This window comes from Amblyraja radiata, chromosome 8 (assembly GCF_010909765.2).
Source record: "Amblyraja radiata isolate CabotCenter1 chromosome 8, sAmbRad1.1.pri, whole genome shotgun sequence".
Taxonomy (NCBI): Eukaryota; Metazoa; Chordata; class Chondrichthyes; order Rajiformes; family Rajidae; genus Amblyraja; species Amblyraja radiata.
This window is the reverse complement of record NC_045963.1, coordinates 11926398-11998486: the sequence shown is the minus strand read 5'-3', so window position 1 is coordinate 11998486 and position 72089 is coordinate 11926398. Positions and strand designations below refer to the sequence as shown.

At 42.0% G+C, this 72089-nt stretch overlaps 1 long non-coding RNA gene across 1 annotated transcript; it reads right to left on the bottom strand.

Annotated features, from left to right (window-relative positions):
• Positions 1-44148: 44148 nt before the first annotated feature.
• On the bottom strand, positions 44149-69385 carry LOC116975738. The gene is made up of 4 exons (XR_004412735.1): positions 69228-69385; positions 55847-55851; positions 44604-44610; positions 44149-44160 (listed from the first exon to the last, which is right to left on the bottom strand). It is a non-coding gene; the product is annotated as an uncharacterized LOC116975738 (long non-coding RNA).
• Between the last annotated feature and the right edge of the window lie 2704 nt (positions 69386-72089).

Below are 72089 nucleotides of genomic sequence, written 5' to 3'. Positions count from 1 at the left end.
TCCCTCGATCCTGACTAGTCTCCCAGTACCTGCCGCTGAAAAACATCCCCACAGCATGATGCTGCCACCACCATGCTTCACTGTAAGTATGGTATTGGCCAGGTGATGAGCGGTGCCTGGTTTCCTCCAGACGTGACGCTTGGCATTCAGGCCAGAGTTCAATCTAGGTTTCATCAGACCAGAGAATCTTGTTTCTCATGTTCTGAGAGTCCTTTAGGTTCCTTTTGGCAAACTCCAAGCGGGCTGTCATGTGCCTTTTACTGAGGAGTGGCTTCCGTCTGGCCACTCTACCATAAAGGCTCGATTGGTGGAGTGCTGCAGTTATAGTTGTCCTTCTGGAAGGTTGTCCCACGACTACAGGGGAACTCTTGAGCTCTGCCAGAGTGACCATCGGGTTCTTGGTCACCTCCCTGACCAAGGCCTTTCTCCCCCGATTGCTCAGTTTGGCTGGGCGGCCAGCCCTATGAAGAGTCCTGGTGGTTCCAAAGTTCTTCCATTTAAGAATGACGGAAGCCATTGTGCTCTTCGGGATCTGCAATGCTGCAGAAAATGTTTTATACCTTCCACAGATGTGTGTCTCGACACAATCCTGTCTCGGTGGTCTACGGACAATTCCTTCGTCTTCATGGCTTGGTTTTTGCTCTGACATGCACTGTCACCTGTGGGACCTTATATAGACAGGTGTGTGCCTTTCCAAATCATGTCCAATCAATTTAATTTACCAGTGGTGTACTCTAATCAAGTTGTAGAAACATCTCAAGGATAATCAATGGAAACGGGGTGCACCAAAGCTCAATTTTGAGTGTCATAGCAAACGGTCTGAATACTTATGTAAATGTGATATTTCAGTTATTTCTTTTTAATTAGTTTGCAAAAAAAACTTAACACCTGTTTTCGCTTCTTCATTCCGGGATATTGTGTGTAGATTGATGATAACAAAAAATAATTTAATCCATTTTTAAATAAGTCTGTAACGTAACAAAATGTGGAAAAAGTGAAGGGGTCTGAATATTTTCTGAATGCACTGTATGTTTAAGGCAAAGATAGATACACTCTTGATTAGTACGGGTGTCCGGGGTTATGGGGAGAAGGCAGTAGAATGGGGTTAGGAGGGAGAGATAGAGCAGCATGATTGAATGGTGGAGTAGTCTTGATGGGCCAACTGGCCTAATTCTATTACTATCACATGAACATGAACAAGGATTCAGCCTTTTGAATTTTCGGAAAACAATTTAGTTAATCAGAAAACAATTAGTGGAGAATGTGATCTTGTTGGCTCGACATTCCACACTGGACCACTTGGATAATGAACAAGTATGTCAGGCTTTTGTTCATCAACTACAGCTTTTTTTTTTGTTGCTTTTTTTTAAAAACAAAAATATTTATTCAAATATTAAAATAGTATTTTCAATACAATAAAACAAAACACCACCATAATACAAGACAAAACAAATATGCTAAGCAACTGCTAAACAACTATATTGCAATCCTTGTCCAGGATACATTCAACCCCCCTCGGTGCCCAGCGGTCGAGGAACTCCCTCAGGGTGCCCGTAAACAGGGCGTATTCCCTTTCCATCCGCACCCGGGCACGGACGTATCCCCGGAAAAGGGGCAGCCAGCCGGCTCGGGTAGAGCCCTCCACCGTCTGGCGCCTTGACGCACGGATGGCTAGCTTGGCCAGGCCCATGAGCGACCCAACCAGGACATCTTCAGCCCTACCCTCTCCCCTATGCACAGGGTGTCCAAAGATGAGGATGGTGGGTGAAAAATGCAGCCAGAAGGCAAGGAGCAGCCCCTTTAGGTATTGAAACAGTGGCTGCAGCCTCACACACTCCATGTACACGTGGTACACAGACTCTTCCAGCCCGCAAAAGTGGCAGGCGGCTGGCGAGTCTGTGAACCGCGAGAGAAACAGGTTGCAGGGAACACCTCGGTGCAATACCCTCCACCCCAGGTTCCCAATGTAGAGGGGGAGAATCCCTGCGTAGAGGGACCCCCTCAACTACAGCTTGGCATTCTATACCTTCATTCTCCTCCAAATTTACTATCAAACTCAGGGAACTGGATCTCTGCTCATCCCTGTGCAACTGGATCACCGGCTTCCTCATCGGCAGACCACAATCAACATGAATCAGCAACAGCATTTCCCCCTCAATAACCATCTGTACAGGAGCAACCCAGGACTGTGTGCTTAATCCCCTGCTCGACTCACTCTATATTCATGTACAGTTCCAATGCCGTCTTCAACTTCACTGATGATGCCACTTTTGTTGGACGAATAATGGGTAATAATGAGTCAGAGCACAGGAGGGAAATTGAAAATTTGACTGAACGGCGCTGGAACAACAATCTTGTTCTCATCGTCAGCAAGACCAAGGAGCTGATTGTTGACTATAGAGAGGGAAAGCCGAGGGTCCACGAACCTGTCTTCATTGATGAGCGGTTAGTACAGAGAGTCAATTACTTCAAGTTCCTGATTGTGTATATCTCTGAAGACCTGTCCTGGGCGCAGCGCATTGATGCAATCATAAAGAAAGCCCATCTACGCCTCAACTTCCTTAGATCAATGAATACTCTCTTGATCTTCTGCAGGTGAATGGTATCAGTATATTGACTATTTGCATCACAGCCTGGTTCAGTAACTGTTTAAAGCCAATTGTTGCTTTCATCATTTTTGTTAATGGTTCATTATTTTTAAGGTATATATTTTATTCTGGAACTTGATTGAAACTTTACAGGAACTTTTCAGAGAACCTAGGATTGGATATTTTTCTGCTGCTTTGGGTTGGCATCCCTCTATTTATTGGTTTTGAAGAGAGCCACAGGTGTATGTTTTCATTTCAAGAGATCAATTGATGGCTGGGGCGGATACCGACTCAAATGTTCATAAATGGACATGAGATAAAACCTGTGTGCAGAGACACAGTCTCCCTGGAGATTATGAATGAACTTCTCACAGACCTATATACCATGATATGACGATCATCTGCTTTGAACTGTCATTTCACACCTTACCCGTCTAGACTCCCTCACCCCGACTATCAGTCTGAAGAAGAGTCTCGACCCGAAACGTCACCCATAGCTGCTCTCCAGAGATGCTGCCTGTCCCGCCGAGTTACTCCATCATTTTGTGTCTATCTAAGCTATGCATGTTATTTTCACAACACAAATGGTTCTGTTTTTCAAAGGTCAAGTAACAGTAGCTTTATGTTTCGGGGTCCTTAATTAGAACCCCTTTCTACAACCGAAAATGTTACTACGCAGGGCTCATGTTGTCGACCTCCCCGTGGTGAACCCTGTCAACGGACTTCAGTAAGGCAAACGACAACAAACGGAGATAGCAGCAGAAAAACAACGAACAAACAACAACAGCTTGCAGCCCTAATGCAACCTCAGTTTTTAGGGCGGGCACCAACGGATGTCAGACCGGATGGCATCACCCTGCTGCAGCTGAATGCGGAAGGCCTCACCAAGACTAAGCCACCATCATTGAACATCTGCTACAGACCCACAAAGTCATTGCAATCCTGCTCCAAGAGACTCACAAAAGTGATAGCACCCATCTGAAGATCCCTGGTTATACCCTGGTTGCTTACACCGAGAGCGTCACCCACGGATTGCCACTTTTATAAGGAACACAGCAAAATGGAAAGCGATTGCAACGTCCCCTCCTGACTCTGACGTGGAATGGGTGGCAACGCAAGTCGAAGGTGACACGGTCATCAATGTCTACAAGCCACCTTCTACCAGGCTCCGCAAAAGACTCCATCCCCACCTTTGGTTCGCCCTGCATCTACGCCGGAGACCTTAACTGCCACAGCACCACCTGGGGCTACCTTTCCAGTAACTCAGATGGCGTTGCACTAGAAGACTGGGCCTCAGCTACTGCCGTTCAACTCCTGTACGACCCAAAACAACCGGACAGCTTCCACTCAGGCAGGTGGAACACCACTACTAACCCTGATTTGGCTTTTGCAAACCTGAAATGGACCATCCTCACACCGTATTATCCTGGATCACTTCCCGAAATCACAACATCGCCCATCTCTGATTATCCCGGACAACCTCATCGAGCCAATCCCAACCAAACCTGCGAAGAGGTGGAATTTCCGCAAGGCCAGTTGGGACTAGTTCACAAGTCTGGTGGACTTCTGGATCGACAGCCTTCCCACTCCCACCTCCACCAATCTAGACAAAGCCTACTCAGCCTTCTGCAAACTCCTCATCAAGGCAGCGAAGAGTTCCATTCCTCGCGGCTATCATCACCGGTACATCCCCACATGGGACGAAGAGTGTGACGCATGCTACGATGCATTCCTGGACGCTGAACCTGGCGAAGAGGCTGCCTCCAAGGCTACGGAACTGGCAACCTGCCTCGACAAGAAGCACAGAGAGCGGTGGGAAGAGACAGTCCAAGGAATCGACTTCACACACTCCAGTAGGGTGGCTTGGAAGACCTTCAATCGCCTCACCGGTCAAAGTACCACCCAAAGCATTGCCCTGTCATGGCCAACACCATCAACCACCAGCTTCTGGCCAACGGCCACTTCAAAGACGCGGACAAGAATCATACTCATTCTGTAAAACAGGAAAGCACTAATCTTTGGAAAGCTCCAGGCGCTGGTGGGCTCCTGTCAGCACCCTATTCCTCTGTCATCTCTCAATTGAAATGCAGAAAAGCCCAGGGTACTGATAACATCCCCCCAGAATTCCTGAAACACTGTGGTCCTAAATGCCAGGTCTGGCTCCGTGAGATCTACTCCTCTTGCCTTGTTGGTCAGTCCATTCCGAACATCTGGCGGAAAGCCACCGTCATTACGCTACCAAAACCAAACAAGCCTGCGGACGACCCAAGGAACTATTGGCCCATCTCACTCCTCTGTGTCCCGTACAGGCTCCTCGAACGGCTTCTCCTGGCCCGGCTCGATCCAATCGTCGACCCCCAACTACCCGCTGAACAGGCTGGATTTTGTCGTGGACGCTGCACTACCCACCAAATAGTCAAGCTGACCAATGACAACGAAGACAGTTTCGAAAATGGTCACAAGGCGGGCGTCACACTGGTGGACCTCACCGCTGCCTATGATATAGTGTGGCACCAGGGCCTGATCTTGAAGCTCCTCCACACCATTCCTGACCGCCATTTAGTGCGGTTCCTTGCCAACATCCTTGCCAACCACAGTTTTGTACTCAAGACCAGTGACGGACAATCTAGCCGACTGCGACGCCTAAGAAACGGAGTCCCCCAAGGCTCGGTACTGGCCCCCATGCTCTTCAATCTGTATAATCAGTGATCTGCCACGCACGACCCCGCGCCAGTATGGATACGCAGATGACCTGGCCCTACTGGGTTCGGACAGGAGTGGTCAAACGTGTAGGATGTACTCTCGGCGGATATGGAACTTGTCGCGGGCTACCTTAAGACCTGGAGACTAAAACTGAGTGTGGTAAAAAAACACCACAATTACCTCTCACCTGAACAACAAGGAAGCTCAACACCAGCTAACTGTCACCCTCAGTGGGTCACCCCCTACCCTATAACCCATTTCCTACATACCTCAGGGTGATAGTAGATCGGCAGCTGACCTACAGGCAACACCTTGAAGCTCTCCGTGCTAAAGTCTCGGTGCAGATCAACCTCCTGCATTGTTTGGCTGGATCGTCATGGGGCGCCAGGACATCTACTCTCCGAACCAGTGCTCTTGCACTCGTGTGCTGCGCCGCTGAGTACGCCGCCCCAGCATGGTGCCGCAGCGCTCATGCTAGCAAGTTAGACGCCATCCTCAACAACACCACGCAGATCATCACCGGCTGCCTATGCCATACTCCGACGGATCTCCTGCCAGTGCTCGCAGGTATCGCACCCGCCAAGCTTCGCAGAGAGTACTTCACTCACAAGCTGGTGTGCAAGGCCCCATCAGACGCCAAACATCCTTTGCACCACCTTGCCCAGGACTCACAGCAACTGGGACCTCAACGACTTTCATCTCGTCGCCCCTTCTCCCGTCACACAGCGACCCTCTGTGGCTCCAGTTTCAACACACTAGGACAGAGCTATTGTTTTGTCAGAGCATTTCAGTATTCTAGTACCTGAAAATCAGTATTTTACTGAGGAAATCAGTATTTTTTCACTGTACCATTTTGCTGAAAAAAATGTTTTTTTTATGTGCGGTACAAGAATGCATAACTTTGCTACCAATTGACATGTCTTCTACGCACCTTACTTGACAGTGCATTCATTTCCCTCTTTGTATACTTCTGTTTGAACAGCTGCTTCCTGCTTTTAGCACCAGATGATGATGTTGAGGCCATTTTGGAAGCCTCCCTCTCCCTCTCTCCCTCCCTCTCTCCTTCTCTCCCTCCCTCCCTCTCTCCTTCCCTCTCTCTCCCCCTTTCCCTCCCTCTCTTCATCCCATTCTCCTTCCTTTTTTTCTCCCTCCCTCTCTTATTCCCTCCCTCCCACTCCCTCTCTCCTTCTCCCTCTCTCCTTCCTTTTTTCTCCCTCCCTCTCTTATTCCCTCCCTCCCTCTCACTCACCCCTTTTCCCTCCCCGAACAGTCTGTGATCCATAGCGCTGTGTCCATAGCGCTATGTGTAAAGCCCATAGCGCTATGTGTAAAGGCAATAGCGCTCCAGCTGGTAGCGCTATAATTAGAACCCAAAGCATTGTTCCCACGCGTTAAACTGACAGTGCTGTTTAAACCTGGAGCGGGACAAGCAGGTCAAAGCTTACAAAAATAATCATCCAGATCTTGAAATTTAAAATACTAATAGGTTTAATCTGCTATAATTTTTAGAGTTACAGTATAACTTTTTATATCTTTGCATTTTTTAAGCAGCAAGATGAAACAGGGTTGGGCCGATTTAAAAAAAAATCCGTATTTTACAAAGCAAATCCGTACATCCGTATTCTTATCGCATTTCCGTACAAAATACGGAAAATCCGTACAACTTGGCAGCTCTGCTAGGAGCATGGAGTACCAGCTGGGAACAGACTTTGCGACCTCTGCAATTCACCACAGCCCCACCCAGCCCCACTCGGCTCAGACCTGCCCCGAGTGGGTCGCCCTGAACCGGCTCCGTACAGGGATCGGCCGGTTCAACGCCAACATGCATCGCTGGGGGCTGCGTTCATCAGCAGCCTGAGTGTGTGGAGCAGACCAGCAAACAGCGCAGCACGCCATTTTCGATTGCGCTGCCCTCCGCCCTCCTGGTGGAGGGGTAGACCTCAACAACAGCCCATTGAACTGGCTACAGGGCCTGGAGGGCGTTACATAACCTCTGCTGCCTTAAACGCAAGAAGAAGAAGAAGATGACAGGGTGCTTAAGGTTTCAAGCTGCCTTGCAGCGTAACAACGTGTAGTATAAATGTGTAGTGCCTTTAAAATGGCAATCCTCATCACTGCAATTTTTTAAATAGCAGCGACTTTTTCGTAATTGTTAATCTGAAAACTTTCCATCTGGCTTGTGGCAATTCTGCACTATAGTCATTGAATGCTTGTGAATAGAGAGAAGAACATTCAATGATGTTTAATTGCAGTGCAGGGTCAGTTATGTTCACTGCTAGCACAAGCAGTCTTCAGGGAGCAGTTCCCTTTGCAGAAGTACTTTATAATGGGCTCTGCTTTGTTTTACTCCCATATCTCTATTTACTGTGAATACTGACATTAGGGGTATTCCATTTATTTATTTTCTTGAATCTACTTTGGTTTTCCCTCCAAAGTCATCTAAAAGTGACACACTACTTTGGGTAATTCTCAATCAAAATAAATACTTTGTCCATGCCATGTTCTCAATTTAATCGGAATTTTATGGGACCCTGTACACAATATGACTGATAAGGTGATGTACCAATGGAATTATTTAAATCATTAATATTAAATTTTAAATATTAAATGTCTGAATATGGTAACACCCTCTACGATCTACACCTCAACTATAATTTTAATAGATCATGAAGAGACAAATGTTCGATTTATTTTGGGTATTAACGGAATCAATACACAATGGTCTGCTTAGCCATATCTTTCTCATATTATCTGCTGTTACCATTCAGATAGAAAACAATGTTTTTTATCAATCAGTTTCCTCACATCCTATAAGTCGTGGTGGTGGCATAACTGGAACTCAATATAGAAGACGTAACCAAGTTCTTTCATAATGAAGAATGATTGTTGGACATAGGTTGCTACAGCGAGTCAGAAATTAATTGTAATTTATTCTTTGTGAAGTTCACTGAATGGTTCATAATCAAAAACAGAAATGCTGGAAGAGCTCAGTAGGTCAAGCAGCATATGAATGGTTAATAATGGTCCGTTTCAAAAGGCACTGAAAAAGCCTCATGTTAATTCATTTAAAAGGTCATAATAAAATTATTAATATTTAAATCTGTTGTCATTACATGGCACTATGATGATTTATAATTGCATAACATAAGCATAGCTGTGTTCAAAGTCCAGAGTCAGGACCAAAAAATTCTCCTGTCTTCTCCCCATAGCCCCTGACACCCATTCTAATCAAGAATCTCTGCCTTAAAAATATTCATTGACTTGGTCTGCACAGCCTTTTGTGGCAAAGAATTCCACAGGTTCATGGGGAATAAAGTAGTGAGGGATGGGAAATGAGCAGAAGGAGGAGGGGAAAGGAGTTAGGCGACTAGGCAGTGGAGAAATATAGTTGCTTGGGGAGGAGGTGGAGAAAGAAAAAAGAGGGTGGATGAGAATGGGGTGGTTTACTTGAAAATAAAGAGGAATTCAATGTTCATCTTGGTGGATTGTAGGCTACACAAGGGAAATATGAGGGTCTGCTCTTCATAAACTTTGCATGTGGCCTCCCTCTGGCAGTGGAGGAGGTTGAGGACAGAAAGGCTGTTATGGGAATGAGAATTAGAATGGTCTGCAAATGGGAGATCCAGCAGGCCTCAATGGACAGAGTGCAAGTGTTCAGCGAAAAGGTCACTTAATCTACATTTGGTTTCACCAACGTAGAGGAGGCCACATCAAAAGTGCCGAATGCAGTAAATGAGTTTGGAAGAGGTAGAAGTAAACCTCTATCTCACCTGGAAGGGCTGTTTGGGTCTCTGAATGGACATGAAAGAGGAGGTCTTGAACCTCCTATGGTTGTAGGAGGAAGTGCCTGTAGAGTGGGAGGGTTTGGTGGGAGCGATGAGCAAACCAAGGAGTCATAGAGAGAGAGCTCTCTGTAGAAAGCAGAATGGGGTGGAGACAGGAAGATGTGACTGATGGTGGGCACATTGAAGGTGGCGGAAATGTTGGAGAATTATATGTTGGATGCAGAGTCTCGTGGGGACAAAGGTGAGGACCAGGAATACTCTTATTCTTATTCTGTCTGAGGGAGAGGGGTGAGAGCAGGACTGCGGGACAGAGGAGAGGCGAGAGAGGTTCCCATCCATGACTGATGGGGGGGGGGAAACCACATTTCATGAAGAAAGTGGAGATTTCAAATGACCTAGAGTGGAAAGCCTCATCCCGAGAGCAGATGTGGCAGGGACGGAGAAGATGTGAGTAAAGGGTGGTGTTTCTGCAAGTGGGTGAGAGAAGGTATATCTAGGTAGCTTTGGATGTCAGTGGGATTGTAGTAGATGCCAATGGAAAGTCTGCGCTCTCGAAATGGAGACAGATAAATCAAGAAGGGGGTGGAGCACAGTGACGCAGCTCATAGAGATGCTGCTCCTTGCGTCAGAGAGCTGGGTCTGATCCTGACCTTGGGTGCTGTCTTTGTACAGTTTGCATATATTCTCTGTGACTACATAGATTTCCTCCAGGCCCGCCAGTTTCCTTCCGCATCCCAAAGGTGTGTGGATTTGTAGGCTTATAGGCCTCTTTAAATATATAGGGAGTGGATGCAAAAGTGGGATAACAGAGAATTAGTGTGAACGTGTGATCAATGGTCAATGTGGACTCAGTTGACCAAAGGGCCTGTTTCCAGGCTGTATCTTTTAATTAGTCAAACTCCTGAGAGAGAGGTGTAAGAGATAGACACAAAATGCTGGAGTAACTCAGCGGGACAGGCTGCGTCTCTGGAGAGAAGGAATGGATGATATTTCGTGCCGAGACTCTTCTTCAGACTGATGTCAGGGAGTGGGCGGTACAGAGATAAAATGTAGTCGGAGACAGTAAGAGTGGTGGGAGAACTGGGGAGGGCGAGGGGAGGGGATGGAGCGAGAGGGAAAGCAAGGGCTACTTGAAGTTAACAAAGTCAATGTTCATACTGCTGGGGTGTAAGCTACCCAATCGAAATATGAGGTGGTGTTCCTCCAATTTGCGATGGGCCTCACTCTGACAATGGAGGAGGCCCAGGACAGAAAGGTTAGTGTGGGATAGGAGGGGAAGTTAATGTGTTAGTTGATGGGAACTGGTTGGGTTTTTATTCGAGGAAGAAAGGGAATGCCCTGTGGCTTTCCTGATGGGGAATGGGACCTTCCATGGTAAAGATGAGGTGGTGGGAGCCAAGGGATTGGAAGCTATTGAAATGGCGGAGAGCACGTGAGATAGCTCAGATGTATGTAGGAAGGGACCAGACAGGGGGACAGGAGTGTTGAGGTATTTAGAGATCTTCAGTGGGGCAAGTCCAGGCAGAAACAGTGGGCCTGCCAGGGCAGCCCTATTCGCCGATAACAAGAGCAGAAGTACAAGTATCACACAGCAATTCATAAACAGATAATGTTCAAAATAACAAATAATTCTTTCTTTGTGATGTTGGCTGAAGGACATATGTTGGCAGAACTGTCTTTATTTCAATCATGTGTAGGAAAGAACTGCACATGCTGGTTTAAATCGAAGGTAGACACAAAATGCTGGAGTAACTCAGCAGGACAAGCAGCATCTCTGGAGAGAAGGAATGGTGATGTTACGGGTTGAGACCCTTCTTCAGACTGACATTCAATCATGTTCATCTAAGCCAAACCAATTTCTAATCTTGAAGAGTGTATTTCAATATTACAGTACTCATCCTATGATCCACAGTTCTGTTAACCTAGATTTAGTCTTAGGCTGTATTGAAGATGAAAAGTCAAAAGATTGTTCATCATTTATGAAACAGATTGAAATGTACTTTGCAAAGAATAATGCTTCTGTCACTTGGCTCTATCACTGAATAACATGGAATCCAAAGCACCTCTTGATTTAATTCCCCAGCATTAGACAGGAGAATCCATCTCCATGATCTTGCACCAGTCAGACCTGCAATTGGACTAGAGACCACATTCATTTCAATGGGAATTTTTAACCCAGGAAGGGAGAAGACAAGATTTTTTTCTTAAGTTATTATGATTTCGTTTTAATTAATTTGTATTTTTTTTTATATGTATGTGACTTAAAAAAAAATCTTCGTGTTTAAAATGAACTATTTGCACCAATATTATTAATTTTTACATATCCATTCCATAGTTCACCACCTGAGGCTGAAAAACCGCTAAGAGTTGTTCTGTACAGGTCCCGCCAGATGCCTTCCAGATGTACAGACTCAGCTAGGCCAGTCCTTAGGCGAGTGAGAGCTGGAATGGGTAAGTCTGGGCTCGGGATCTGGGAGGCAAATTCCTGGCATAAAACACAGTGGAATCTCGGAAATCTGGAGCTCATCTCCAGCCGTGGAGTGATCCAACAGATCAAATATTCCAAACCAATCCTCACGTCCAGGACCTCTGTGTTTAATAATGAATGCAGGGAAGATCTGCACCTTCTTCCTTTTACAAGCAAAATCCAGACCATTTACTATATATATGAGATATTGCACGATAGCTAGTCATATGTTGTGATTTCATTCTGGATACAGGTCCTCCCCAGGTAAAAAGCGTCTGGAATTCTGGACACCCTCACCTACGAACAGCTTTCTTGGTTTCTTGGTTTCCTGGTCCTCGTAAAATATTCTAAATGGAATTTAAACTGGAGGTGGTGGAGGGTCCATCACCAAACTCCAAACTCTGAACAATAACAGCCTATTGCATTTTATCTGTTTATTTATTGTGTATATATATGGTCTATGGTATATAAACATACTGAACTTTTATCTCCTGTTCTGTACTATGTTTATATATTCTGTTGTGCTGCAGCAAGCAAGAATTTCATTGTCCTATCTGGGACACATGACAATAAAACTCTCTTGACTCTTGTGTTGAATTTGCACATTCTCCCTGCAAGCGTGTGGGTTTCCTCCCACATCCCAAAGACGCATTGGCTTTGTAGGTTAACTTGTCTCTGTAAAATTACCCCTAATGTGTAGGGAGTGGGTGAGGAAAGTGGGATAACAGAACTTGGGTGAATGGGTAGACAAAAAGGCTGGAGAAACTTAACGGGTGAGGCAGCATCTATGGAGCGAAGGAAATGGGCGACGTTTCGGGTCGAGACCCTTCTTCAGACTGACGTGAGGGTGGGGGGGCGGGAAGAAGAAAGGAAGAGGTGGGAACAGTGGGCTGAGGGAGAGCTGGGAAGGGGAGGAGAAAGCAGGGATTACCTGAAATTATAGAAGTCAAATATGAGGTGCTGCTCCTCCAATTTACGGTGGGCCTCACTCTGGCCATGGAAGAGGCCCAGGCCAGAAAGGTCAGATTCGGAATGGGAGGGGGAGTTGAAGTGCTGAGCCACCGGGAGATCAGGTTGGTTATTGCGAACCGAGCGGAGGTGTTGGGCGAAGCGATCACCAAGCCTGCGCTTGGTCTCACCGAGGTTGACCATACGCTGAATAATCCAACCACATTTTTGTTTGGAAGTGGAAAGAAATAATAGAAATTGCATTCATTGCAACGTGCAAAAAAGAGTTGAGATACTGTATTATAATTTTACTGCATGTCATTGTGGTATATATCATGTCCTGATTGGTGAATATGTTTAGTTGGTGACTTTATTTGAAGCAGAAATAATATGTGAATGCTTCATTGAGCATAATTCTGACTGGTAACTACGCACTTCGTCCGAGCACATTATCGCACGCGTCATGCAAGCCGTCTTAAATGACACCTAAACTGTTGTTTGGCAACTTAAAAAGCTGCCGAGGTTGCCCAGCTGACAACAGAGAAAAAAAGTTATGAGAGCCCTGCAAGGTGCTATGACACTGTCATAGGCCTTTCTTACATATGCTGTCACAACGCACTGTAGTCTCTAAACAACCCTTCAGTAATTTTCCTTGCCCTCCATTTCAGAATAATAGTGTTTTAGGCCGATAACTCGACATTAGCACTGGCAATAAATAAATAAATAAAAAGCGCAGCTTTCCAGCCCCTTATCTCATTGGTCATGCTCGGCTGCAAATCGGTATCAATCTGGTGGACTCTTCCATCTTCCTCTAGTCGTTGGGGTGGGGATTGGGAGGGGCCTCACAAGTGGAACAGCCTAGGGCCTGTCCTCATCTAAATCTGGCCCTGTCAGCCATGCATTCTGTTCCTGCCCTCACTAGCATGTGGCACTGGGAGTAATCCAGAGAGTATTACTTCCCAAGCCCTGCTTATTAACCTTTTGCCTAACTTCCAATATTCACTCCACAGAACCTCCTCCTTTTTTCGACCTCCATCATTTGCATCAATTGGCACAACGACTTCAGGCTCCTCCCCCGCCCCCGAGAATATTTTGCAGCTGCTCAGAAATGTCCTCAATCCTGGCACCCTCTTAGAGTTATTTTTGTGGCCACAATATTTCCCGTCTGCTGGCCTAGCTGTCGATACTTCCATACTGTACCCCTGTCACTGTATCCATTTCCGACCATACTTCCCAGCTGTGCCTGGACATATGTCCCTCAGGAGTAGTCACCAGGATCACTGGAAAATACTCTAATCCTCCACATCCTGCAGGAGCAGTGCACCCCCGCCCTAACTGCTGTTCCAACGACACTATGACCAACGAGGAAAGTTACAAGGACCTTACTTTATCTGACCCTCACCCTCTGCTCAGTCTTCTCACTGAAGCCTCTTGAGCTCAAGCTTCAGCACTTACCCTCAATCACAGCATCTCACCTCAGGTGCAGCTAACGGTCGTTCCACGAGAGCCTGCCTTTTTTTAAACAAATCACTGTGGGGGCTTTCACTCCTAAAAATCAATCGTCTGTTTTGAAAATCTCCCATGCCACTCCTCCTTTCAACTCTGCATTCTCTTTGAAACTAATCTGGGTTTATTCTAACGCCTGTCATTCAAAACTCCTATGCTCCTCCTCCTTTGAGTTCATCCAAGTTGTACTGTGTACTGAATTTGGCATTCACTATTTGATATTCTTTACAATGGAGTAATCATATGTAGATCAGGAGTAGACAAAAATGCTGGAGAAACTCGGCGGGTGAGGCAGCATCTATGGAGTGAAGGAATAGGCGACGTTTCGGGTCGAGACCCTTCTTCAGACCTTCGATTTTTCCAGCATCTGCAGTTCTTTCTTAAACATATGTAGATCGGGAGATCACTTTGTGAAGCCTCTTGCTTCTGTCCATAGGAGCAACCTTCAGCTCCCAGTTGCTTGCCACTTAGGCTCTCCATCCCACTCTAACCTATCTGTGTGCTGCTTCATTTTACAGTGAGGCCCAACGCCAATTTGTCTTGACATCTTATCATTTATCTGGGTCCATTGCAACCTTCCATGGTCAATAATGAATTCTCAGAATTTAGGTAACTAATTTTCCCGTCTGTTTCAGAACTGGCCATTTCTGCTGAATTGTCATCGACCTGTGCCATTCACTCAATATTTTCTCTTGAGCACAGCCTGAATGCTTGATATGCCCCACAACTGTGCTATTAAAGGCACATAACATAGGCAGAGAGATCATGAGATCATAAGATCATGTGATAGGAGCAGAATTAGGTCATTCAGCCCATCATCTATCCATTCAATCATGGATGATCTATCGCTCCTAACCCCGTTTTCCTGCCTTCTCCCCCTAACCTCTGATACCCATATTTCTTCTTCTTGCGTATGGCATGCACAGCTTAAAGTTGTAGGACAACTTGTTCTATTTGATTGTGCACACCAGGTTGATTGCATTCGTCGAAACAGGGCGGACCACGTGAAGGTTATACCCATACTAATCAAGAGATGGAGTAACTCAATGAGGCAGGCAGCATCCAGGATGCTGAGTTAGTCCAGCATTTTATGTCTATCTTCGGTGTAAACCAGCATCTGCAATTCCTTCCTACACATAATGTCCTGTGCTGTGTCCACTGAGCCATCTGGATCTTCTGTTTGTTAACCATTTTTAATTCCCCTTCTCATTTCCACACTAACATGTTTGTCATTGGCTTCATTCATTGCCAGGGTGAGGCCAATGCAAACATGAGAGAATTTTATATTCTACCTGGACAGTCTGCATCCCTACACCATGAACATTGAATTGTCCCATTTCAGGTAACGCACACACAATGTTGTTTTCTCTCTAGCTCCTATCTACCCTGGTCCTCCCTCAACCCCCTCCTCTGTTTCCACCTGGCTTCCCAGTCGCTTATCACTGTTTCTTTTCTACCCCTCCCCCACATATTTCTCACACTGGATACCTTTCCCCCAATTTCTCACCATTCTACCCTCCCTCTGTAATTCCCATCTGTTGCCACCCCTCATTCAGTTCCATTGTTTCCCATCAGAGTCCATAATCTGCAGCGTTTTGTTCACCACTCATCACCTTCAGGAGTCAAGAGTCAAGAGAGTTTTATTGTCATGTGCCCCGAAAAGGAACAATTAAATTCTTACTTGCAGCAGTACAACATATATATTAACATAGTATTCAGTAGATATTATAATAAACAATAAAAATAAGCTCAATTTAAAAAAAACTAAAATATTATGCAAAAAATAAAAGTAAAGCCCCTAGTGCAATCAAGCCAGTTCATAGTATGGTGTTAGTTGCAGTTTGTAGCGTACATTAGCCTAATGGTTGTTGGGAAGATGCTGCTCCTGAATCTGGGTATCATGGTTGTCAGATGCCAATACCTTCTTCCCGATGGCAGGAGTTGAATGAGAGCATGGCCTGGGTGGTGTGACTCCTTGCTGATGCTGGCTCTTTTTGAGGCAGCTCCTCCCAGCCATTGATGCTATCTCCACCCTTCCCTCCCTACCAGACCATTGCCTGCCAATCAGCCTCTCCTCACCTATATCCACCTATCGCTCGCTAGATCATGGTCCACCCCTTCTCCAACCTCTTTAAATTGTCTATCTCCTCTTTACTCTTACACGTTTGACTTACTGTCTTGACCTGAAATGTCAACTGACCATTCACTCCACGTATACTTTATAGTCCACTGCGTTTCTTCAGATGCCTCTTCTCTTTTTTGCTCTTCTATTTCTACTTCAGGTTTCCTTCATCTGCAGTTTATAACGAATATAAAATCCTGCTCTCTACAAAATAAATTGGGATGTTTTCTTCTGAGATAATTTTGTGCAAATCAGCAGATTTAGATTGTGATATGAAGCAGGTGTAACATGTTGGGGCTGGCATGAACTATTTTATCTGGATTTGTTGTTATGGATGAGGTGCTGCCATATAAATTAGTTGAAGTAATTTCCACTGCTTTTGAATTTTCCATGATAGGAAATATGTGGAGGCTTTGGACAGGGTGCAGAGGAGGTTTACCAGAATGCAGCCTGGTTGAGAATGTTTCAGCTACAGGGAGAAGCTGGATAGGCTTGGATTGTTTCTCTGGAATGTTGGAGGTTGAGGGGAGACTGTTTATCCTCCTCCCATCTGGGAGGCGCTACAGGTCTCTCTGTTGCCGGACCAGCAGGTTCAGGAACAGCTTTTTCCCTGCGGCTGTCACACAACTTAACTCTACACATTGGTGATTGCCAGTCACCCCTCTTGCAGTGCATTTTATAGATACTTCACAATACAGCCACTCTGTTGTTGCAAACTCCTGTAGTTTTGTTGGAGCTGTACTAATACAGGCAAATGGATTGGGAACCCGGTACTCCCAAGCAGTGTGGTGAAGAAATTGCAAAGTGCTTCAGGGGTCAGCAGGTGAGCGAATGGTGAAAAGATGTCCAACCGTTGTCATGCACTTATAGTCTCAAATTGCCTTTGTCAAGTTAATTTTTGTGTCTCTACTACTACATTTATTTTCTTTTAGTATTTGGAGTACCAATGAAGTGAAAGCCACAGGCAATTTGTACACGTGGGCTGTCTGAACTGAAATCCACTTGTGACATTATTTGGAATGAACCATTGTGAACACACCAAAGTTATCTTGCTAGAGACAAATCTGGAAATGGGGGAAGAGCTGCCATGTACTGTAAGTAAACTCTGACGTGTTTTCCATTACATTCAGTCTGCCACTAAAGCTGAATTCTCCCACTTTTGAAACAACTTTTTCCCTGTTATTATTATAGCTGCCAAGTTGTACATTAACAATTGAGTACCACTGCCACTGTTACTGAAGCCTTAGTTTACACCTTGGCACCTCGCAATTCAAGGTGGGGTGGGGGTTGAGTTGAGGGGGGTGGGTGGGTTCAACAGGTTAGAAAAGTATGAATAAAGTTAAAGGGAAGGAGAGCGCAGGAGAAGTTACCAAAATCTCCAGAACAAGATATAAGATAGAAAGTCTAGAAAGTGATAAGAGTCTAACGTCAAACGACATGGCGACCATTTTGAGAAGAGGGGTCATAAATGCAGGACTGATGGTGTTATATCTAAATGTGTGCAGTATATGAAACAAGGTGGATGAGCTTACAATACAGTTACAAATCAGAAGGTGTGATGTAGAGAGGATCACAGAGTTGTGGCTGAAAGAGGTTCTGAGCTGTAAGCTGAACATCCAAGGATACACATCCTATCAAAAATATATTGGTAAGGAATAAAATCCAATCCTTATAAGAAACAACATAGGATAGAAGATGGAGAATCTTTGTGGGTAGAGGTAATAAACTGCAATGCTAAAACAACCCTGATGGGAGTTATATTCAGGCCTCCGAATAGTGGTCACAATGTAGGGCATAAATTATATCAGGAAATAGAAAAGGCATCTAAGAAAGACAATGTTACAGTGGTAATGGGGGATTTCAATATGCAAGTAGATATGGAAAATTAGGTTGGTATTGGATCCTATAAGAAGGAATTTGCAGAATGGCTACGAGATGTTTTTTTAGAAAAGCTTGTGGCAAGCCCACTAGGGTAAAGGTAATTCTGGATTTGGTGTTGTGTAATGAACAGATTTAATTAGGGAGCTTAAGGTGAAGTAACCCCCAGGAGGCAGTGATCATAAAATTATAGAATTTAACCTGCTGTTTGAGAGGGAGAAGCTGAAATTGAATGTAAATGTACTACTGTTGAATAAAGGTAACTACAGATGCATGGGGGGGGAGCTGGGTAAAGTTGATTGGCAAGGGACCCAAGTTGGAATGATGGAGGAGCAATGGTGGCAGGAGTTTCTTCAAGTATTTTGGAAGATGCAGGATCTTTTCATCCCAAAGAGAAAGAAAAGGAACTAAGGGCTGCCAATGGAAGTCAAAGACAGCACAAAAGCAAAAGAGAAGGCATATAATATGGCAAAGGTTAGCATGAAGCTAGAGGATTGGGAAGATATTAAAAACCAACAGAAGGCAAGTAAAAAGCAATAAGGAGAGAAAAGATGAAATACGAAGATAAGCTAGCCAATAATATAAAAGAGGATACCAAAAGTTATTTCAGATATATAAAGAGTAAAAGAGAGGGAAGAATGGACATTGAACCATTGGAAAATGGCACTGGAGAAGTAGTAATGGGGAACAACAAAGTGGCGGATGAACTTGCCATTCTTCTCAGTGGAAGACACCAGCTACGTGCCAGTAATGCAAGAGATTGTGGGGGCAGACGTGAGTGCATTCACTATTACTGAACTTGCTTGGGAAGCTGTAAGGTCTCAATGTGGATAAGTCACCGAGACCAAACAAACTACACCCCAGGGTCCTGAAATAGGGAGCTGTGCAGAATAAGGAGAAATTAGTAGTGATCTTTCAAGAATCATTAGGGTCAGAAATGGTTCCAGAGAAATGGAAAATCATAAATGTGACCACCGATTAAGAAGGAAGCGAGGCAAAAGAAAAAAAAATTATAGGCCGATTAGTCTGACTTCAGTGGTTGGTAAAATTCTAGAGTCCATTATTAAGGATAGGTTTTGGCGTACTTGGAAGCACGTGATAGTTGGTGGTAAGGAAGACAAATGCAATGTTAGCATTCATTTTGTGAGGACAGGAATGTAAAAGGAAGGATGTAATGCAAAGACTTTATTAGGTATTGGGCAGGCCACATTTGGAAAACTGTGAGCAATTTTGGACCTATATCTGAGTAAGGATATGTTGGCATTGAAGAGGGTCCAGAGGAAGTTTGTGAGAATGATACTGATGATGATTGGGTTAACGTATCAGGAGTGTTGGATGGCACTGGGATGGTACTCGCTGGAGTTTAGAATTCGGAGGGAGGGGGGGGGGGGGGAGAATATCATTGAAACCTGCCGAATAATGAAAGGCCTAATTAGAGTGGATGTGGAGAGGATGTTTCCAGTAGTGGGTGAGTCTGGGACGAGAAGGCACAGCCTCAGAGAAAAGGATGTATCTTTAGATTGGAGATGAGGAGGATTTTCTTTGACCAGCAGGTGGAAAATCTGTGGAATTCATGTCCAGGGACGTCTGTGGAGGCTAAGTCATCGGGTATTTTTAAAGTGGAGATTGATATGTTTTTGATTAGTAACGGCTCAAATGTTATGGGGAGAAGGGAGAGAATAAGGTTAAGAAGGAAAAAATGATCAGCCATGACTGAATGGCAGAGCAAATTCGATGGGCCAAATGGCCTATTCTATGTCTCAGCTCTTATATCATCCCTATCATACATGGACTCCACTGTGATATACAATCCTATGTAAAATCCCATCATCCAACAATCTGGCTTCTGTCAGCCCCTATTGCTTTTTTCATTTGTCAAAGCAATAATTTCCAAGTCCTGGAGTGTCATCATTATGTTCACAGTTTCAATCATCCATACCATTTCAGTTTTTTTCTTGATTATTTCTTCAACAGCATTCCAAGCTATCTTCCTTCTCACTACTTTACCATTTAGCTCTGATCCTCATTTATCTTTCTGCATGTAATTTACCTTCTTTGGTGTCACAACCTGATTCCAGGCCATTGGGCATTAACGCTCTCATCCCACTTCAACCCAACCCCTCCAGAAACACCACTGAAATTTGTCTGGGAGAGCCCATGACTGAAATCGTCTCCAGTGGCCCGTAGCAATGTAATGAAATCACACAAGGCCATTTGGCTTTCTCTATGACTATTTCTCTCTTTCCTATTGATGATGGGTCTGGAGTATTAACGCAAAAGCTCAAAACTAAGTCTTCCTCGACAAAGACAATCTCTCCCTTTACAATGGATAATAGCAGGTCTGGAAGCTATGGTGCTAGTTTTTTTGGAAAATGTTTTTCCTTGGATTTGAATAGGAAGTCAAAACATGCAAGTCACTTTACTTGCATCCAATTTATAACTGCAATCACACCTCCGGCAATTACCTGACAAGGCCAGATGGAATCAGATATTGTTTTGTGAGCAAAACAGGGGAAAAAACATTAAAACCCATGTTGGCTGAGGACACTGCACAATTTCCAGACATTACACTGGATTTACACAATTGGCCTTTGGTTTACAGTAACTAAATTCCAAAGCCTTCAAAACCAATACTATATTAGAAATCAAATCAATTCAAAACTCTTTCATATTTACCACCCCTTGTCTGAATGTAACAGTATCCGCAGTGTAAGAGCAAAATTAAAACCTTCATTCACCAGCACAGAACCACCTGATACAAATCAAAATTACAAGAAGTTTGAGAAGAATGACCATCTTGTGCCTTAAGTCAACATAATATTTAAGAGATATTTTGAGATAAAATGCATAAATTCAGAAGCCTTCAAATTCTTCATGGTACATCGATTATGTTTATGAACCACACCTGTTAACTTTGGTTCTGTTTTTCATGAGCTTTTATTCCCACAAAATAAATAGAATGTAAGTAAAGAAGTGGTAACTATTAGATTCTGAATGAAATCACGAATTTGTCCAAATACCAGTCAGAATTTAAGCAACCTATGGCTCAAAGTACGAAGTAAGTTTAATATTCACCCTGGGGCATTGTAGTTCCATTACCAGGAGTAAAACACTCGCTAGTTCACATTTGCTTCCATAACCAGATCTACATAGAAGCCCTGCAATGAAATGTCCACCACCATGCCACGATATGATCAGCTGCCAACTGAGCTAATTAGTAGGGAGATGACAATGAAGAGGAAAGCTTTCTGCTGCCATTCCACAATCCACGACAGTACCAGAATCCACAATCACAGAAGAGTCCTGAAAGTAATCACTATTAATGGTGCCGAATTGATTGAAAGTCTACAAGTGAGCTAAACTGGATGAATTGAAAATAGCCTGCAGCGATGGCCTACAGAAAGAAAGCTGACACAAATTAGTTGCTGTCTTCTCAGGCTGACACTATCAGCACTTGTAAGACAATGACAAAATCTGACAAGTGATTTATTTTCATGTAAAGACGATGTCCTGTTTCACTGCTAGCACCCTGTGGAAGAATTTGTTTCAACATTGCATCCTAATGTGATAAGCTTCCAGTACCCTGAATCTGTAAGAAAGGTATTTGCACCACTGTTCGGTTTTGCTTTGTTGATTTTGCCTTCTGAATGTGACCTCACCACCCATCCTCTCTTTTTACCTTGGGCCCGTTGTCAAGTCTGCTTCTTTAATCCCTCCGTGTCCTGAAAAGGGTGAGTTCCATGGTAATCTGAATGGAGCAGAGGTTGATAGGATCTGAAAAGGAAGTGAAAAGATTGTTGTTTATGTCACAGTGACAGAGGAGCTTAATGTGAAGAATGACTTGATCAGAAATCTTGTTATGTATCGAAAATAATACAATCCTTGCTAACAAATACAATGGATGGAAATATGTTTCACGGACCATTAACACTTTCCAGTAGCTGAACTGATACAGTACATGTATGAATCTTATAAAGTGCTGTGATATTAATACAAGAAAATTGATATCATCATATATACAGAACGTTAAAGACAACATGATGTACATTCTATGCTTCGAGCTGTAAAATGAAAAAAAAATCATTAGAATTGAAAGTTGTGTTCAATATTTTGCATTACATTTTTGTTTACTCAGCAAAATTACAATTAATGTGTTCAACCTAATGAAACTGATAATTAAATAGGAAACAAGAACATTATTTGAGAGGTAAATGCTACTGAAGTATTTTACAACAGTATGCCTGTCACAGATATTTTCCAATTGAAGTTATTTTGAAATAACAATTTACAATTTTAACCACAGATATAATGTGTAGACTTAAATTACCTTGCACAGTTAGAGATCACTGTCTTTTCCCACTCGTCTTTCATGTATCACCTAGTTCAAGCTAATTTCTCTGTTGAGACACTTCTTTTCTTTCTGTGTAAGATGCTTGCTTCTATGTAATCATAGTGTACAGGCTGCTTTGATTCCGGCAGGTGACTGGACTCTTCGAGTGATGCTGTTCCTCTGGCTGGCCTTTGGTTGGAAGGAGGTGGTGGGGCAAACAGGAGAGATGACGTGTGCTATAGATCAAGAATCTATTTCTTCAATTGCTGTTAATTTTAATGTATCCCATTAATCTCTTGAATGTGCCAAATCAGCTGAGATTCTGCAACCTATTTTGCGGTGCCTTTTGCTTCTGGAGGAGGATTATCATAGCAGAATAAATTGTGGCCATTGGAAATAATCACTGCAGTCCAGCTCACCCCCACACCTCTCTGCTCAGGGCCCCAGCTGATTCAGCCTGCATCCGTCCATACATAAATCATTCCCTTATTCCATTGGCTACAACGTACATGGCAAGTATTGATTTTTCACTCTCCTTATTTCCAGAGAACTGGTGATGTTTGTTTTCTAAAGATTCTGGAAACATGATATTTCTTTACAGAGTTTTGTTGAAACCACTAAAATAGTAAAATCTAAGTAACTTGCACAATCTTAGGTACCCAGTTAGCATTAAGCTTCCTAGTTACCCACACATATTATTGAGTTCTTCAGAGTGGCCATGAATACAACTGATGCTGACAGCTCAGTTGTAAGAAGCTTGTGCCCTATAACCTCTGCTATTAGTGTCCTTCTCTTCAATCCAGCTGCCTTTTAATTGTAGTATCCCAGTTACCCGGAAGCAGTTATACATCCCCCCTTGATGCTTTCAGCACACCTTTTCTGTGATACCCTTTTTGCTTTCACCCTTCAATTGGAATCTGTGTTTAGCACAGGCAAAATCAAGGGAGCCTTTTCCTACATCACATTTTCCATCAAAGCCAGTGTTTTCTGTATGTCATAACATCAAGTGGAAACGACAATTAGACTCTCATACTATGTATTCTTTCACATTGAGAAGCAACACAAAAAGGCGACAAGAAATAATTCAGTGGGACAACAACACCTCCCGTATATCCTAACCAGTTGTGGGATTTATTTCAGTGCTGTGCGCGCATTACAACTGATTACAATTGAAAAATCAATAAGTGCATTGTCTTGGTGTAATTTTATAGTCAACGATGAACCCCATTACTACCACAATGATGTGGACACATATTTTAGATTTTCATCAATAAAGCCGTGCCATGCATTTAATATCAGGATCCTGTGGTGTATTTCTGCATGTACACAAAGGCTGGCATCAATGTTCATTCATTCTTTCACTTTCTTGCTTTATCAATTTAATGAAACCAATGTTATCAAACAAGTTTACAGCTGTCTAAATGAGATCCAATTTTGCTGGCAAGTGCACTGTTTAATTGCAACCAGACACTAATTTATCTGACCCCACTGCTTGGTGGTTTTTAACATGCAAGAACAATACTTATAAATCAGTATTCAGAGCAAATTGAACTCATCAGAAAACGACTGGGATCAGTATATATTGAACTGTATTTTTGGTAGGATGGGGATGTTTGTCGTGGAATAGCAGCAGTTCTTGACTGCCCTGAAGGGGTGGATAATGTAACAGTATAATATCATCTGCCTTTTATCTACACAACCTCGGCCGGCTCTCCAACCAAAATGGATAGAAAGTAGAAGTTGGATGGCATGAAGGAACTAAATGAGGGCAAAGTAGTCCAGAGTGAGTTGTGGTGCAGTCCTATCATAGGAAAAATGATGAATCTGGGAGAAAGAAGACACCATTACTATTGAGAGGAGCACGACTGCTCCAAGGCTTTCTTTTCTTTAAGTGGTTGCCTCACCCACAGCTTAAGATCAGCAATGCTGGGAAAAAGTAAGAAGCAGTTTCTGCTGGTTGGTTAGGATTGAAATTGATCCCTTGTTTTGACGTATAGCGGCCGTAGCCCATTAATTGTGAGCTGCTCATTTACCGTTACGATGTGAGGATGTAAATGGTGTCCTTATGGCATCTGGGCCAGATGTCGCTGGCATGAGAGCACTAACACTGCAATTAATGATTACTATTCCAGTGCAAAAGCTCAACCTGTTTCAAAAGGAGTAAAGCATTGTCCATAACATCCTCTGGCTACAGAAAGATAAATCAATGCATGCTCCCTCCTGCTCATTATCCAGTGATTTTTGCTAATAATTGCCTCGTTGTGAATATCAGGATTAGTTTCAGCTTTGATATTCAATATATGTTGACTATATGGGGTGGCACATTAGCGCAGCGATAGAGTCGATGCCTTACAGTGCCAGAGACCTGGGTTTGATCCTGACTATGTTGTCTGTACGAAATTTGTACGTTCCCCCCATGACCCACATGGGTTTTCTCCGGGATCTCTGGTTTCCTCCCACTCTCCAAAGATGTACAGGTTTGTAGGCTGATTGACTTGGTAAAATTGTAGATTGTCCCTAATGTATGTAGCATAGCGTCAGTGTGCGGGGATCACTGATCGGCGTGGACTCGGTGGGCCAAAGGGCCTGTTTCCATCACTAAATCTATAAAAGTAAAATTAAAAATATGTGTCTGAACTGAATATGGCACACACCTGTGTCGGGTAATTGTGAGATTTTGACATGCATTGATCTCGGGCTATTGATGTATACAGACCTTTCGGCCATGGTGACCCAGTTGCCTACCTGAGTTAGCCATATGTGTCTGCTTTAGTCCTTTATTCCTCGAAACCTTTCCTTTTCATATTAAAAGCCTTTCAAATTATGTAATTGTACCCATTTCCTCGGCATCTTGTTCCACAGGTCCGTTTAAAGCTTTCTCATCTTAGCTTAAAATTATACCCTTTAGTTTTGAACTCCCTTACCCTGGGAAAATGACTGTGGCCATTCAACATTATCTATATGGAGTGCAGTAAGGCATTCGATAAGGTTCCACATGGTGGGCTGCTCAGGAAGGTTAGTTCGCACAAGATCCAGGGAGAGCTAGCTGCCTAAATACAGATAGCTCTCCCTGGATCTGAAGAAGGGTCTTGACCTTTTGTGTATTAACCAACATCTGCAGTTCCTCCTTTCTGCCTAAATACAGAATTGGCTTCATGAAAAGAAACAGAGGGTTGTGGTGCAAGATTGGGGTCTACCCAAGACTAGTGATATGCATCAGACATTGGTGCTGGGCACTTTGCAGTTTGAGGTTTATATTAATGATTTAGATGAGAATGTGCAAGGTATTATTAGTAGTTTGCAGATGGTAGTAGTTGATATCGTAGACAGGAGGAGGGATATCAAAAATGATAGCAGAATCTTGATAGGCTGGGCATGTAGGCTGAAGAATGGCTAATGGAGTTCAATGCAGATACATGTGAGGCGTTGCATTTTGTGAAGTCATAACAGGGCAGGTCCTTCATAGTGAATGGTAGGGCCCTGAGGAGTGTTATACAGCAGAGGGATCTAGCAGGGCAGGTGCACAATTAATAATAATAATAATAATAATAATAATAATAATAATAATAATAATAATAATAATAATAATAATTATAATTATAATAATTATAATTATAATTATAATAATAATAATTATAATAATAATAATAAAAAACTTTATTTCAGACTCAATGTCCAGACAAGGGACAACATTACATAAAAATACATTGCTTATAAAACATCATAAAATACATTTAAAATCTTAGTATATCACTTATAAAAGCATCATAAATTATATATAAAAAAACACACAACACATGATTTAAAATCCAGAATAAAAAAGAAAAATCAGTGTCCTACAATGAGACAGCGATACCAATGCCTCCACAACTGAGATTCGTAGCGTGTAGTGCTAAACCTTATATTTGACAAGGCCACGATAATTACATTTTCAGAGTCATTTATCCTGCAAATGAATTTATACTATGATTTCTTAGGATAGCTTCTAAAGTACTGACTCCTGCAGCCACAAACATGTTACTAGCACTACACCATCTAGGTTTCCTTATCAGTGTTCTCATGGCATCATTGTAGGCTACCTTTAGTCTCTGCAAACTTGTCTTTCCGTAGTTCGACCACAGGTGCACAGTATAGAGTGGTGTGCAATATGCTCTAAACAGCGACATCTTCACCACATCTGTACATGCATCAAACTTACGCAAGAGAATATTCGCCTGTACATACAGCACACGTCGTTGCCTATAAATATCCTCATCATCTGTCATTTGTTCTGTAATAAAATGCCCAAAATATTTTACCTTATTACAGACAATAAGATTATTGTCAGACAATTTTAAATCAGGAAATTTTAGACATTTATCCTCTTTGGTTCTACAGCACTCTTACAAGCATTATATTTAATATCCACACCGTACACAGAACATATAGTAAGGAGCTGCTGGAGACCAGCGCTAGATGGACTAAAGACCACAAAATCATCTGCATACATAATATGGTTCACTAAAATATTACCAATCATGCACTCAGTATTACAGGCTTTCAATTGTTTGGACTGATCATCAATATAAAGATTAAAAAGGACTGGGGACAAAATTTCCCCTTGTCTAACACCATTGCTAACCCCAAATGGGGCTGAGACACTATTGCCCCATCTTATTTGCATAGTCTGGTGGGCATACCAGTAGGCCAGAATTCTCACAATGTATTTAGGCACCCCTCTTTGACTCAATTTAACAAACAGCTTTCTGTGATTAACACGATTAGAGGTTTTGGAAGCATCAATAAAGCACATAAGAATTGAAGAGTTTTTGCCTCTATATTTGTTTACAATTTCCTTTTGGGCATATATGCATAAGTCAGTGCCATGTTTAGCTTTAAAACCAAACTGGTTATCTGTGGAGTTAACAAACTCATTTACTTTATCCAGCAGAACTCTTTCGAAGACTTTTGACAATATGCTGGGTAAAGCTATGGGCCTGTAATTATTTAGGCTGCCTACTTTACCAGCTTTGTCCTTAATGACCGGCACTAACAGAACAGACAACATTGAGTCTGGTAACAAACCATGAATCATAAAGCCAGTAAAACAAATAGCAAGGAGAGGAGCTATCCTCATACTCGCATACTTAAGATGTTCAGCAGAAATATGATCCAAGCCACTTGCTTTGTTGTTGGACCGCTTGTTCATGGCATGATACACCTCATGTGACATAATCACCATTGAGTCATTACTCTCAATGTTGTCGCCATAACTCCGCGATATTAGCTGTTCCGGAGATTCCATCTACTGTGCATGTTAGAGATGTTTTGCAACTGTTAAGAGCTCTCACTTCTTTCCAAAAATCAGTAGCATTGTTACTTAGCAGCTTCTTAGCCATGGAATCAGCCCTCATAGCTTGCTCATTTTTACAGATGAAGCGAACAGCATATTTATATCTTGCATTAGTGAGCTTCTTGTGCTCAAACACAGGCCCCTTTCTGGGTCTACCTGCCATAGCCCATGATTTGGTGGCTTCATGGGCTTCAGTATGATACTCAGCTACATACTTATTCCAGCCAGGCCTGATGTTATGTGTCTTATTTTTATGCTTGCAGTAGGGCTTACTGCCTACATATAGAGCGCTTACCATATAATTATACATGGAGCAGATATCTCTGCTATGCTTCATATCCTTACAATTAACATTACTACACATTATTGCATCTTTAGGTAGATGAATATTGCTTAAGGATTTATCTGTATGGACATAATAGGCTAAGATTCTCCGAAAGTAGCATCACTGGTAGAAAGGGTGGTAAAGAAGGCGTTTGGTATATTGGTTCATCAGTCAAGGTATTGAGTATTGAAATTGGGATGGGTTTTTTTTGGATTTGGAGTATTATGTTCAGTTTTGATCCCCTGCAGTAGGAAGTAGGTCATTGTTGAAAGAGTGCAGATAAGATTTAGGAGGATGTTGTCAGGACAAGTGGACCTAAGCTATAGGGAGAGTTTGAGAAAGCTAGGACTTTATTCCTTGGAGAGCAAGAAGTTAAGGGGTGACCTTTCACAGAGGTATGAAATCATGAAGGGAATTGATAGGGTGAATGCACAGAGTCTTTCACTCTGGGTAGGGAATTCAAGAACCAGAGAACATAGGTTTAAGGTGAGAGGGGAACCTGAGGGGCAGCTTTTTCACTTTGCGAGTTGTGGGTAAATAGAATGAGCAGCCAGAGGAGGTGGTTGAGGCAAGTACAATAACAACTCGTAAATCACATTTGGACAAGTACATGAATACGAAAGGTTTATAGGGATATGGACCAAATGCTGGTTGATTGGATTAGTTTAGCTAGACCATGTTGGTCAGCATGGAGAAGTTGGGCAGACGGGCCTGTTTCCATGCTCTTTGACTCTGTCGTGTTATCTGGGCAGATCACACTATTCATGAGTGCGATCATACATGAGTGCAACAAGGAAAAGAGAAAATAAACAGAGTGCAAACTATAGTGTTATGGCTACAGAGAGACTGTCAAATTTTTTTTAAAGTGCAAGGACTGCAATGAAGTAGGTTGGAAGATTAGGAATACATCCTTAGCATTAAAGGGTAAAAAGCTGCTTGAATCTGGTGGTATGAGCTTTCTAGCTTTGGTATGTGAGAGAAGCGAAAATGACTGTGGTGTGAGTGGTACCTGATTGTGTTGGATGCTTTCCCGAGGCAGCATGAAATGTAGATAGAGTCGATGAAGGGAAGGATGGTTTGCATGATAGACTCGGCTTCATCCACAACTCTGCACTTTCTTGTAGTCTTCTTGGGCAGAGTGAATATCATCACCTGGGAACTTGAAGCTCTTGACCATTTCCACTTCACCGCCATTGATGCTGACTGTGGCCTGTACTCCACTGTACTTCCTGAAGCCAAAGACCAGCTCTTTTGTTTTGTTGACATTGAGGGAGAAGTTGTTGTCTTGACACCGTGCTGCTAATCTCTCGACCTCTTTCCTGTACTGTCTCATGATAGTTCAAGATTGACTTTGAGAGGATGTATGGCTGCTCCATGCAGACAGGCATGGTCGGAGACTCCACCCGTGCCTTTCATTTTTCACGGTTCACTCCCAGGAAGGCCGATCTTCCGTCCGTGACGGTGGAAGCTGATACAGGTGCACGCTTCTGGAGCAGGTGACGTAAATACTCTGACCATCTGTTCAAAACAAGTATACATTGCATTGAGCTCATCAGGGAGGGACGTGTTGTTTGCTCGCAACACTGCCTGACTGCTTTGTAACCTGTTCTAGCAAGCCAGCCTTGCCACAATTGATAGGATTCTGTGTGGTTATAGTGGACTCTAGCTTGGTGCAGAATTGTCTCTTGGTGGTCCTAATGGCTATGCAAAGTTTGTACCTAGATTTCCCGGAGAGCTTGGGTTCATTTGATTTGAACATCACAGACAGACCTAATTTGAGAGGGGACTTCATGGCCCATCTATATTTCAGGTTGGGGAATACTGGAATTGACATCTTTGGAACACAGAGCCTACGCACTTATTGATGAAGGCTGTGTTAGCATTGGCATACTCATTTAGAATCCTGAAATTATGGACTATTTCATTTGCTCAAGCAATCCTGACGGATCTTGTCTGTTTCCTAATAATAATAATATCTTCCTCAGCCCAACACTGCATGACGTTCTACCGGATCCTCATGCTTCAGTTTCTGCTTTCTTGTACTCAATGACCTGATTGAAGGCAAGCATATCAAAGGTCTTCTGTGTTCAGGCAACTATGTGCTTGTATTTCCAGGTCTCTTTGTTCTCTGACAGTCTCCAGGGCCTTGCCATTTACTATGTTAGTCGGCTCCAGTTTAACTTACCAAAATGCAATTCTTATTGTTTAAGAAAGAACTGCAGATGCTGGAGAAATCGAAGGTAGACAAAAACGCAATTCTTCGTACTTTTGCTAAATAAATTCCTTCTATAATTGTTTGGTCATCTCTCCTAGTTGCCCTAGATCCTGTGGTAAACTTAAATAAGCTTTTTCTTTGTCCACTGTACCACCAATTTTGGTCTCATCTACAAATGTGCTAACCAAGGCAATTACATTCTCATTATCTCCTTCTTTGCCCTGGAAAAATAATGTTTCAAAAATGTTCATATACAATACAATTCAATTTATTGTCATTTGGACCCCTTGAGGTCCAAACGAAATGCCGTTTCTGCAGCCATACATTACAAACAAATAGACCCAAGACACAACATAATTTACATAAACATCCATCACATTGCTGTGATGGAAGGCCAAAACAACTTCTCTCTCCACTGCACTCTCCCCCCCGATGTCAGAGTCAAAGTCAAAGTCAAAGCCCCCGGCGGGCGATGGCGATTGTCCCGTGGCCATTAAAGCCACGCCGGGTGATGCAAGGTCGCACACCGGGTCTTGGTGTTAGAGCCCCCGGCGTGCGCTCGCAGAGACCCGCCGCCATTCCAAGCCTCGCGGGGCGGTGCTGTAAGGCCCCGCTCCAGGAGCTCTTCAACCCCGCAACTCGGGCGGAAGAAGTCGCCGCTGCGGAAGCCCCGAAAAGCGGTCTCCCTCCAGGGACCCGCGGGCTCCCGGTGTTACCGTCCACCAAACCCGCAGTTGCAGCCACCGAATCTCCGGGGGTCGGGTCGCAGCAGCGTCCACCACAGCTCCACCCGCTCTGGACTCGGCCAGCTCCGCGACGGTGAGGTGAGTAGTCGGCACCACAGCCCCCGGTCTTCCTGTTGGAGGCCGCTCCTCGTTGCAGCCCCAACGACAACGGAGACCCGACAAAGAAAAGGTCGGGTCTCCCGTGCAGGGAGAGATTTAAAAGTTACCCCCAACCCCCCCACACCACCCCCACTCCCCCACACACATACCCCAACAAAAATAACAAAAACTACATAAAAACATAGACATAAAATAATAAAAACGCAGACGGACTGCAGAGGCCGCTGCTGACGAGAGTCGCGCCGCCTACCGGATATTCATCCTTGATTTCAAACCATTCCTTGGCCTAGCTGCTGTTTAGTTCTGGAATGTTTTCTCCAAGTCTATTGCTCTAGCTATGGGCTCCTGCTAGCCTTCATTTCCTTTGCTGGATTATTAGTAATGCAGTTGCTGGGCTTGAATTTCTGGAATTGTTTTAGCTTAGTTTAGTTTAGAGATACAGCGCAGAAACAGGCCCTTGGGCCCTCCGAGTCCGCACCGACCAGCGATCCCCGCACATTAACACTATCCTACACACACTAGGGACAATTTACACTTATACTAAGCCAACTTACTTGCAAACCTGTACGTCTTTGGAGTGTGGGAGGAAACCGAAAATCTCGGAGAAAACCCATGCCGTCACGGAAGAACGTACAAACTCCGTACAGACAGCACCCGTCGTCAGGATCAAACCCGGTTCTCTGGCGATGCAAGCGCTGTAAGGCAGCAACTCTACCGCTGTGCCATCGTGCCGCTCTATAATTACTTTCCTTGTTTAAAATGATTTTTTAAACAAGCACTTTTGACAAGGTAATTATAACAGATCTACATTAGGTTGAGTGTCAAATTTTATTGGAGGATGCTTCTGTGAAGTACAGAAGGATATTTAATCTGTCATTTAAATGTATTACTGTTAAATTTGGGTTAAATTAGCAGAGAAAAGTGATGGAGATTTCTATATTTTCTTCAAACATTAAACGTAAATAGTATTCGGATGGGAATTGTGGGACAACACAACTCCAAGATAAATGAATTGCCCTGTCTCTCGTAATCATTGTCAGTTATCATTCAGTTGTTAATTCTCTGGCAACTGGCTCAAGTGCTTATGGGGTTCAAGCCCTACTGCAGAAACTTGAACACAAATGTCTGGATTGACACTCCACTACCACTACTGATTGCATGCCACACACCTACCACGCTCTGTGTAAAAACACCTTTATATCTTCTCCCTCTCTGCTAAAAGTTATACCCCTCTGCTAATTGACATTTTAACTTTGGGAAAATGCTCTGATTCAGAGCATTTATATAATTTTATCAGGTTAGCCATCATCCTCCAACTGCAGAGAAAACTATCCAAATCTGTCCAGCCTCACCTTACAGCTAATACCCTCCAATCCAGGCAGCATCCTGATGAACCTCATCTGCACCTTCTCCATATCCTTCCTATAATGTGGCAACTAGAACTGCTCACAATACTCCAAATATGGCCTAACCAAAGTTTTATACAACTGCAGCATGAATTACTGACAATTATATTCAACATCCCAAACAATGAAGGCAAGTAGGCCGTGCGATGTCTTTATCACCTGATCTACTGTGTTGCCACATTCAGGGAGCTCTCAAATTGCATTCCAAGATCCTTCTGTACATTAATGCTCCTCTGATTTTTGCTATTTACTATGTAATTTTTTGATACATCTGACCTCCCAAAGTGTGATCTCACACTTGTCTGGATGTAGCCCCAATTCCGCTACATTTTGTAGAAACAAAGAACAGCAGATGCTGGTTGATACCAAAAATAGACACAAAGTGCTGGAGTAACTCAACAGCCCAGGCAGCATCTCTGGAGAAAAAGGATAGGTGACATTTCAGGTCAAGACCCTTCAGTCTGAAGAAGGGTCCCGACCCGAAATGTCACCTATCCTTCCCCCCCCCCCAAAGATGCTGCCTGATCTGTTAATTTTGGTGTTGTCTGAAAACTTGCTAATCAGCCAATCTACATTTCTGCCCAATCAATTATATATAATCACAAACAACAGATATCTGATTCCAGCTTTACCTGTCCAGCACCTTGATTGATCCCTCCACACTCTGCGCCCTTTTAAACTAATTGCTTAATACGTTAAACATCAGGAAGACTGAAGATATCGTCTTCAACCCCTTTGCAAACCAGTTACTTTCACTACATTTCTGTCCCTGGAGATTGTTCCAGGCTGAGGCAGACTGCATCCAATATCAACATTCAATACAATTCTGAGCCACGCTGTCAATCTGTCCTATTCTTTATCACAAAAGACTACACTCTGTGTCACTGCAGGATAAATATAGCCCATGATTCTTACTCTGCTTCAGAAACGTGATCTCATTAAATATCAATTTATTGCCATTGACCTCATAACCATACATCTCATCTTTGCCCTGAAATCTATCCATGTCCTTCCTTGGCTGAACTGTCAGCCATTTATGCCCTCTACCCCTTGAAACCTACTTCTTCAATAAAGATTTAGACCAGCCCAACCATTACATCTGGTTTCTGGACATCCATTTTTTACACTTACACATCTGTGCTTTGTGCTGCCGCTTCTTTTAATCTGAAGGAATAAAATAGCAAGAACTGTAGGTTGCAGCTATCACTGAAGCATGTCCTGAAAGCTTGCAAAGATCTTCAAAGGGACTGTTGGTTTTAAGATCACTTGCTCAATTGCTCCTCACTCCTGAGGCATGATTGTCAGTAAGATTCTTATCTGAGTGCTCAAACGACTAGAATATTTGCAGCAATATGACTGAAATGCAGGAAAAAAACAAACAACTACTTTGCAATGTACGTCCCAGACCCAAGGCAGTACTGGTGACTGAAAGAAGGCAAGGCAAGGCAAAGCTGTTGGAGTGTTACAGCCTGCTGGGTGCCTTGATTCACACAGTCAAATGCCTTTGTGTCCCAGAGCTCATTAGTGACACTGCCATTTTTCTGCTTTTGTCCTGTTTTGTGGTCAGAGCGATGAAGCAACATACAAGCTTACCAAGAACAGAAGACTGCCGCTGTTAACATCAACTACCATTCTATTCATATAATGATACTAATGAAGAAATAAAATGTCTCAAGGGCCTTGGCAGGACAAGATGTCATTAAAAATTTAGGCATCACTCAGTTCAACAGCCCATGTATGCCAGCAAGTACAAGGATGGGTGAACATGTACTTGGAGTGATTAAAATCCTGAAGCCACCCCTGTACTCGCCCCCCCCCCCCCCCATTGAACTCCTTGCACCTTGACATCCTCCTAAGAAACAGAAATGTCAATATGAGCAATCAATGCTAGCAATTTACATACAAAATTACATGCCTTTTAATCAGTTGCAAAATATCTGTCAATTATACACCCAACCTACCTGTTCAGGGCCTGCCACTGGTGTGTGGGATGCCTCTAGTTTGCCTCTAGTTTGTTAAGGCATCAAAATTATTTGATCCTTTCATTGCCCTCTCTGGCAATGACTCAAACCTTTCGAAATGAAGCAGGAAATTTGAGACTTAGGATTAAATGACTCTTCTCACATATCTGATTTGGAAGAGCACATTTAAAGATAATCTTGAACTACCAAAAACAGGAAAGCTGTTCAAAATCATTATCATATTGGAAAATTTTACTATTATCCAGAAAGCTTTTTTTAACTTTCATTTTCGATATTTACATATCGAGTATGTATATAAATATATATGTTTATTAAGTATAGTTATCAGATTATCATTTTTCAATACGTTTCTTACTTTTGTTATGTTCACACCATCATACTTGATAAATGCACATTTCTTCTCGGGCAATGATGTCTTGACTTCTGGGGGAGGAGGGGAATGTGAGGCTATAAATTCCGAGATCAGAGGAAACCAGAGTGTCAAATTGTACCATAACCTGAATCACAGAAGCTGTAGAAAAACACACAGTTGTCACAAAGGAGTGCCATCCTCAGGTTTGGATCCTCATTTAGCGGTGCTTGCAAAATGCTCAATGTTGCTGGAGTAATTTAAGAAACAGGAGGAGTTAGAACTGCAGCTGGTCTCCCAGGGTGATATGAGGACAAGAAAAGCTCCAAAGATTAAGATCGTTGCAACTGTTGTATATTATGGCATAAGTATGTTGTAGACCAATTTGTTAATTATTTTTATGGTAACCTGAGTTGACTGAGTTTTTGTTCTGTATTTAGGCTACAAACCATATGGTCTCTATCCTTCAAGTGACATCTGTGGTCAGAATGGCTTGGAGGTTTTTGGGATTATTGAGACAGCCTTGACTGCCAATTTCCAGCGAAAAAGACCAAGTGTTTGCCAATATTTATGATGCGATAATTTTAGCGACTGTTTTGATTTTGTTTTTTTGTAAAGCAATGATTTACTTGCCATTTTTTGCAGTTGTGTTCTGTAAACCAAATTTCTTTTTTCAGCCACTTCTTGCCTGGATGCAGGTGAGCGATCATTATTTTGGAATTTTTGAACTAGCCTTGACGCCCGGCACAGGACCTCAAATCTCCACTTTTAAAACAAGAGGATGTTTAGTGCTTTGCCAAACAAGAAATGCCCGAGAATGATGTGCAATGACTTAATGCCATTGTAGTAATGAAAACCAATGTTGTTGACAGATAAAGTGTCAAAATGATAGTGGCGGAGAGCATGCTGATGAGCAAAATGTATATAAATACATTTTCTACTTCATCAAATGTAAGCTATTCTTTGAGAATATTTATTCCTTAATTCATTTTATTAGCTTGAGGATGCAAATATGATTGCAGCAATAGGTAAATACATTACTTTAATTCAGAGGCTGCTCAACTATATACTTGTTTGCCAGCTCTTGAAGCTATTCATATAGCATAGACACAGGTCCTTCAATCCAACATGACCATGCCAACCAAGGTGGCCCATCTAAACTAGTATATTCTGTGAGAATAATCTAATCCTTTGTAAATGAAAAACATTTTAACACTAAAAAACACTACTGGAGGAACTCGGTGAGGCAGGCAGCATTTACGGAGAGAAATGGACAGAGAACATTTCAGGTTGGGACTGAGAATGGTCCCAATTTGAAGCAGTGTCTGTCCATTCCCTCCACAGATGCTGCCGGACCAATCAAGTTCCTTCAGCACTTTTTTGCTCAAGATTCCAGCATCTACAATCTCTTGTGTCTCTAAGTGTTAAAAAATGTATTTGATAAATATGTACAATGACTGCAGAGAGGTGAGTGGACAAAATCAAGGTATTTTCTGAGCTGTCAGGACTAGGAGAATGTAATTCAATCGTAGTATGTTCTCCCAAATCAAGGGTCATTCCATGGTCAAATTATATACATCATCGGCTCTGGCCTTCCTTCCATCGAGGGGATTTATCGCAGTCGCTGCCTCAAAAAGGCTGGCAGTATCATCAAAGACCCACACCATCCTGGCCACACACTCATCTCCCTGCTACCTTCAGGTAGAAGGTACAGGAGCCTGAAGACTGCAACAACCAGGTTCAGGAATAGCTACTTCCCCACAGCCATCAGGCTATTAAACCTGGCTCGGACAAAACTCTGATTATTAATAACCACTTTCTGTTATTTGCACTTTACCAGTTTATTTATTCATGTGTGTATATATTTATATCATGGTATATGGACACATTTATCTGTTTTGTAGTAAATGCCTACTATTTTCTGTGTGCTTAAGCAAAGCAAGAATTTCATTGTTCTATACAGGGACACATGACAATAAACTCACTTGAACTTGAACTTGAACTTGATATCTGCATTATGTGATACCTCCAAATCAATGTAGACAATTATAGTGGCAGTGCTGCAGGTGAAATTGGAGGGGGTGGAGGTCTCTGAAAGATTCCTTGCATCTATTAGGGTATATCAGGGCCATACTAAATTATATACTTATCCTCTCCAAGAAAGACGTGGAGAGGAACAATAACATGAGTATGAGCTGGGGACTCCACCAAATACTCTGGCCTTAGTTCCCTCCCTTCATTTACAAAAAAAAGAAGAAATGTATAACTATTAATGGACCTGGTCTTTTGAATGGGTGCCATGGCAACAGTGGGCTTTGCTACCACAATTTTCCCTCGTTTTACATAACCATCTCATATAATTTCAGGCAGGATCACAAAGATGAATCCTGATATCAAACTCTAAAGCCAGGTTAACCCATTAATTGCCCCTCCCCCCCCCTCCCACCCCCCGAGTATACTCGGGTCATGGCAGTGAGCAGGTTAAGTTCAAGGCTAAAAATTACAGACATTGAAAGTCAGAAACTTCAATTTGATGGATTGAATTGCTTATATCATTGTAAAGAGTATAGCTTTTTTTGAATTTTGATAATCTGCCTGTTATCTGCCCTAACATCAACAACTTTCAGACATCCAAAAATTCAATTAAGGTATGCAAATAGAAGATAAAGTATTCTGTGTACCTGTTGGATGCTAGTGGATTGTGTGCCCAAAATGGGGTTCATTAGCACAGAATGACATATTGCAAGTACTGTGGTTTCAAACGAAAGTGCAAAATATACCTTTAAAATATAACATAAAATATAATGGTGTCAGCTTTATGTATGATTGAAATAAATCATGGTGCAATAACCACAAGGATTCTCTCTGACATCTATAGATGCACTACAGAAAGTATGCTGAGGTTGCATCTAAACCTGGTGTGCTCACATCTCTGCTCTTGTCTGTCTGAACCTGCAGTGACTGGTGTACACAGTTCAGTCTATCACAAGTTCGTCACTTCCTTCCATCCAGTCCATCCTCATGGTACAGTATATCAGCACGGCTGGATATATTGCCAAGGATGCCAGTCAGCATGGTCATTCCTTTATAGCTCTTCCATCTTCTGGCAGAAGATGCAGGAGTTTGAGAGCTCCACTCTCAGCCTGAAGAAGGTTCTTGACCCAAAACGTTTCCTATTCCGTTGCTTCAGAGATGCTGCCTGATCCGTTGAGTTACTCCCACATTTTGTGTCTATCTCAGGAGTTTCAAAGCTGGGATGCCCAGATTTCAGAATAGCTTCCTCCTTTTTGCTGTCATAACTCTTGAACTAATTACCTCTTTGACATCCTCTTCCTGGAAGTGCTGCCACATATTCTTATACAGTACTTAACTCTACCTAATTTGGTTACTCCATCACTACACTTTACATTTTGACACTTTTTCAGAGTGCATTATAGTCTTTGCATCATTCTGCTGATTTGAATTTGTCATTGTATTTAGTGTTCCATCTGTCATTACCATGTATGGTTTACTCTATATGAACAAAGAATTTCATTGCATCCACATGTATATGGTAATCAACTATAATTCTAAATCTACATTCACCTATTCAGTCTGCTCTGCCCCCAACCCACAATTTTTCTGTGCTTCCCAAAGTATCTTATCTTTGTTATCAAACAAATGTAAAATAAAAAGATCATACAAATATAGCAACAAGATGCGTAACTTTAACGTTGACTGTTAATTCCATCTGCACACCATGCCTTTTAATTCTGATTAGTCTTGATACTGGCATGAACAACACGCTAAAGGGCCTATCCCACTTAGGCTATTTTTAGGCGACTAGGCTGTTGCCACATGGTCGCCAGGGTGTCGCCTGTATGGTCGTGAGTAGTCTCCTCAGTCGCTCAAAGAGTCGTATCGTCTTTCTGGTCGCCGCTGGATTTTCAACATGTTGAAAGATTTTCGGAGACAGTCGGCGACAGTGGGTTTGACGTCAATGAGCGTAGCTTGATTTCTCCTGACGTAGGTGCTGTCGTAGTTGTCGCCAGGTTTACATAGGTTTTCGCCAGGTGACATAGGTTGTCGCCGGTGCTGACTTCAGTTCTTTTTGTTGTTGAAGCAATGATTCAAATTTTATGTCGTAGGGGGTCCAGTCGCCGGTTTTTCGGCGACCTGCTACGACTATGACAGTCGCCAGCAGTTGTCTAAAAATAGCCTAAGTGGGACAGGCCCTTTACTCTTTTCCAGAATGCCCAGGAAGCAAACAAGGCCTGCTATTTGCATTAAAAAACACACTAAAGGGGCTGTCCCACTGTACGAGCGAATTGAAGAATTGGAGGAACTCAGCGTGTCAGGTAGTATTTCTGGAGAACATGGATCATGGATAGATAACGGTTCAGGTGGCGAGCCTTCTTCAGACTGATTGTAAAGGGGGGGGGGAGGGGGTTGGGAAAGAAAGCTGGAAGAGAGGAGAGGCAGGACAAAGCGTGGCAAGTAATGGGTTGATACAGGTGGGGCGGGGGGGGGGGGGGGCGGGTGTAAGGGGTTTAAAGGCAGATCTGCAGTTTGATTCTTGGTCATCAATCTTGGGACCAGCTGAATGATATTTTTGAATTGTACAGTTCTGAGAAATCCAAGTGTGAAGATTGTTTGAAACATAGATAACAAATTGTAAATTGAAGTTGATTCCCCTATGTGCTTATAGTTCCAATTGGTTATATATAGAAACTCTTCAACTAGTTTTAGTCACAATCCAATATTCATCATTGCCTGGTCTGCAGAAGATAAAGCAACTCCTGTGTTGACTCCAAGTATTGAGGTTTCATTTGGCATCACCATGATCGAAAATGTGAAAAATACAACCACAATGTTAGATGCAATAGTCTGTAGATTATGTTCACTGGATATCAGGTTTGATACATTAGATTAGGTTTTAGAAATCCATGGCTGAATCTGCGCACAGTAGACAATGAAATATAAATCGACATTTCTGTGCTGGGCACCTTTATTTCTGCAATCACAACCTTATTCAGCTGATTTCAGCAGAGGTCACTGCTAAGGTAGTTCACTCTTCTTTGGTACTTCAGCCAAAAAGCTGACTGTGTAGTCAGTTTTTTTTAAGGACACATGAATTACATTATGCCTGTTAGCTTGGCTGCATAGCAGCTGCTGAGAGAACTTTACGGAGGTGTCGATATCTTTACTTCATATTGAATGGCCATGAATTGAGAAAGAGTGTAATATATTGTGTCACTCGGCAGAGGTATGTAACATAGAAATATGCATCTTAGATTTAGGTGAATGGTGTGGTTATTCTTTTAGCTGTGGAGTAGGGCAGCTTGTCATTTGAGACCCATCTGACTCATTTTGCTTCAAAGAAATTAAGAAATATCTATTCAGTAATACATACAAATATACGCTGTTATGTGTAGAGGAACTGCAGGTGCTGGTTTAAACTGAAGATAGACACAAAATGCAGGAGTAACTCAGTGGGACAGGCAGCATCTCTGGAGCGAAGGAATGGATGACGTTTCGGGCCGAGACCCTTCTTCAGACCGCGTTATGCTATTGTGCAGATAGGTATAGGGCAATGGGAATCAACAAATTAACTTTGAAGTGAGCAGCTCGTGCTGCTGAATATTTTGGTGGGTTGAAATCAGTAATATTTCATTGGTTGCAGCACTGTTAATGTACAGTAAGAAGCCTACAGCTGCCATATCCTGTAAATAATGATTTTAGTGATTTTATATCTTTAGACAGCTTTTTTCCCCCAAAAATAAACTTAATTGAGTATGAAAGATATATACAAAACATGTCCAAAACAAGATGAGTGTAAAAATTCTTCCCACATTTTCAGCGTCTCTACATTCGTTAGTATCATATGTGGTAGAGTTAGCAAACTATCCTCAAACAAAAATCACAGATGTGGACTGTTGGGGTGATATCCCTACCCTCGTTTGAGGGGTGTGTCCACTAGATTCTGCCCCTCAATGTCCCACAGCGGGAGGACCCTAGCCTGGGGTCCTCCCCCACACAGCCTTGGCATTGGCTGCACCAAGCCTCAGCAGGTCCCTCTGCACGTACTCCTGCAGTCTGAAATGGGCCAGTCGGCAACATTCCCTGACAGACATCTCAATCTGCTTGGGAGACCAAAATGTTTTGGGCCAATCAAAAAATCGCCTCTCACTGAGTTGATGATCTTCCAGCAGCACTTGATGTCCGGCGCCAAATTCGTCCCTGGGAACAGTCCATAAATCAGAGTCGGTGCTATTCAGGATGAACCTTAACAAGCACTCTCCTGCCTGCTACCCTCTAAGACCTCTGTGGGAGGCTGTGCTGCCTGTGGTCTTTCACTCATATAGATTAGCATAGAAGGATCTGAAGATCCTCAATATGTCTGTCTGGGAGGATGTTACCAAGACTTAAGGTTGCAGATCACAGAGCTTCTGTGAACCTTTTGGAAGATGAAGGGTGAACCCATCTCATCCTGATCCACAGATCAGAAGATGATCTTGGAGGATTTTGAGACTGAGCTTGCCGGCTCCTCACCTCTCATTCTTCCTCCCTCACATCCACCATTCTTGACTTCAGAAGGAGTTGCTGCAAGTATGTTTGGAGTTGGTAATATTTGCTCTTGCTTTCTGAGATGGCGCTCAACACGGGCGACTATTTGCGTGCTTGCCACAGAAGCTGATCTACAAATTCATATTACAATCACTCCACACCCGTAAATCTCTATTCCTACAGCAAAATGTCTTTAACTATGATCTTCCTCAACTGCTTTCAGATCTGTCGTTGCTTTGATTCCCTTATCATATATCCATACACTGTAAATGGATCGATTGTAATCATGTGTTGTCTTTCTGCACGCAACAAAAGCTTTACACTGTACCTCGGTGCAGGTGACATTAAACTAAACTGAACTGAACTGAATTTGAGGATGAAGAACCTCTTGATGCTAGGTTGCTTTCCACCAGTGTATAAGGGATTCAATGAGGGGTTCACAGTTCTCCAACCTGCGTAGTCCCTCTTTAGCTCCTCGATGGTCTCTTGAGTCAGCAGCTTCACATTTAACTTCCACGTCCCTCCGCCTGCCTTCTGGTCCTCTTCTACGTGACAGGAAATCCAAAGGAGACAGTGGTCGGGAAAGCACCACTTGACACGGTGAGATTGACCGTGATGGCATTCACCATGAAGTGGAAGTCTATCCAGGACCGGGCTGAGCCATCCGGTCTCGGCTAGGTGAATTGTGGCCGAAATCCGCCTGAAGGTGTTGCACAGCTTTCCATCTTTGACCGTCTCTGTCAGGAGCATGGAGGTGCTGTCCAGTGTGCTGTCGGCACCACAGGATCGTCCAGCCTCATCGATGATGCAGTGGAAGTCACCGGCCAGAACAACCAGCAAGGACATCACTAGCAGCAGTGGGAGCTGCTGGACTGTGGCCAGCTGCTCGATCTGCAAGGGCTAGGCGTACACTATCATCAGCTAAATCAGAGAGTTGCCGTACATTACATCCACCATGAAGAGATGTCCCGCAAACCCCTCTCTGACCACAGTGATTGAGAAGTTCCCTCCCCACAGCCGGTAACGCGACTATCATTACCCCTGATCAAACCGACAGTCCGTAGGGCCACCATTGCGACCACCTCTGATAGATGCAGAGGTGTGGCAGCCCACACTCTTGTATAAGGTCACGTCTGCCTTGACCTTGGCCAGGTACTGCAAGGTGTTGACACATCGCACAATTCTCTTCACACTGCGCACATTTGAAGATGACCAAACTGCCTGTGAAATGCATATCCTTCTGTTTAATTACACTTTTGACCACAGATTTGTTGCCTTGATTTCCATTATCTTGAATGACACCAAGTTGTGAGCAGACACAATTTATTCTTACTAAACATTTGCAAGACATCATTATTTCTTGCCAAAAGTCATGCAACCTGGATCTTAGATTCACGTTAACCTCAACAGTGCACGGTGCATGATTGTTGTCACAGTGCATTCCCTATTTGATCCTAGAAGTAGATTTTCAGCCCCTGCATCTGGTGCATTTTGCACTTTTAGTTTTGAACATTATTGTTGATGTTTATCCTTCATTATTACCCCTGCAGTTACCCTAGCCTTCACTAAAATGCTGACTGTTGTACAATTTAATGTACCGTGATTATTCTCCCTCTGTCAATTATCTATCTGTTACATTAGCTCACCTAAAATAGACAAGATATATATTTGAAAGTACGTCTAGCCAGATTCAAGAATTGCCTCTTCCCTGCTGATCTTATACATGAATGGATCTTACATGCAAAGATGCTTTCCCAACCTTCCAATCTACCTCACTGTGGCCTTGATCATTTTTTATTTGCACTTTCTCTATAGTTGTAAAACTGTAATCTGCACATCATTTATTTTCTGCTTTGCATGATCTGTTGCACTCAAGATATGGTATGATCTACTATATCTTGTATATAGTGCATTCAGAAAGTATTCAGACTCCTTCACTTTTTCCACATCTTGTAACGTTACAGCCTTATTCTAAAATAGATTAAATTCATTTTATTTATCATCAATCTACACACAATACCTCATAATAAAAAAGGGAAAACAGGTGTTTAGAAATGTTTTCAAAGTAATTTAAAAAGAAATAAATGAAATATCACATTTACATAAGTATTCAGACCCTTTGCTATGGCACTCAAAGTTGAGCTTAGGTTCATCCTGTTTCCATTGATTATCCTTGAACTTGATTGGAGTCCAACAGTGGTAAATTAAATTGATTGTACGTTTTTTGGAAAGGCCACACCTGTCTATATAAGGTCCCGCCGTTGACAGTGCATGTCAGAGCAAAAACCAAGCCATGAAGATGAAGGAATTGTCCGTAGACCCCCGAGACAAGATTGTGTCGAGACAAAGATCTGGGTAAGGGTATAAAACAGTTTCTCCAGCATTGCAGGCCCCGAACAGCACAGTGGCCTCCGTCATTCTTAAATGGAAGAACTTTGAAACCAACAAAATTCTTCATAGAGCTGGCCGCCCGGCCAAACTGAGCAATCGGGGAGAAGGGCCTTGGTCAGGGAGGTGACCAAGAACCTGATGGTCACTGAGTTCCTCTGTGTAGATGGGAGAAACTTCCAGAAGGACAACTATATCTGCAGCACTCCACCAATCAGGCCTTTATGGTAGAGTGGCCAGACGGAAGCCACTCCTCAATTAAAGGCACATGAATGCCCGTTTGGAGTTTGCCAAAAGGCACCTAAACGAGATTCTCTGGTCTGATGAAACCAAGATTGAACTCTTTGGCCTGAATGCCAAGTGTCACGTCTGGAGGAAACCAGGCACCGCTCATCACCTGGCCAATAGCATACCTACGGTGAAGCATGGTGGTGGCAGCATCATGCTGTGGTGATGTTTTTCAGCGGCAGGAACTGGGAGACTAGTCAGGATTGAGGGAAAGATGAACGGAACAAAGTAGAGAGAGATCCTTGATGAAAACCTGCTTCAGAGTATTCAGGACCTCAGACTGGGCCAAAGGTTCACCTTCCAACAGGACAACGACCCTAAGCACACAGTCAAAACAACACAGGAGTGTCTTCGTGACAAGTCTGTGAATGTCCTTGAGTGGCCCAGCCAGAGCCTGGACTTGAACCCGATCAAATATCTCTGGAGGGACTTGAAAATAGCTATGCATCGATGCTCCCCATCCAATCTGACAGAACTTGAGAGGATCTGCAGAAGAGAATGGGAGAAATTACCCAAATACAGGTGTGCCAAGTTTGTAGTGTCACACCCAAGAAGGCTGTTGCTCCTCCCCACATTATCTGTGGCTTAATGTGCTTTTACTCTCCATCTCAGTTCTGATGAACAGTCATTCATCTAAAATTCAGGTTCTCTTCCCACAGATGCAGAAAATCTGTTAGTTTGGTACTATTCGAGTCCCAAGGATGGTGGATTATTGGAGTTTTAATGTTTTGCCTTTGGTAACCTCTAATTTATTTTAGAATCCCAGCATGATGTCTAAGATGCTTTGGATCCAAAGGAAACACTCTAGATATTACGTTATTCAAAGACCCGACATAAATAGAAGCAATTGGATTTACCTTAACCAACTATAACCAGCAGGTCTGTCAACTGGCATGCCAGTTTTGTTTTGTCTCAAGATCATTTATTTTTACGTATTTGAGACATAATATCTATGCCAGATATATATTGCAAATGTATGTATTCCTTTGAAATACAGCAAACTCTTCATTTACCTGATCCAAGTATTTGGTCTTTGATTGTCATTCAATGGTGACTCCACTGGGAAGATTTTACCTTCTTCTTAGGCAGTCCTTTGGAGTTGACTTTGATGTACTTCCACACAGTAGGCAATGATTGAGTTCTATATGGGATCTGTAAGAGTGGCAAGTTGAGCTCCACAGGTGCATGGGTTCATTGGATTGCTGAATATTGCTCCTGCTGTTTGCACTTGCTTCCTTCCACATGCTCTGGTGGAAAGACTCAAACTGCCAGGTGCCTTCCCAGGACTTCACTGCCAGTATGAGCAATCTTAGGCCAAGGATACCTATGGGTGGGTGTAGATGTGTTTTTTCCCCCTCAAGATACTCTGAGGTGGCCTTAGACATATTTTAGCCGTCCTCTGAGATATTTCAGCATGAACAAAGCTTGGAGAATAATGTCAGTTTCAAGAATTTGATGTCAGGAATGAGAAGAATGTAACCTATCCATTGGAACTGGTAGAGTGTGAATCAGTGGATGTCGTACTGTGAGAGGGTGGCAACAGCAAATATCTGCCCCATTTACAAATACTGTCTGTGAAATAACAGAAAACCATGTGCTATTTTTTAATTCACAAGATTTTATGTGTGAACTCTGATTTTACCATTGGGCAAGATCTTGGCAAGTGAGTTAGCAAATGTATGAGTTTGAAACTTATCCACTGCTCCTTTTAACATCCTACTAGTTAACCCTTCAATTGCTCCTTGCCCGCAAAGATAACAACTAGAAAAGTTGGAAAATATGCGGCTTGGAGCCCACCTGCTGAAAAGAAGTAACAGATCACAAGGATCTGATGTGGCTGACAAGAGGAGACTCATTTGCGATGGCTGAGCCTAAAATTTTCTAATTGAGTTTGGAGACCACTCCTGAGCCTCCAGTCCCTTCAACAAAAGTAGCAGAAAGGATTTTGTCTCTCTCTGTCACCATTTCTTTTTCCACTGGGCTGATTAAGCAAGAATCTAGCTTTGATTTTCTGCTAAGGCCTTTCAATTAAATTTTTACTGAGAATAAAAACATTGCCCAAATAAAAAGCAAAACTACCCATTCCAGGTGGTGCGTTTCACTCCCTACTTTCTGAACTGTTTAAAATTGAGATGGTTCAATCCAGTGGTCCCTGACTGGTTTGGTAGCCTGGACGATTTTAACTGCCCATCCATCCACTTTCCATGAGTGGGTAATTAAGATTGTTCTATTTTAAAGCACAGCATTTCATCTTAAACCATCCTCCAATACACAACTACTCTTGGATATACAAAGTGCCGAGTAACTCAACGGGTCAGGCAACATCTCTGGAGAACATGGATAGATGATGATTTGGGTCAGGACCCTTCTCCAGAAATGCTACCTGACCCACTGAGTTACTCCAGGACTTTGAGTCTATTTTTGTGAACAAACATCTGCAGTTCCTCGTGTCTACTCTCTGATCCTATCATTCAACCATAAACATTATTTACGTGGAGCAATCTGTCGAGCAAGTGTGAGGTGTTGTATTTTAGGAGGTCAAATATAAGGGAGGGGTATATAGTAGATGGAAAGACATCAGCATTGATGTGCTGATTGTGGACATTGGTAAGGGAAGGATGAGGACCCACAATCCTGTTTACATCAATGGGGCGATAGTGGAGAGGGTCAAAAACCTCAAATTCCTCGGCATGCATATTTCCGAAGATCTTTCCTGGACCCAGCACACTGATGCAATTATAAAGAAGGCACATCAGCAACTCTACTTCCTTTGAAGATTACGGAGATTCGACATGTCAAAGAGGATTCTCCTGAACTTCTACAGGTGCACAGTAGAGCGCATGCTGACTGGTTGCATCATGGCCTGATTCTGCAGCTTGACCGTCCAGCAGCAGAAAAGACTGTAAAAAGTTTTGACCACTGCCCTGTCCATCACCGGCTTTGACCTCCCCACCATCGAAGGGATCGAAGTCACTGCCTCAAAAAGGCAGCCAACATCATCAAAGATCCACATCATCCTGGCCACACATTCATTTCCCCATTGCCATCGGAGAGAATGTACAGGAGCCTGAAAACTGTCCAGGTTCAGGAACAGCTTCTTCCCGACAGCCGTCAGGCTATTAAACACGACAACAAATAAGCTCTGAACTGCAACAGACTATTATTATTATTGCACTATATTTGTTATTTATTGAGTATATGTGCAGTGTATACAGCAGTGTATGCACATACTGAACTTTTTCTCTGCTCCCGTTATGTACGATGTTTACATATTCTGTTGTGCTGCAGCAAGTAAGAATTTCATTGTCCTATCTGGGACATGTGACAATAAAACACTGTTGACTCTTGACTCTTGAGCATCTTGAGGTCCAGGTCCACAGCTCACTGAATGTGGCAACACAAGTAGATAGAGTGATAAAGAATGGGTTTGCTATGCTCGCCTTCATTGGTCAGAGCCTTGAGGCCGAAAGTCACGATGCAACTTTATAAGCCTTTAGTTAGGCCTCACTTAGAGTATTACATGAAGTCCTGGATGCCCATTACAGGGAGGATGTGGGGGCTTTGCAAGGGGTGCAGAATAATTTTACCAGAATACTTCCTGTATTAGGGGTAATAGCAGCAAAGAGAAGTTGGACAGATTTGGATGTGGGGAGACTGGATAGAAGTATATAAAATTATCAAAGGCATAGATAGGGTAGACAGTCAGATCCATTTCCCCAGGGTGTGCAGGGCAAGATTTTTTACACAGTGTGGTGGGTGCCTGGCACATGCTATCAGCAGTGATGATAGATGCATTTAAGAGATTTTTAGATATATACTAGATGGATAAGCAAGGAGTGGAGGGGTATGAGTCATGTGCAGGCAAATTAACTTATTTTATCTTGCTATTACGTTCTGAACAGAAATCGTGGGCCAATGGGACAGTTCCTGTCCTGTACTTTTTCTATCTTCTATATTTTATGTTTATCAGCTAAAGTATGAATAAAGAGTTGCTTTCATGATCACACGTTCAAGTGTTACAATTGCATTTTCCAGATATTCCATTTTAATGAGTTTGAAATTTGACTTACGGCTGCTTCTAATGTCCTTTGAAGTTCTTTCATATATTAACAATTAATAGCTTATCTGTCATATTGAAACAATGCTGTGAAATGTTCTATCACTGAGTCTTCTTGAATGCCATGTCGGCAGAAAGAAAATGGTTTTCTATTTAACTCCAACTTGTTTATTCTCACAAAATAAAACCAAACATATGGCTTTAACATATAATTATTTTGTACGTTAAAGTTGTGTTTTATGTGTTCACATATGTTTTAGAATGGATGAAAAACTGTATACAACAATATATCTTGCATCCTTATCACAATAGACTGAATGAGGTTTCTAGTTAATATAGAATTATTAGAAAGATATTCTCTCTGGTGTAACTATCACTTCCAATGAACACAAAATGTAATTTCCAGATATTTGTTTGTCTGGCTATCTGGATATTCTTGAAAATGTATAATGACGAACAATTACAGATTACAACATTAATTTGATCTACAGTAAGAGACTCTTTTAGAAAAAAACTGAAATAATCTCTTCTCCTTGTGGTTTGAGTGAGCACAATGCAAATACATTACCATAAGATCAAAAAGGTTAAACAATTTGGATTGTAATTCAGAACATTTACAATAAAGAAGGCAGAGCACAGCTACAGTTTTTATCCTGATTTCTTTTTGTACATATTCTGCTCAGATTTCTTTTAAAAATGCGAAACATGCTCAATACCTGGCTATTTAGAACTGTCATATTTACTCACATCTACAAGTAGACAATGCAGGTCACAATCAGCTGCTTCCTACTGAGCCATAATCTCATAATGCCTCTAATCCTTGTACGAAAACCTGATAAAGATGGAAGCTGTGAAAGGCAGCTGCTTAGGGAAGAGACGGAGATGTAAGTAACTGAAAATCTGGCTGTTCAGCTGTAATGAATTCATAAGGTGCTAATTCATCAAGGCCCAGTTGCAGAAATCCTTTCTGACAGAAAGAAAAATTGTGGGTGATTTGGAATGGCCCTTTTGTATGGTCAGATGGAGATCATTTTGTTAGGGTAGCAAAGGAGTGGATGATGAATTTAATACCACTGAGGTCACAGGTCCTGGCTGGAAAAAAAAGATGACCCAGTCTCACTTATTGTTGCCTGCTCCTGAATAATATGATAGATTTCTTCTCCACCAACACAAATATTCTCACTTGCAAAAAGCACATTTCAATCCCAATAGATTTGCTGTATATAAATGCCATATTACATTCCAAATGTGCTCATGATTAGTTTGCAAATCAGTAATAATGACAGTGGGATTCAATACATTAATTTCTTATCAGCTAAGTTTCTTTTGTGTTTTTCAAGTGATGATCAGGCTTTTACTGATCACAGCTACAATGCTATATCATTATTTATGGTCAATGGTAATTCAGTGCTTGGTTAAAGGAATGATAAACTGTAATTAAAACCAAATACAAAAACAAAGCAAAAGCAAGGCTACTCAAAACATTACTATTGATTTTTCTCCCTCTGTGTTGGCTGTTTCCAAGGGAAGCAAGAAGCTGTTTCTTTGAATCGTCGGCACATACATAACCCAATGATCTGAGGGTTTTGGTCAATACATAACCTATAAATTATGCAGCATCTTTCTGAAAAAGAACATTAATTTGATTATAATTTTTGAGGATATTTTGACACAGGCTAACAGTAGCTGAGAAATATATACTCCCTGTGATCGATACCATAATCACTGACCACAACTGAAGACGGAATAATTTTTTTGTGCTCAGCCAAAATGCTCTGTGATCAATGACAGCTATTATATGCTCATTCATAAAAAACGCAAAGAATATACTTATTGTTGACTGGCCTATATTGAATTATAGGTGCAAAGGAAGAGGTCTTGATGAGGGGAAGTGCGGACATTTTATTTCTATGTAACAAAAAGTAATTTTAAAAACACTGTTGGTGTCCAACAGCGAAACAAGGTGCATTTGCATTGGATATATTAGGGAACTGGTTACCAGATGACAGTCTTGGCCCTGGTGGCAAGTGAGTTTAAGTTATAGGAGGAAATAATACTACACCCATACCTTCTTCAGTTAGCTTTGAAATGGAGAGGAGACAGAGGCTCGACAATTGTAATGAAGTGAGGAAAGTATTTCTTACAGTCTGAAATATACATTCATCATCTTCAGTGGGAAACAATTGTTATTTTCTGGTGCAAGTTTAATATGCAATATGAAAAACAGAAGTTCTTAACTTTATTATAACAAATAAAGAAAGGGCAGCATGGTGGTGCAGCGGTAGAGTTGCTGCCTACACAGTGCTTGCAGCGCCAGAGACCCGGGTTCGATCCCGACTATGGGTGCTGTCTGTAAGGAGTATGCACGTTCTCCCCGTGACCACGTCGGTTTTCTCGAGGTCTTCGGTTTCTTCCCACACTCCAAAGACATACAGGTTTGTAGGTTGATTGGCTTGGTATAAATGTAAATTGTGCCTCGTGTGTGTGGGATTGTGTTAATGTGCGGGGTACGCTGGTCGGTGCGGACTTGGTGGGCCGAAGGGCCTCTTTCGGCACTGTATCTCTAAATGAAACTAAATAACATTACCGTACTATTACACAAAGCAGAAGAAGGTTGTTAATCAGCGGTTTGAGGGTTAAAAGGTCAAGAGGTTCCTTATTGATGACGTTAGATCAGCTGTTTTAATCCAGGCTTTGTGTTGCAGCAGAATCAGAAGAGCTGGAGATTTTTATTTAACTTCATTCTGCAAGTACCTTTTTTTTTAACTAAACCCATTGATTTACTTTAAAACAATTTCTTACGACTTCCCAACTATGATATTTAGCGTACCAGGCGAAGAATTATGCAATTTATGCAATTTCAGCATCTTTTACTATTGTTTTCCTTGGCTTACTTATTTCATTGATCCAGAGCAACATAGCTGCTCAATGTATTGTTTAAATGCATTCAGTAGAAGAAAGTACCATCTATGAAGGTATATTTCATCCAGATATTGTTCAGTTTTATTATCATTTGATTCAATTACGAGACATATTCTCCATCCTGCCATCTGGGAAGAGGAACAGGAGCATTAGCTGCAAAACCAGCAGGATGCTCCTCAGCTTCTTCCCGCAGGCTATAAGACTGATAAACGGACTTTGCCCCCTGCCAAAGTATCGCGCACCAACCACCAACCTGGACACACTGCAGCAGAGCCACTGTCGTGCCGCTGCCGATCGGAACACCTGTTGATGTTTAGTAGAGAGTAGAGTGTTTAATTTGTTCATGATATATGTATTTTTATTTCTATTTATTTTTTATTGCACACTGAATGGACACTGGTTGAGCAACGTTTTTTTGTTTCCTCTGGGTATGTGAGTACTCAGGAAAATGACAATAAAGATATACTTGACTTACTTTCGATAAAGCTAATTTTTTATTCAAAATCATTCGGGCTTTCTTCAAAATAATGTAGTTTTCAAATTTCTTGGGTGCAAGAGACAATTAAAAGTACAACATTTTAATTACTTTAATTCTAACTTTCTTGACCTTTGTAAAATATCACAAATGACTCGTATTGTCGTTGCCACCAAACGTCTTTCTGCATTTCTTCTGTCCACAGACATAACATTGGAATTATTTTTACAAGCATCCACCCTGCAGTACTTAGAAACACCTCCTTTTCATGTGAGTTATGTGAACACTTAGTGCATGTTTTGTAGCCATTTAACATATTTATGCATGCTTTCAAAAATAAAATTGTTTTAATAAAATCTGTACAGATGGATTGTTGAGAATACTGCAGAGTAATTTATCACAGTCAAATAAAAGTTCTTGTTTTTATATTTTACAGAAAACAGAGCATTTACTTCAGCAATGTTCCTGAAGCAGTCCATACGCTATAAGATCTTTGGTCCGTACTAAACACAATCATTCCATTCAAGCTTAATAAAGAAAATATGCGGCAATAGCTTTATGACTCTCAGTGATAAATATTATTCTGAATCATAAACATGTTTTGTCAATGGCAGAGTGGCATGTACTGGATTGGCATTACAGTGGATAAATGTGAGGTTATCCACTTTGGTGGCAAAAACAGGAAAGTAGACTATTATCTAAATGGTGGCCGATTAGGAAAAGGGGAGATGCAATGAGACCTGGGTGTCATGGTACACCAGTCATTGAAAGTAGGCATGCAGGTGCAGCAGGCAGTGAAGAAAGCGAATGGTATGTTAGCATTCATAGCAAAAGGATTTGAGTATAGGAGCAGGGAGGTTCTACTGCAGTTGTACAGGGTCTTGGAGAGATCACACCTGGAGTATTGCGTACAGTTTTGGTCTCCTAATCTGAGGAAAGACATTCTTGCCATAGAGGGAGTACAGAGAAGGTTCACCGGACTGATTCCTGGGATGTCAGGACTTTCATATGAAGAAAGACTGGATAGACTTGGCTTGTACTTGCTGGAATTTAGAAGATTGAGGGGGGATCTTATAGAAACTTACAAAATTCTTAAGGGGTTGGACAGGCTAGTTGCAGGAAGGTTGTTCCCGATGTTGGGGAAGTCCAGAACAAGGGGGTCACAGTTTAAGGATAAGGGGGAAATCTTTTAGGACCGAGATGAGAAAAAAAATTTTCACACAGAGAGTGGTGAATCTCTGGAATTCTTTGCCACAGAAGATAGTTGAGGCCAGTTCATTGGCTTTATTTAAGAGGGAGTTAGATGTGGCCCTTGTGGCTAATGGGATCAGGGGGTATGGAGAGAAGGCAGGTACAGGATACTGAGTTGGATGATCAGCCATGATCATATTGAATGGCGGTGCAGGCTCGAAGGGCCGAATGGCCTACTCCTGCACCTATTTTCTATGTTTCTATGTTACAGTAGGGAGAGCACAGAGTAAGCCCAATGAACAGGCTGGTTATCCTGTTGACCTGAACTGCAAATGCATACCAACATTTATCTCATCAGTAACTTTTATTTTCCTCCCATATATCCTCCCATCTGTGTTGAGGATAGCAAGCAGGGAATGATTTATTCAGGAGCCAATTGACTGACATGCCGAGTTGCTTATCTTTCTTTGTGAACCTTGACATGTGATCAGAACACTCAAAAAACTCAACGGGTCAGGCAGCATCTGAGGAGGGAATGGACAGACGATCTGTTGGGTCACGAACCTTCTTCAGATTGAATGGAGTAAGGGGGAGAAAAGAGACGTGGGGGCGGGACAAATCTGGCAAGCGATAGGTGGATACAGCTGAGGGATTCATTGGCAGGTGGCTGGAATGTGACAAAGGTTAGAGGTGAAATGGAGGTAAAATGGTGTCAGATAAGAAGAAGAGTTGTGAGGTAAAGCTCGAGGGAGGGATATGGGTGGAAGGGGGCAGGGGGAAGGGAAGGAAGAGGGACAATAGGGAAATGGGGGATTCGGGGATCCTCCTCAGTCTGGCAATGGAGGAGGCCAAGGACAAAAAAGTCGATATGGGAATGAGACGGATAGTAAAAATGATAAGTAACCAGATATTTCAACAAGCCTTGGCAATCAGTGTGAAATTATTCAGCTGCCTCGTCCATGCTTAGTCTCAGGTAAAGGAGACCAAATCGAGAGCACCAAATGCAGTACATGAGGTTTCACGAGGTGCACGTGAACCTCTGTTACATCTGGAAGGGGTGCTGTGTTCCCGGATGGAGGTCATGTAGGGACAGGTGTTACATCTGCTGCGGTTACAGGGGAAAGTACCTAGGGAGGGGAGCAGATTGGCAAGGAAGCGAACGGATGTTGCAGGGGGAGCGGTCTCTGCAGAAGGCGGAAAAGCGTGGGGATGTGAAGATATGATGGGTGGAGGGATCACATTGAAGGTGATGAAAATGCCAGAGGATGATGTGTTGGATGCAAAGTCTGGTAGGGTGAAAGGCGAGGACCAGAGGAACGCTATCCTTATTCTATCCGGGGAGAGGAGAAGCGAGAGTTGAACTAAGGGGCACAGATGAAACCTGCGTGACGACTCCATCCATGACAGCAGAAGGGAAATGACATTTACTGAAGAAAGACAACACCTTGGATGGCCTAGAATGGCAGCCACATCTTGGCAGCAGATGTAGTGGAGACAGAGAAATTGAGCATAGGGGATGGTGTTTTTGGGTGGAAGGGTGCGAGGAGATGCAGTCAAGGTTGACACATGTGATAGTGGACTATCTAGTCATGAGGAACATAACAGTTGAGACATCCAGCTCCTTTGTGTCCTTGAGACTCTTGAAAGGCGCCCATAAATAAAATTTATTATTATTATTATTATTACCCGATACTTACACTGGGAATGTGTGGGTGGTGACAGGCAGCAGAAGATTAACTGCTTAGTCCAGCTGTATTTAGTGCAACTAAAGTGCACTTTCTATTTACTGCAATCTGTTACCTCAGTGTAAGATTTGACGTAAACATCCGTTAGATTAGTGACAACCTTATTGGTGATTCATTTATGTTACCATTTCATTTGGTTTATATTACCATTTCAAATCGGTTTGGTACCTTAAATTGTTCACCTACCTTTTCTTGCATTGTGCCTTACCATAATTTTCTGATTTAATTTCAGATTTCTAGCATTTGCAATTTTTCTCAGGAAATACGTGCTGTATTGTAATTTTTGTAAAATTTTTTGTTCCATTTTTATAATAATACAGAATCACAAAACAATTGCAACATTGAGCCATTTGGCTCTATGACTGTACTAGCTGTATGTGAGAACTGGATTGCTCTGACATAGAGTCCTGTCCCACTCCACCCCAACCCTGAACCCAATTTCTCTCCCTCCACAACCCTTACCTTATCGGTTCTATTTTGAATGGTACTGTTAAAGCTGCCTCTGCTAAAATAACTAACAGTGCAATCCTGCTTATTGTGTAAGAATAATCCTTGTGTCACCGCTGGTTCCTTTATCAATCTCATTCATTCTATATCCCCTGGTTCTTGATCCCTCCACCAATGGTAGTAAGTGTCAGATCTCCTCACAACTGCTCCATTCCACGGTGGTGTAGCGGTAGAGTTACTGCCTTACAGCGTCAGAGACCAGATTCGAACATGACTATGGGTGCTGTCTGTGTGGAGTTTGTACGTTCTCCCTGTGACCTGCATGGGTTTTCTCCTAGATCTTAGATTTCCTCCCGCACTCCAAAGACGTACAGGTTTGTAGGTTAATTGGCTTGGCATAAATGTAAAATGGTCCCATGTGTGTACTAGAGTTATGTTAATGTGCGGGGATCACTGTTCGGTGCGGACTCGGTGGGCCAAAGGGCCGGTTTCCGCGCTGTATCTCTAAACTAAATAAACCAAATTCCAAAGAAAAAAAACATAGCTTCTCTAGAATAGCCACAAAACAGAAGTTCCTCAATTCTAGAATAATATTCATAAGTTTCTTCTGCACCCTCACCAAAGCTTTCACATCTTTTGCATAATGTGCCTCCCAGAAGTGAATACTAAACTCCAGTTGTGACTGAAGTAGCATTTTATTATGAATCCTTTGGTCTCCTACTCCATGCCTCTGTTTATAAAGCTCAGTCTGTATGTTATTATGTTTATGGGTCAGCGTGAAAGACCTTACATTTTTCTACACTATCATGGAATTGTCCAACTATTCAGGTCTCTATCTTCATGAAGCCTCTTAACATTCTCCTTCCTTCTCACAGTCGCAACCAGTTTTGTATTATCAGCTAACTTGGAAATATGATATTCAGTCTCCTCAGATAAATGTTGATATAAATCATGTATCTCTGGGGCTCAAGAAACAGCTCTGAGGATTAGTTTAGTTTAAAGAAACAGGCCCTTCAGCCCACCGAGTCCACACCGACCAATGATCACCCATAAGTGAGTTCTGTTTTCCCAGTTATGCATCCTACACACTAGGGGCAATTTTCAGAGGCCAATTAATTTACAAACCTGCACATCTTTGGAATGTGGGAGGAAACCAGATCACCTGGAGAAAACCCACGGGGTCACTGGGAGACCAATCCACCAGTCACAGTTTGCCAACCTGAGAAAAATCTATATATTTCTACTCTTTGATGTTTGACTGACAAGCACATAGCCTTCAACTCTTTGTGCTCTCTCTGAGTGGGAGTTTTTTAAAAGCTTTCTGAAAATCCAAATATTTTACATCTACGGGCTCTTTCTTATCTAATCCACTGGTTACGTCCTCAAACAACTCCTGTACATTCACCAGTAGCTTTACATGTACATATTTCCCTTTCAGAATTTCATGCTAATTCTGCTCAATCCTATAATTCTTTTCAAGGAGTTCTGTTATTACTTTGTTCACAATAGACTTCACCACCTTCCCAATTAAAATAATAGTTTTCGTCACTTTCCCTTCTTAAATAGTGAGGTCACATTTACTACTTTCCAATCCTGAAGAGTAATTTGAGAATCTCAAGCATTGTGGAAGATGCTTTTGCTAGCTAGTACCATCACAGTTTCTTTTGTGAAAAGATTGGATTAATCTACACTTGAAAAGGCAGTTTATGAATCAAAGATAAACAACACAGCCTGGTTATTGGCAAGAGACTATCAGAACAATTAGATTGAGTTTTTCTAAAAGGTAATAAAATGTACTGATTTGGCAGATAGATTGATATAGAATATATGGGATTCAGTAAGGTCTTTGACAAGGTCCACTTAGACGATTGCCCAGAGGTTTTGATCCCATGGGAAGACCAATTGATCAAATAGGATCCAAATTGGTTTGGTAGCAAGAAGTTTAAAATCATGAGAGGAATAGATCGGGTAGATGCATAGAGTCTCTCGCCCAGAATAGGTGAATCGAGGATCAGAGGACATAGGTTTAAGGTGAAGCGGAAGAGATTTAATAGGAATCTGAAGCATAACTTTTGCACAAAAAGGGTGGTGGGTGTATGGAACAAGCTGCCAGAGGAGGTAGTTGAGGCAGGGGCTATCCCAGCGTTTAAGAAACAGGTAGGCAGGTACATGGATAGGACAGATTTGTAGGGTTATGGACCAAACACAGGCAAGTGGGACTAGTGTAGCTGGGATATGTTGGCTGGTGTGGGCAAGTTGGGCCAAAGGGCCTGTTTCCACACTGTATCACTCTATCACTCTCTGACTATAAGTAGAGGATGATGGTAAAGAGTTCCTTTTATAATTGGAAGTCTGTCAGCAGTGGTATACCACAGGAATTGCTGCTGGGGCTCTTACAGTTTGTTATAAATATTCACAGTTTTGATGCAAATATGATTAGTAAGTTCATAGAACACACAGAACAAAAACTAGTGGCCTTGTTGATGGCAGAATGTTTTTTTTTTTTTGCTGCAGGATGATCTCACCTTTATATTAATGGTGCTACTGCATTTCCTTTTCCTTCTACCTATGTTTCCTAAATGTCAAATATCCTTGAACATTGCGCTCTTTATCTTTGCTTAACCCGCAGCAACATTACTTGCAAAATAATGCTTCATCTAATAAATTGTGTTTGATTATTGCTTTGTATATATATATATATATATGCAGTTTGTGTAATGTGGATGTTATATATACCTATGTACATATTGCACAACAAACTTTAGTTTAAAAAATTTGAAGAAATAGAGTAGACAGGATATTTTATGATATCTTTTGACATCCCATACTCTTTCTTGAAAAGAAAATCAGACGGTTGATATGTGATCTTTTCCATTGATTGGAAGAATTGGAACACGAGGATATGAGTACAAGATTAAATGTAAGAACTCGAGGAAACAGAACGATAGATACTTGTTTTAAACGTGTGAATTATAAGATTACAGAATTCACTTCAGTATTTAATGACTGCAGCTAAGGTTTACTTCTAGGAGATTAATTAGGTTAATAAAGAGACTGAAGGAAGGATGTGTAATTGGGGTTTAAGCAAAGAATTACATTGACTACTGTTGTGGAGAACAATCACCAACATAAATTGTGATCCATTTCAAAGCAGCAATCTCGATGTAATTCATCGATCATCTATAATTCAATTATTCAATAAATTCTCCTGTTTAGTTAAAGACTGCAACAATGTCTGATATTGTTTTTTTTTGTGGGAGGACAACAGTCCTAAGAAGACAGTGTAAATACACATATTTTCAAGGAACAAACTTCTTTCACAATACTGGGTCGACTAATAAAAAATATTTGGTTATGAATAAAAGTATTTGGACATGTTAGAAAAATCATGTGACTGAAAGGAATTAAGTATTATTTATTAGTAATCTTAAATGCTGAAAGTAAGTATCAGGAGGAGGAAGAACAGAACATTTCAGAAAATCTAAGAGGTTGTACTTTGGAAGAATAACTGATCATTTCTCATGTTGATGCATTTCCTTTCTGTTTGTGTTTCTAATCATTTCAGTTAAATTAGATGGTTTTGCAATTGACTTTTTAAAGCCCCATGAGTGACGATGTTGTAATAACTATTGATATTGTTTGTGATTCTCAAACAATAAACCTTCCCAGAGCAGCTACAAGTGTGCCAAGCCCTGCTCCATTAATCCCTGCTGCGAGATTTATTGCTACAATTTATTGCTGTGGTCAATGCCATGAGGAAAGCTCCAAGATCTGGATTCAGTGCTACAAAAAATCTATTGGCCTCTCTCAAGTGGTCACAGTCAAAGACTGGAACTTCAAGTACCATGTCACACATAAGGCATCACCAAGAGATCGCGAAGGCTTATACCAAGAATGCTTATTTGTTATATGCACCGGATATGAACTGGAACAATGAAATTCTTACTTGCTGCAGCTTTACAAGCACCAACAACAATAAAAAAAGCAACGTTATCAATCAATTTAAGTAAACCATGATAGTGCAAAGGATGTCTAGCAACTAAAGCAGTGCAAAGTTCATTGTGCTTTGTTCCTCAGGGTAATGGTTAGGGTTGTGCAGGCTGGTTCAAGAACCTGATGGTTTATGGAAATAACTTGAACCTAGAGTTAATGACAGTGTGGCCACATCGGTGTGGGTCTTTGATAATATTAGCTGCTTTTTGAGGCAACCCTTTCAATATATCCCTTCATGGTGGGGATGCCATGAGGTTTGATGGATGAGGCAATGTCCACCATTTTCTGCAGCCTCCTTTGCTCTTGAGTGTTCAAATTATTGAACCAGGCGGTGATGCAACCTGTCAGTATACTCTCCACCATATATGTGTATGAGTTCAATAGAATATTTTGTGACCTGTTGCCCTCAAATATCTGAGGAAGTAGAGGCATTGGTGAGCTTTCTTTGTGATTGCATTAATGTGCTGGGCCCAGGACAGTTATTAGAGATGTGAACTCCCAGGAACTTGAAGCTGTTGATTCTCTCCACCACCAGGTCGCTGATGAAGCCAAGTACACTTGGCATTCTCATGCTGAAGTCATCAATCAGTTCCTTGGTCCTCCAATGTTGAATGCAATATTGTTGTTCTGGCAATTGGATAATCGATCTGTCTCCTGTACTCCGACTCATCCTCACTCGTTATTGATCCAATGAGTGTGGTGTCGTCAGCAAATTTAAAGATGGCATTGCAACTGTATCTGGCTACTCGGTCCTGGGTATAGAGAGAGTAGGGACTGAACATGCAGCCCTGAGGTGCCCCTATGTTGATAGTCATTAAGGAGGAGATGTGGTTGCCAATTTGCACTGACTGAGGTCTGCAAATGAGGCAGTTAACGACCCAGTGGTATTGGGAGAAACATCGTCCCAGTTCCCTGAGTTTGACAATGTTTGGAAGGGTTGGTGGTGTTGAACGCCAAACTGCAGTCGATGAAAGACAGTTTGACGTGTGCTCCTGTTGTCCAAGTTGCCCAGAGCAGTGTTTAGAACCAGTGAGATTGCAATGACAGTCGATCTGTTATGACGCAAAGCAAATTGAAGTGAGTTCACGTCGTTACTGAGGCAGGAGCCAATTTGCATCATAGTCAATCTCAGTAAGGCCAGTAAAGAGAAAGCAGAGTAAAGTTTGAGATTACTGGTGAATTCTGTACCAGAGATCCCTTTAGTGTGCAATTTGTAGCATGGTTGTGAAATCCTATATCTTTTTTTCTGATGCTTATTTTGTATTTTATTGCATGCAGTTAAAAAACAAACATTCTTCTTTGGTTTCTTGTTTTATTTATATTTAACATTTTCTTGATGCACAATGAATCAACGATAATGATATTTTTTCAATGTACCTGATTGCAATTGCCCCTGGTAAAATTTGACACCAGTGAATTAAGCTCATATTGGTGTGGCTGGAAGTGGGCAGGTATAAACCATCAGAGAATTGAAAAGACCTGAAATCGGTGTAAGGCAAATATAAACTTCCAGCCAAATATGATTTGCTCAGCAATAGTCCTCAAATAAATGAGGTCAGAAAATATAAACTCTCACAATAGAATTGGGTCTATTAAAAAAAAGAGAAACAGTAGGAATGCAGAACTGCAAAAAAATCCAGCAGGTTTAGGTGTTAATTAGCAGGGAAGAGGTTGGTGCACCAGAATAATAACCAAGAAATCCAGATTATTAAACCCCTGAGTTATCAGCTCACCTGATGATCTCACAGCTAAGATGATAAGAAGAGCCACGTTAATTATCCTCCAGTAAAGTATGTTATTTTGTATATCCATGGCTGCTGTAACTGCACAACAATCATGGATCCCCAGTGTTCCCATTCTCAAGCATACAAAACTGAAATTGCTTCTAGCTTTCAGTACTGAGAATCACATGGTTACTGCACAATACGTTTGACTAATCGCTTATGCACTGTCAGCAATTGCCTTCATCTTCCATGTCTCACTTAATTACTTTCAGTCAGACGTTTGCTTAAAGGATGTCTACAATGTCTTCCTATTGCTGAAACCTTCCGATGTTTGATTAACTCTTTAATTATCTCTACTTTACGGATTATGGGGATTTGAACATTGTTGCTATTTAAATATTAAAATAATTTTGTACTGTAGTGTAATGAAATGGTGAATTATTAACATTACAAAAACTATACCATCTAGTCTCAAATGTCATTTGCAGTTGAACGTGAGTTAATATTCTGATTATTTTCATTGTATTTCAAGCACAATGAATTAGTGGACTTCAGTAATAATGCAACATCATTAATCAAGAGCTATTTTATCACCAAATGACTCAAATATTTTTTCAGTGCAAATCTTTCTGATGTAAATGATGTCTTGTTGCAGTAATCTTATTATTAATGAGCCAGCAATATTCTGTTTGTGTTGCTGAAAATGGCTTTAGTTAATATAATACCCAATTCTTCATATTGCTTTATGCAACCCTTGCAGTTTGGCCTGGCTCGGTGAAAATTTGAGCATGAATCTAAAATGCAGTGCAGGGGAGGCACCAGGACATTGGGACTGGAAAATAAATAAAACTGCAGATTCTTGGATCTCAAACAGAAACACTGGAAGAACTCAACCTGTAAATCAGCATCTATGGAAAACGTAACCAGCCAATATTTTGGGTCAGTGACCCTTCCCTAGAATGGTTCTGACCAACTGGCTGCGTTCTTCCAGTATATCAGTTTTTGTTACGGAATTAGGACGGTTTAGAGGTTGGAATGTGTTATCTTCAAATCCTGGCGAAATTATTAGTGGAAGCAGACATCACGTTTTGTCAGTTTTCAATCTGTAGCCAGTAGATTGGGAGGCAGACTGAGGCAGATTGGGCGTTGGCTGTAAGTCTTCAGCAACGGATCATGGCAGGGGGCAGAGAAGGATTGGAAGCCTCAAAAGAAATGTGAAAGTTGGGATGTAAGTGGGGATGAGATTGGAAGAGCTGTTGTGGAGAATTGAAAAATCATGTGAAGTATCTGGTAGCGTTCAGCAGTCCTGTATCCTAAATCCTCTTCTCCTTTCATGGTACTCATGTTTGCATCACAAGGTTAGCTTCCAATTTTGCTTTTTACAACCAAATGTATTAGTTTAGATGCAATTGAAATTAGTTTGCAATGAATAGTATTTGCTTTCTATTTACCAGTGCAACTAAAAGATTTATTCTTCATGCGTATGTCATCCATGTTTCCGCATACTTCTCCAATCTCTTAGCTACATTTGCCTAGCTAATTGCTGAGAACTGACAAAGCTGTTAATGTCATACTCAAGAAGTTTCGCATGAAGCAGGGAGATATGTTATCTTGTTCAGACATTGGTATCAGGTTTCTACTCTAAATAACATCTCTTTATGGCATTATGTAGGTTGGTGGTGAGTCATGCTATAAGATGTCTATGAGCTACCTACCAATTTCAAGGGGCAGTCCTGACCTTGAAATACTTGATACTTACAATTGCTGAATTACCATGAGATTGTATTAAATGGCACAGCATCTCTTTCAACAAATTGGTAAGTTCTTGGCCGTGTATAGCCATGCATCGCCCACAACACATCACTCAGACATCACCACCCAGAGCCCCAATTGCTTTGATTTAGTCAAAATCATTACTCTGAAGTTTTGGACTTACTTATCTGAGCGAGGTTGAATGCTGATGCTTCTTTTTGGATGTGCTAGCTACTTCTACAAAATCATTCATTGAATGCAGAATCAGTTTTAAAAAACCTTAATGCAATTGGGAATTTTGCTTTTTGACTGACTCAAATGCATCACTTTTCAATGTGAATACAGCAAGTGAATCCACTTTTGTCCATGAATCTTTACATGAATATCCCTTAAATTTGAGGGGCATTTTTTACATTATGTGGAACAAGCTGCCAGAGGACGTGATAAAGGCAGAAATGATTTCAATGTTTAAAAAACATTTCTACAAGAACTAGTATAGGAATGGCATAGAGGGATATAGGTCTAATGCAGGCAAATGAGATTAGTGTAAATAGACAATTTGGTAGTATGGGTAAGGTGGGCTGAAAGGGGCAATTTCTGTGATGTCCGATTCCACGGTTCTGTAACACTTCATTTCAATCTGGGAGAGAGTGACGAGCTTCTGTGTTTTGTGACAGTGATTCAACTATCCCCTTAACCTGGGTCTACTACAGCAAGTTGCTTACATATCCCATGTTATAGCTGAAAGGAACTCAGCTAAACTCTCCACCTATGCAGTCTCTGCAGTCCGTCTGTCTTTTTTTTAAATTTTGTCCTGTTGAGTGTATAGTTTGGTTGTAGTTATATATTGTTTTTAGCTGTGTATATGTGGGGGTGGGGGCGGGGGAACTTTTAAATCTCTTCCCTGTACGGGGGACCTGTCGTTGGGGCCTAGCACCCTGGAGCGGCCTCCTACCGGAACGACCTGGGGGCTCCAGTCGCGGAGCCTGCGGATTCATCACCATGGAGCTGGTCGGCCTCGGAGCGTGGGGAGCTGTGGTGGCGCGCAGCTGCGACCCGACTTCGGAGCTTCGGAGGCTCCAGTCGCAGGCTCGGTGGATGGTGACATTGGGAGCTCGCGGGTCCCTGGTGGGAGACCGCTTTTCAGAGCTCCCGCAACGGCAACTTCTCCCGCCCGAATTGCGGGGTTGAAAACGACCCAGAGCGGGGCCTTACATCGCCAGTCGCGGCTTTAACGGCCGCGGGACTTGCCATCGCCCGCCGGGGGCTTTAACATCGGGAGAAGAATGGAAAACAGGGGAGAAACAATGACTTTGCCTTCCATCACAGTGAGGAGGGGATTATCTGTGATGGATATTTGTGTTAATTGTGTTAATTGTGTGTCTTGGGTTTTTTTCTTGTTGTACAACTGCAGAAACCAAATTTCGTTTGAACTTCATTTGAGGTTCAAATGACAATAAACAGTATTGTATTGTATTGTATTTATTGCTGAAACCAATATTCAATGAAAAGATTAAACAGATTCGTAAACATATTCAAAATCCTTTGAATTAACAACCAGTCTTTTCAATAAAATCCAGAGACAAATCATCTTTGCCCAGACTTTGAGTATTTGCAATATAAAATTCAATTACCACGGATCACATTATTTCTAGTGTGTGGTTAAGTACTGGTTACATTTTAATCACCACATTCAAACCATTTTCTAAGAGTCAAAGCAATGAACGCATAACCCATAAACATCCTTTCTAAACACTGCTGCCCATACATATTTGGTCCATCAAGTTGTTAAAATCCTCACTACCGCCGTCTAAAAATGAGAAAAAAGAATTTCCATTGGAAATTATCCCAGTCTCCCGACATAACTTTGCCAGAAAGATTGGTAAGTACCCTGGAAAATGATGCAAACAACCAAGTTACATTGACCCGGATATTTGGAGTAATACCATGATAATAAAATATAACATAGAAGGGAGTCACTTGGCTAACGTTTTAATAATACAAATAAATACACCTGTAGGTTTATTCCATTCGAGTATTTTTCCTTTGAAAGCTATATTTCAATCTTCATCGAGTGCACTATCAGCACTGTATTCATTCTTTTGGAATAGGTGGCCAAATCATTCAGCACAGTTGTGAAAGCTTTTAATGATAGTTCTGTGCATTATGATTTCCATAGTCCTCAATCATTTAAACATATTAAAAATATGTTTTATCAACACTTCATAACATTTAATTCATTATAAAGAAGTGGACTTCACGGGCTGAGCCAGCATTTAATTGCCCATCCCCAACCGCTCTTGAGAATGTGGTGGTGAGCTGCCTTCTTGAACTGCTGCAGTCCTTGTGATGTGGGTATCACCATAATGCTGCTAGGAAGGGAGTTTGGGGATTCTGACTCTGCGGCAGTGAAGGAACAATATATTACCAAGTCAGGAAGGTGCTTGGCTTGGAGGGCAAGTGCCAGTTGTAGTATTCCCATGCTTTACCTGACCTTGTCCTAGCTAATAGAGGTTATGGGTTGGAGAGTAGTGTCTAAAGAATCTTGGTACGTTGCTTGGTGAGTTTGCCATCCCGTGGGTGGTAATAACTGTTGCTATTGATTATCGATGGTGTAGTGAGGGAATGGATGTAAGTGGGGTATCTGTCAAGTAGGGTTGCTGTGCCTGTGTGGTGTTGATTTCTTTGAAATGTTGTTGAAGCTATGATCATCAAGTCAAGTTATTTGGTGGATCTTGATCAATATGAAATATGCCCTTGTGCATTCAATAATTTTAAATATTTTTGCTTTGTTCTTTCTTTTAAAACTCATGCAAAGAAATAAATATTTGGTCATTACATTTTACACAACCTATTTCCCTTACATCTTTATTTCACAAAATCCAAGACATCTTCTTTGTGATTTTGTATGTTATCGTCTAGGACTAAATTAGAATTAAATTGGGCCAAAGGACACAGGATTAGGAGAAGAACCCATGATGCTATTCTGCTATTTAATGAAATCATGACTCAATTATATGTTGACTTCAGCTACCTGCCTTGGTTCTGTAATCCATAGAAATCACGCATTACAGAAATACATGGCCCAGAAATTGTTTGCACTCTTGTACACTACTTAAATGTAAATGTTGGTTGCAAGCATCATCATCATCATCATCATCGTTGAAAACATTAACGGGCACGGTGCCTTACATACTATGTACGACAGTGATTGCAACTTCTACTGAAGTGTGGATGGCCGTTGGCTCGCTAGGAGCTCATCCGCCCTTTGACAGGTCTTGTTTTTGGTCCTGCTGGAGGTCCACAGCCCCCTCCTCACCTGGCAAACCAGGTGGGGGAGATGGTTTAGTCGCCCTGGAGCAGGGACTATCCGACCCTGGAGCAGGTAGCACGGGATTACATGGTACCCGTGGCGGGGGGAACTCCCCCCGACCTGACAGTAAAAGTATAGAAACAAGGAATTCCAGATGCTGGTTTACAATAAACGACACAAAGTACTGGAGTAACTCAGCTGGTTGGGCAGCATCTCTGGAGAACATAGATAGGTGATGTTTTGGTTCAGAATGCATCTGAAGAAGGGTCCCCGCATGAAACGTTACCGATACATGTTCTATAGCTTGACCCACTGTTACACAAACAATGTGTCCTTTTCGCATGGGTAGTGATGGGTTTGAGGCTCCATTGGAGTCTGGGTGAGGGACATCCAATGATCAGAAGATCAGGGTCAGCAGGAACAAAGATATTCTGATATCAAAGGATTAGGATTACTGATGTGGGGTCTCAGAGAATAGAGGGTTCCATTGACAGAATCTGATCACTGAGGTTTGGAGTGATCGAGGTCTCAGGAATAATTAAGAAATTGCATAGGATAATTGACACATTTTAACATTTTTTATTTTAACCCTCAGGGAAGATCAATGCAAATTAATTAGCAAACAATATTTGAAAATCATGTGGCCACACTGCACACTCACAGGATGAAACATTCTCATTATAAAATATTGTGTATTATATATCACAACATGACAACTTTAATATTGTATTATCTCTATTGAAGTAATACACAGGAGGAGTAACAATCCAATGTGATTTTATTATTAGGAGTTATTCAGGCTGTGTGCAGCAGAATAATTTAGCCTTGTAAAATATTCAGAGTTAATGGCAAAATGAACATTAGTGACGTCTGGACCAGCATATCTGAACATCCGCAGTCTCCCTTAATTAGATAGATCTAAAGAAACATGGAATAACAACAACAATAAATTCAATTTATGTGGCATCAGGAAGATAATTAACAAAAGCAATGCCTGGCTATACATGGAAGTACTATGACAGACTGACAGTTTAATCAGAGGTAGTTGGTGACAAATTAAAAGGTCGCTCAGGGGGTCGGCCGGGAACTAAAGGGGACCGGGGGGGGGGGGGGGGCATTGGGTGAAAAGGGGGTTATTTGTAACTTTGTTGATGCTTAGGTATGTAAAATAAAGCATCGCACTGTGATTTGACAATTAAAATATTATGGATAAGAAAATGTCAAGCATTGGAGGAGGGCAGAAACTTTGAATAATTGCAGGGCTGAAGGAGAAAACAAGGATAATAGTTTTAATATGTTGCATATCCTTGTGTCAGTACATTAAACCTTATTATCACGGACTATAGTGGGGGGGAATGGTGTCCATTATTGCCGATTGTCCGCTATAACCGAGTAAGGGTTTGCCGAGTAATAGAGTATCATTGCACACGTAGTAGAAATGAAGAACTGCAGACGCTGGTTAATACACAAAAGGTCACAAAGTGCTGGAGTAACTCAGCAGGTCAGGCAGCATCTCTGGAGAGCTTGTATAGGTAAGATTTCATGTTGGGACCGTTCCTCAGACTATTGGTCTGGAACTGGGCCTGGAATCTGGGTGAGTTGATGGCTAGTGGGGGGCGGCGGGGATCAGCGGAGTCATCAGTCGCAGCCCACAGGTGGCCGGAGTACGGGTAAGGGTTGGCGGTGGTGGCGGCAAGCACCGCCTAGAAGTGGTCAAGGAGGCTGGTGGTAGGTCCAGCCTGGAAGCAGCTGGGGAGGTGGTGCGGCCCAGTTGGGATGCTCCCATCCGCTATAACCAAAATCCGTTATAAAGAGGGTTTACTGTGTAATTTGAGGAAGCACAAGGATACAGGTTAGCAAAAGTTGATGTGAGCTTGACCATAGGCAGAACAGATTTGGATTACTTACTGGGAGAAGGAGAAAAAACAGCCAAGAATGCAGAGGAATAAAGGCTGAAGGTAAGGGTAGAATGAATAGTCAATTATAAAAAGGAAGGTGGCTTTAGGCTTCAGTGAATGTCGTCAAAATGTCAAAATGGCATCCAGCTTAGGCATGAACACTTTTTGATTTAAATGGACCAATTTAATAGGTTACTGGAGAGACAAGCCTGCAGTTTATTACTATTGTGAAATGAGGTCTGCTATGCCTTAAATGTTTACAAATGTACTGTGGTGTTTGCGAGTGTGAATGGTCATAAAGTTGAAGTATGAGATGGTTCAGCTTTAGCAATGCAATGGTTTGCTGAGACATGAAATGTGTGATTGAAACCTCCTGTGTGATGTGTTCAATAAATATCAACGGTCCCCTAAGAATTATTTATGAGAAAGATAGGAAACCGAGTGAAAAAGTAAGGGACAGTTTACGTAAGAAACTCTACCTGCCCACTGCAGGTCTAGGGCTCTGTAAACCCAGTTTTATAGCCTTCAAAGAACATCAAGTAACATTTTCATATTCCTATACAAGAACGACGACAGAAATGTGCTGGCTAATAACAGAGAAGGTGAGGAGAAAATAAAGAATAAAAAATTATAGGTATCATAGCTTATAAATTCCTTTGCGCAATGCACAAAAAAAAACTGAATTGAAAATTGGATTAACGTGGTATAGAAAAATGCAGTGGACTTTTCTAGTTGTCTCAGACCCCACAGGTAAATTCAATTGCTGACTTTTCAGCAGGAATTTTATCTGCAGGAGAAGCTCCTAAACAAAATAAAATTCTCCAAAGTGATGTGGCCAATTATGCAATAACAAAAAATGCAAGGACTTACAGGAGATAGTCAGCCTAGCTTTGGTCATGAGAAATCATGGCTAACGGTTTTGGTTGAGTTTTTGAAGAGGGATTGAGAGAATTGATAAGAGCTAGGAGGTAGATTTTGTCTACATAGGTCTTACATCATCTGGAAAGATGGATCATAGTAAATACAGTGTAAGCTAGCCAATGGGATACAACATTGCCTTGGTAGAAGAAGTCAAAAGGGTGACGGTAGAGATTCTCAGGTTGGCCAGCGGTCTAGCACGGAGATTGGTGCTGAGTTCATGTTGTTTGTCATCTATATTAATTATTTGTATGAGAATGCAATTGTTTTAGGGGACTTGAGAGGTTTTTTTTCCCACACTGCATAACTCTGTGACTCCATTAACTCTATGATCAAAAAATCATCTCCAATTTGATTTTCAATTCACTGATTACCAAGTTTGTATTTGACATCAGAATTGGTGGTGTGTTGGACAGTAACGAGGTTGTTTAAAGCTTCTCGAGGATCGAGATCGACTGGAAAAATGGCCAGGGACTGGCAGATGGATTTTAACTCGGATAAAAGTACAAAGCAACGCATTTTGGTAAATTAAACCAGTGCAGGACATACGCAGTGCATGACAGGGCCCTGGGACGTGTTGCAAAACAGAATGACCTTGAGGCTCAGGTGTATTGTTTCCTGAATGTGCAACACAGCTGATAGGGTTGTGAAGAAGGCTTCTGGCACAGTTGCCTTCATTGAATGGGTATTGAGTACAAGTGTGGGGATGTCACGTTATGGCTGTACAAGATGTTGGTGTGACTGCACCTGGAATATTGTCATGCAGTTCTGGCAGCCATATTGTGGGACTTCTTCTTATCGAGTCCACGCACAAGATTAGAAGTTGTTCAGCCAGAGCTGAACACACTTCTTGGCATCTGTATACAATGGCGTCTGTCTTGTCATTTCTTGTGTGCGGTGGTGGAAAGATTGGTGGAAACAGGGCTGCGGTGTGAACGCTCTTTCCTTGACCCCATATTGTTGGACGCATGTGAGTAAGATCGGGTACACACATTGTTGCTGGGAACAGAGAGTTGGTGTTATAAGGAAAGGAAGGCGAAGACTATTTTCCCTGAAGCAAAGAAGGCTGAAGAGTGACATTATAGAGGTTTATAAAATCATGAGAGATACTGATAAGGTATGAGGAGTGTAAAACTACAGAGCGTATATTTAAGGTGAGAGGGGGAATGTTTTAGAAGACTTGAGAGATTTTTTTTACACACTGCATAACTCTGTGACTCCATGAACTCTATGATCAAAATTCATCTCCAATTTGATTTTCAATTCACTAGTCTGACAAATGATTGCTGCTATTTATTCACAGAATATCCAGATTTTTACATGCCCTACTTTCCTTGAAACCGTTTTACCTAAAGGGCCAACTGCATTTTTTATCTTCATTCGGGTTGTGACCTCAATTCCAAGTTCACACATGTGCTAAGGCTACTTTGCCAATGAAGGTTAAAGTTGCATTTACTCTCAGCTTCGTAGCTTGGTCTGCGGCAGCTGGTTTTAATCTGACAGTTTGCGCTCACTGCCTGAATTTGAAGGAGTGAAGACGTTGTCTATATTTTTCAATGCACAGAAGCAGACAAAACATGTCCTTTTAGACCCTGCTGCTGAGCTGAATGCTGGCAATCATGAAATTTAGCAGTAGCACTGAGCTGAAACTAACTCAACCTGACTTTGCACAGAAATATCCAGCAGTGCTGTTCTGGGAATCTCACAATCATGCTATTTATGGATGTACTGCGTTCAGGAGAGATACAATGTTGTTTTAACATCATTAAAATGTAAGAAAGCAATTGTTTGGCCTGTCTTTTCTTAAATTGTGGGTAGCAATTCACCATCTGCAAAGTTTTTGACTGATTCCATCAGTCAGAAGAAGGGTCCAGACTGGAAATGTCATCTGCCTTTTTCTCTCCACAGATGCCTGGCTTGTTTAGTTCTTCCAGCATTTTGTCTTTTAGCTCAGGATTTAATCCAGTTATCTGGGAATTTACCTGGGAATTTGAGGCTTTCCTGTGGATTGAACCAAATATTGCACTGAGTAGATATCATGTTATTGTAAATGTATAAAGAGGGGAGAATTACTACTTCCTATGATTCCGACAGGGGCAGAACTATTAGCAGTATTGACATTCTCCTGCTTGAAAGAGAAAGCGGCCCAAAGCAACAAAATTATTCAATGCATCGAGCAACCATATTATTTAGACAGTAACCTGAAAGGGTGCATAAAACCATGAGACTCGGTTTTACAATGAAACTAGACTAAGTGGGACCCGTTGGGTCCCATTCCCCCATCGCAACCCATTCCCCAACACAATATTCCACCACTCACCCGTTTTTGCTGTAATAATTGGTTTATTTGGTCCTGAGTAGGGATGCAAACTGTCTACAACTTGTTGAAGAGAAGGCTAAGGCCATTGCACAGGCTAGAAAAAATAATATTATGCAGAACTATTGTTTGATATAATAATCCCACATTGTCCTATGCCTGCTAGTATATGATATGACTGAAGAAGGGTCTCGACCCGAAATGTCACCCATTCCTTCTCTCCAGAGACGCTGCCTGTCCTGCTGAGTTACTCCAGCTTTTTGTATCTGTCTATGATATTTTTATGATGGGGAAAAAGGTTCTGACTGTCTAGGCTATGTATGCCATTCATAATTTTACATACTTTATCAGGTCTTCCTGCAGCATCTGGGATCCCAGAGAAAATAATCCAAGTTTATCCAACCTCTCCCTGTAACTAAAACCACCTAATCCAGGCATCATTCTTGAAAACCTCCTCTGCACCCTTTCCAAAGCATTCACATCCTGCCTGCATTGGGGTGACCATAATTGCATAATCCTCCAAATGCACCATAATCCTCCAAATGCGGGCTAACCAAAGTCCAATAGAGCTGCACATAACACCGCTGACCTTTATACTCATTGCCTCAACCAATGAATGCAAGCATACCATATTTTTTTATTTTTACAAACTATCTATCGTATTGCCATTGCCATTTCTCTGCCCATTTCTATAGCTGATATATAGCCCACTGAATACTTTGACAGCCTTCCGCACAGTCTACAACCTCAGCAATCCTGGTGTCATCTGCAAACGTATTAACCAACCATTGTGCAACGGTGGAGCTGCTGCATTACAGCGCCAGAGACCCAGGTACAATCCTGACCACGGGTGCTGTCTGTACAGAGTTTGTATGTTCTCCCCATGACATGTGTGGGTTTTCTCCGGGTGCTCCAGTTTCCTCCCACACTCCAAAGACGTACCGATCTGTATGTTAATTGGTTTAGATTAAATTGTAGATTTAAGAGAGAGAGATAGAGCTCTAGGGGCTAGTGGAGAAAGGGATATGGGGAGAAGGCAGGCACGGGTTATTGATAGGGGCTGATCAGCCATGATCACAGTGAATGGTGGTGCTGGCTCAAAGGGCCGAATGGTGTACAATTTTAGTCGCCTAATTATAGGAAGGATGTCAACAAAATAGAGAGAGTACAGAGGAGATTTACTAGAATGTTGCCTGGGTTTCAGCAACTAAGTTACAGAGTAAGGTTGAACAAGTTAGGGCTTTATTCTTTGGAGTGCAGAAGGTTAAGGGGGGACTTGATAGAGGTCTTTAAAATGATGAGAGGGATAGACAGAGTTGACGTGGATAAGCTTT